Here is a 72,089-nt window from a genome sequence, read left to right on the forward strand (position 1 = left end):
TGTGTCAACCTCCATATTGTTATAGTTAAATAGATAGTTCTGAAAGGGACCAATATAAGCGCAACCAACAAGCTAAGTGTTTCATATAATCTACCTGAATGTGGAGCCTGGAGCAGTACGAGTGCCCCTCTCGACCCCACATTCAAACCAAGCACTTTCACTGCTTGGCGGCTGCCAGCCACTGCCCTCCCCCGATCGACCTCACTATCCCTGCCAAACAATCGCTGCCACTAACCTCCTGATCTTACCCTATCCCAGCCCTCCCCTCCCCACCGATTCCAGTCGCTACCCTTCCAATCTTGATTTGTTCGCCTGCCTCCAGAATACTGCATCATGCTGTACCATATAGCAATGGGACTCAGTCTGGCATCTGTGATCTCCCCACCCAGTGAGCTACAGATTCCAACAATATGACTGTGAGTAGTTCCACACAGGGCACCTGAGCCTCTAACCCCCTGAAGACAACGCCCTGGTCTTAACTCATCAGCTCCTGGGTGTAAAAGGCAATGGGAGAAATGGGCTTGCCTCACGCGTCACTAGGCACAGATGAGAAAGGAGGGTCCCAGTAAAATAAAACCAGTGGTGTGGGGGGTCCACTTCTTGTCAAATCTGAGAGTGGGCAGGGGTATGTCTTACCAATAGCCTCCTGACCTGGTGATGTGGTAAAATCTCCCAGTCCATTCTGTCTGAGTGCCGAGTGAGGAAGAATTGAAATGTTTTCAAGCAGCTTTTGGAAAACCAAACTTTTACTACCTAGTATTAAATTGTGTTAATTACTATGGAAATCCACCGAAAAAATCAGACTGTCCAAGTGCAGATTAGGGCAGGTGGTTACTGTTAAAACTTGAGCTTAAATGACACTGATTGAGGAATGAGACTGACTATTGCACAGAGTAAGATTTATTGTGGATTTAAGAGGCAGGTAATAAACATGACTCTGACTTTGTGCAAGATTCTGAGGTGCTGAAACAGAATTGTAAGAGGTCTCAGGTTCCATTGTGCTTGTTACTTTCTAAGATCCTGTTACAAGCTCCACTAGTTGGTGTTACCTCTGCTCAAGGAAATATGAATAAGTTATATGCAACAACAGAAGGAAGCCAGTGTCATGGGCAGGCTGTTGCTGCAACAACAACTATTTCTGTAGACACTGAGACACAGCAGAAGAATTGGACAAGTGCACACACAGATTGTGTTATGAACTTCCAGATTGCCATTGGGATTGCTTATTATGTACATCTGGGCTTTTCTCTGTTAAAATGCAGATTTATAATGCCTTTATTCCACCCACGTACAATACACAGGATGTTAATAACCTGGGGTTTTCAAAAGAAAAATCTCAGTAAATATTTTAACTTAATATACTATTTTTAAATCTCGTGACCCCTCTTTTTGACTTCCTCTTCTGACTCATGCTGGGGTATTATGTACGGTTCCCTGGATATTGGTACTTCCCTGATACCTTATCTAAGTGTCCACTCTTCAAGTGTAAAGCTGGTTAGTGAGTGCCAGGAAGATATTTGACTGTGAAGGGCTTCACAGCTTAACACAACATGCACAAACATACCAGCAAGACTCACTGCAGAGCAATCAGGAATGGGAATCCTTCCAAGTTTTTTCCTCCTCTTTTGCCCAGGAGTACTGAGGCTAAATTTAGGAGGCAAACACTGCCCTGGCTAAGGTCAACTAACTCAACATATTTCAGGGATGATACCTGGGATCTTTGGTTCTGTATGGTTCACTTACATTGGGGGAACAAATAGAATGGAACCCCCACTATCCACACTCCAATTATCTGCCTTTTTGATTGTCAGGCAGAATACTTGTAAGGGAAAGCTTGGACAAGACTTCTTATCACTGCCCTGTCAATCTCCTCTGGCCAGACATTAATCAACCTCATAAAGAGGAAGATTGAATACAGGTTTTGTTACTTTTCTTCATTCCTGTGCCTCGGATATTTCTGTACCAGATCGGTACGGCCAAACTCGAGTTACTCAATCAAATTTCCATTGCCCACCAGCTGAATCATCTCCATTGTGGTGGATAGTGGGGGTTCCAGTGTGTCTATGCAACCTGTACATTGTACCAGAGGGAAACCCCATTTGATCCACAATTATTACCACATCACTGGAAGTTTTCTTTGTAGAACTTGAAGCTGAAATGCTCACACTGAGTCTTGATTGTTTTAGCCAGGACTGGGGAACCACAAAAGAAAACATGGACCTTTCCCTTCCTTTCTTCGGCAACTTTTTGAAAAACCTGAAAGTTAATAACAAAATGTTATCAGCGTGTATTGGGATTTGTTATTTTGCCACTTATGACCATAAATTTACTGCAGCCTTGGCTTGTAAAGATATCAGTCTGATCGTGAATGGATATTTTTTCCATATCCTAGGGATTCTCTGTCATATTCTGCTTCTAAAATGGCTCTTTCCCAATTTGCTCTGCTCATCTCCTGTTGGACTAATGTTGCTCAGTGGCAGCACTCTCACCTCTGAGTCTGAAGGTTGTGGATTTAAGTCCCCCTCCAGACACTTCAGCATAAAATCTAGGCTGATACTTCAGTGGTATACTGAGGGGGTGCTGCACTATCAGAAGTGCCATCTTTTGAAGGAGACATTAGGCCGAGGTTATGTCTGGTCTCAAAAGTGGGTGTAAGAGATCGCAAGGCACTATTTGGAAGAAGAGCAGGGCAGTTTTTCCAGTGTCCTGACCAACATTTATCCCTCAACCAACTCAGCACCTAAAAAACAGATGATTTGGTGATATAACTCTTTGCAGTTGGTGGAAAGTGCTATGACCAAATTAGCTGCCTTTTTCCTACATTAAAACAGTAACCACACTTAGGATGGCCAGAGATCTTGAAAGGCGCTATATATATGCAAGTTTTTCTTTTTTTAGGGACTCTCAGTACCTCACGTGATCAGTCTTTACATGTGTGACTAGATAGTGAACTATTTGACCACAGAGTATCAAAGCCAAGTCTAATTCTATCCTCCCACTATGTCCACGTTATGCAGTAACAGCCATTGGACTGAAATCAGGAGAATCCCAGCTGATTCATCAACAATTCTATTGTTACTCTATCGTGCGACTATCAAAAAAGAAAGATTTGCATTTATATAGCGCCTTTCACAACCACAGGACGTTTCAAAGTGCTTTACGGCCCATGAAGCACCTTTGAAGTGTAGTCACTGTTGTCATGTAGGAAACCTGGCAGTCAGTTTGCGCACAGCAAGCTCCCACAAATAGCAAAATGTCAATGACCAGATAATCTGTTTTTTGTGTTGTTAGTTGAAGAATAAATATTGATTATGACACTGGGGAGAACTCCCTGTTCTTCTTCAAAATAACCCTGTGGGATCTTATACATCCACTTGAGCAGGCAGATGGGGCATTGGGTTAAGGTCATATCTGAAAGACAGCACTTCCTACAATACAGCACACCCTCAGTTCTGCATTAGAGAGTCAGCTTTGATTTTTGTGCTCATGGCCTGGGATGAGATTTGAATCCACAACCTTCTAAGTCAGAGGTAAGAGTGTTACCAACTGAGCCACAGCTGAAACAAAGATGGCAGCCACCGAGATGGTAGAAGTTTGTACTAGATGGACCTTGGTCTTTTTAATACAGCAACTAGGAATATAAGTTCAGGAGTAGGCCATTCAGCCCTTCGAACCTATTCCGCCATTCAATTAGATAATAGCTGATCTTAACTGCATTTAGCAGCCTTGGTTCCATAACCCTTAGTACTCTTGCCCAAGAAAAATCTAATTATTGCAGTTTTGTAACTTTCAGTTGATCCCCAACCTCAATGGCATTTTAGGGGAGAGAGGTCCAAATTTCCACTACCCTTTGTGTGAAGAAGTGCTTCGTAGCATTACCCCTGAATGGCCAAGCTCTAATTTTAAGGTTATGCCCCCTTGTTCTGGACACCCCCACCAGAGGAAATAGTTTCTGTCTACCCAATCAACTCCTTTCATCATTTTGAACACCTCAATTAGATCACACCTTAGTCTTCTATACACAAGTGAATACAAGTTCACGTTCCTATGATTTTTTTTCAGTCTCTAGTTCAGTGGTGCTGTGGCCATTGTAACATCCGCACCTACAGCCCTAATCCCCCAACAGCATTGACTGGAGATAAAACTCAGACTTTCCTCGTCCACATGGCTCATTTCCCCACTGAGCAGCTCATTTCATAACTAGTCCACAGTGTGTTGGCGTGCCATCACGTTGCCATGGCCTGCTTGGAGTTCCTATTTCAGGGGCATCTGATCTGTGCCTTTCCAGTACTGATTTACGTACCCTGAGCTGCTGCCAAATTTGCACCACGCACCCAGGTATGGGAAGGAGACCTCAGGAAGTGAGTACATAAATCAGGTGCCACTTGAAACTAGCATCTACTGGAAAAACACAAACACTTTCACAATGAACAGTGCGAGCAAGCAGTGTTTTTAGTGCAGGGGCTCCACTAGTATCCAGCCCCATAAAAATGGTTGAAAAATGTGCTTAAAAAGTTAAGCATGTGCTTGCAGCATCTGTTCCCCTTTCCTTTATTGTTATGTTTCCTCTTTAACTATGAATGGTTCCTTTGATGGGACATAAGGAACCAAGGAACAGACGACAGCACAGCAGTGGAGCGCAGGTCATGAGCAAGGACGCAGGGTTAAAAGTGTGTGGAATGCAATTTCTCAAAACATTAGCAAACATCTTGGAATCCCATGTAATAAAAGTAGAATTTGACTTGATTCAGTGCCTAGAAACCAATGGGCCTCATTGTAAATGGACAGCAACACGGAATCCAATTCCCAAAACATGTGTAAGAGTTCTAAACAAAAATGGAACTCGACTTTTCAGGAACTGTGGCTGTGATTATTGGACTCAGAAGATACAGAAAGAGATGAGGTAGGAAGGATAGACAGTAAAAGGAAGCTGAGATGGACCTTTTCTATGTTTGGGCTGGTTAGATTGTAGTGACATATCAATCAACATTAATATCACAAATGCATTGAAAGGGAAGCTAGGTAAGTGCATGATGGAGAAAGGAATAGAAAAATATGCTAATTGGGGTTGAGATGAAATAGGGTGGGAGGAGGTTCATGTGGAGCATAAACACCAGCATAGACCAGTTGGGCTGAATGGCCTGTTACTGTGCTGTAAATTCTGTATAACATAGTGCTGAGAGGTGAGAATGCAGCAGCAAAGGCTCAATTTGAGCCAACAGTTGGATCTACTCCATACCTATTCCTGAATTTAAATGCAACTCTAGATTGACTGTGCAGTGCATTGGGAAAGGCTCAGTTCATTAAAGACCCTTGTTTGAAGTTAAAATTTTTGATTTCTTTAACCCAAATGGACTGAAAATCTAATCAGTTCATCCTCAGTCCCACAGGAAGTGAGTTTAGCCATCAATTGTTTCACTAGTGATGCAGGAAACCTCCAAATGTGAATTACTACAAATAAAGCACTCAGACAAATGCCACAAACTCCCCTGCGGGAGGTTAATAAAGGCAAGGTTACTGCTGCTTGTGTTGAACGACTGTGGGTTTTACAACATATTATTAAAATACCTCTTAATGCAACTTTTTCTTTGCAATGCATTAGTGATTGTTACTGTAAAACATGTATCATTAGATTAAATTGCTGTCTAGGCTTTGATACGCATTTCACACCCACATAATTACTGACTGAAATCGATAGTATAGAGAAAAGATAGGAAGAATAAAAATCAATGATTTACAGCTCCAACAAGAGAGCAATCAATGTGTCACTCTGTCACAATCTAAAAGCTCTTTTTACAGTTGTTATGTAATTTAAGAAGCTGCGTAAAGTGTCTGTGCTATAAATTATTTTTAATGTCTATTCAACATGTTGCTTTTTGAATACAAAAAGGCTGGCACTCACACTATAAGTAACAATTAACAGCGTATAAAATTAAATTTGTATTCCCTTCTTGTCTTTTCCTTTCTTCCTGCCACTTGATTTTGCTCTTCTGCAATGAAGGGTTAAGGGTTACAAGTTGTGCATGTAATAGGGCAAGACATGCATGCATGTGCCCCAATTATCTCAACTCCCCAACATCAATATTCAGCTCTTAAAGGCAGCCGAGAAGTAAGGGCCCACCACAGAGATTTGTGGTGAGTTAGTCAGCTTATCCCAATTATATCACATCTTGTCTCCCGAGACAGCCCTCTCTTTGGAGGCTGAACTATGAGGTAAATGAGATGGAGCACACGCCTGCAGCAACTGGGAAAAAACACCTTTCAAGCTGATTTTGATACTTGCCCTTGGATGCAAGACGCTGCAAGTAGCAAAGGTTACCGCTGGGACGACTGGTCACTCACACTGCAGTTAGTCTGAAAACCTCCCTCTCCTCCTTTAAGACCCTCCTTAAAGCCTACCTCTTTGACCAAGCTTTCGGTCACCTGTCTTACTATCTTATGTGGCTCAATGTCAAATTTTGTTTGATGATGCCCTTCTGAAGCGTTTTGCTCTGTTGAAGGTGCTATATATATGCAAGTTGTTGTTGTTGTTGAATAGGCCACCTCCTGACACTGGGAAACATTCAGTGGGAGAATGGCACCCTTCTAAATATATTCTTAAAGCAAATGCACCTGTGCAAATCTTTCAGCTGAACTATTGTTCAGGTGTTATTGCTGATGTCTGAATCTGCCTTGCAGTATTAACAGGTATGAAGTTTAATACTTTGGTAGCCTCATCTTCCTAAAGAACCGATTCCACTATATAAAAGAGGGTAGGAATCTCAAACTGACTTGAACCCGTGTCCTTGTGGGCTATAATATCATTACCATTACTGCAGTAGAGTAGGCAGGGCAAAGCCATGAGCCTAGACCAATATCAAATCAAAAGATTGCAGAATTGGGACCAAATCAGTGAAATAGGGCATCAATCCACCTTATTAGATGCTCTGCTGCTCAATGTCACTCATCATATCTTATAGGGGCCTCCTCAAATTTTCTCACTCTTGCAGGAACAGAATCATTGAAATGGTGGGGGTGGGGGGGGGGTGCGGAATTCTCAAGAGGAAGTATGAGTGGAGAGGGCAGTAAGGTGCTTAACAGGAAAACAAGATATTGTTATACACCTCAAATGTTCTTCAGACAATGCAAAGAAGTGTTAAAGGAATTGGAGAAACAAAGGATGTTTCAATAGCTAAGGCAGTGGGAGGGGACAAGGAAGAGATGAGAAGGTGGTTTGAAAGTCTGTAGGCCAAATATGAAATTAAATGGGATAGTTTACTGGACTGCAAAGAGAGAAGAAAAGCAGGACAACACAAAGGGTGCAGACTTCTGCACCAATTATACTGTGTTCTGAAGGAAGGTCGCCAACCCAAGAATTAGCCCACCTTTCCTTTCCCTGGATGCCATCTGATCCAATCCATGTTGTTAGCACTGCCTTTGCAGAAGACAAAGGAGAAGAGGTGAAAAGAGGGCATGAAATTAAAGTGGCAAGCGACAGGGAGCTCAGGGTCACATTGGCAGACAGAAGTAATGTGTGTTTGGTCTCCCAAGTGCAAAGGGAATGCATTGTGAACAGTGACTGTAGAGTACTAGATTAGAAAAGTGCAACTTACTATTTCACACAGATAGAGGTGTAGGAGGTGGTAAATGGACAGATGGTGCATCTCCTTTGCTTACAGGTGATGGACTGCTCTCCATGAGCCCATTCCTTCCATGTCACCCTCTTCCATCACCTCACCTCCAGCTGCCCTTTCCTTGGCACCTCCCTACTTTAGGGGCAAATTAAGTCAATTTTAGCAGCTGATGTCTTGCTGCAGCTGAGATTAGTGAACGGATCACAAACCTACAGCTTGCTGCCTCACAGGAGAAGTGTTCTGCAGTTTCATTTACTTTGCTCCCCTCTGTAGATTTAAACAGTTACCTTGCTCCAGTCCGGCCGACCTGGTTGTGTTCTGGTTCGCAGGCCTGTAATGGAATCACGATTCTCCTTCTTAGCCAGCAGGTCCAGAGCCATCTGTAGACCTAAAGCCTTCATGTCATTTTTACTGAGAGCAGAGGTCATGTACATGTGCATTTCCAAGAATCTACCTGTACATTGGGAGCCAGAAATGACAAACAAACAATTCTGGTGTTTGATTATGAATATTAGGGGTAGAATAAAACAACCGTCTAATTATTTTTGTGTGATGAGATGTTGTGCTGATCAAAGTAAGGGATATGTCAGGTAATGGAATATTTCCCATGTCTTACACACATTGACAATTTTGTTCATAGTCACATCAAGTTTGACAGATTCATCAACACCATCTCACATTCGAAGATCTCAGAGCAAGGAGGGATAAGCAGTAAATTCAGTCTTTCCAATGCCAATCATATCCTGAGCACCAATAAATAAATATGCACTTTACTTTTGAAAGACCTTCCTCATAACACCTTTAATTCTTTTCTGTTCTTATCAATGTGCAGGCTGCCGATATATAAAGAACATGCATATTTACATTTCATATCCATAGGATGTTCAAAACACTTCAAAGTAATTTAAGTATTTTTGAAGCGCTGTCACTGTTGTAACGTAGCCAAGCAGAGCAGTCACTTTATGCACAGCAAGATCCCACAAAGAGCAATGAGATAAATGAGCACGTAATCTGTTTTCTGCTGTTCAATAATGTGAGATAAATATTGGCCAGGACACTGGGAGACCTTCCCTGCGCTTATTCAAATAGTGCCTCGGGTCCTTTTACACCCACCTGAGAGGGCAGATGTCACTTTGGCTTAATGCATCCTCCAAATGCCAGCACCTGCAACAGTGTAGCACCCCTTCAGTACTACATTAAAGAGTCAGCCTACATTACATACTCAAATATCTGGAATGGGATTTGAATTCCCAATGCTGTAACTCAGAGGTTAAGAGCTCTACCCCTGAGCCAGGGCTAACACCTACTAATGCAGAGAATATTTCTCCATATTTTGCACCCATTATTAGCATCAAACACTTCCTTATCAGGTATCTCACAAGATAACAGTAGAGTAAAATTACCTCTACTCTAGCCTAACAATGGGCTGCATGTTAAGAGCCCACTGCCGAGAGCAGTGGCGGGTGAAAAAATATGGCGGTCCGCACGCCGTAGAGCCGCCACGATCTCCCATGTGAAGGCTCATTTAAATAGCCAGGGCTGCCTGCCACCCAGTCATGTGGATGGGGCGGGCTTGTCCGACACCAGCAATGCTGTCAGCTGCCTGTCCGCAAGCACTGGAGCCATTTTTAAAGGACAGCCAGCCCTGTCGGCAAATTTAAATTTTAAAGACACCAACCACCACCACCACCCCCCCCCACTCCGCCGCAATGTACCAAATAAAATTATAACACCCCTTTCCCACCCCAATAACAATTACATTAAGAATTTGCCGTTTACCCCCACTAAAAACTTACCTTTGAAATCTGACCTCCCCATCCCACACTGTACAAAGTTTAAAGTTCACCCCTTCCCACCATCCCCTACACTCATTACATTGATTTAACCCTGTTTCCCACCCCCCACCCCGCACTAAAAATCTTTACTTCACCCCCTCCCCACCAGTGACATGCCTGCTTTCCCCAGACAGGGAAGTGAAGGCGCGGGATTGCCGGCCGCCCACTGAAGATTCCGGCAGGCCTGGAAGACTGAAGGTAAGTTTATGTTAATGTATTCATTTTATTGATTTAAATATGTAGATGCAGGTTCCGTTGCCCAGTGGAAGGGGGGGGGGGGGGGTGCCACCATGGAGCCTCACTGCCACCCGGAGGATCGGGCCGGGCCCTCCCAGCGTCGAGCTCTGTGGCGGGCCTCTGCCAGGACAATCTTCCAGCCCTCCCTGCCACAGAGCTCAACGTGGAGGCCCCAGTAAAATCCAGCCCAATATGTCATAACCCTGAAGAAAACCCGTAGTGTGCTATTTCCATGACCGCACACCAATCTTTGAGTGAGATTGCAGTATGTTCATAATATGGGCTCATGACCCCATTATGACCCACTTTAAACTGTTCTAAACTTATTTTAATGAGGAGATTCGGGACAGAGATAACCTTGATCTCATTGGTCTGGACGTGTTTAAAATCCTTGTAACAAAAAACATTACAGAACAACTTGTTAACGGTCAGTGCCAACTTGGCTCAGTAACACAGCTCGTGCTCCTAAATTAGAAGGGCTCCAAGGCTTCAGCACATAATGTAGGCTGACACTTTCCTGCAGTACTGAGAATGTACTGCCTTTCAGATAGTGTGTTAAATCGAGGCCTGCCAGTCTACTCTGGTAGATATAAAAGATCCCACAACATTATTCAAGAAAAAGCAGGACAGTTCGTCCAATCTCCTTGCCATCATTCATCCCTCAACCACCCAAAGCAGATTAACTGGTCATTTATCTCAATGATCTCTGTGGGACCTTACTTGTATTTGGCTATACCACAGTGAATACTCTTCAAAAGTAATTTATCGGCTATGAAGAGCTTTGAGTTGCTGTGAGAATGTGAGAGGTGCCTATACATGAAAGTTATTCTTCTTTTCTTAAACTATACTGCCCCATTCCCTTTTTAAAGACCTTAGGGTGGAAAATGTAACCTGTGAAGCTTGCATGCGCACATTTAGTGTGCCTTAAAGGCCTGCTCGGGTCTGCAAAAAAAAAACCTGACTTGAACCCAACAGAACCACATCCGACCCGAGCCTGACCCGGCCCCAGTCCTTCCATTTTTTCCCGCACCCGACGCGACCATCAGTTAACTTACCTTCCGTCTTTCACTTTGTTGCTGATCTGCACAAGCTTAAAATAACTGTAACAAAACCACCTTTCCAGTCCAAAAATTAAATTAACATTGGAGCCACTTACCTGTGATAGAGCGTGTCCGACCTGACCCAGCCCGACCTGACCCGAATGCCGGACCCGGAAGTTCAACCCGACCCGAGCCGAACCCGACACGTGTTGTTGGGTCCCGTCGGGTTCAGGTCGGGTAGCTGGCCTTTAGTCTGCCTGTATTACATTCCTGTGTGCATTATTTCCACATAAGCGTTAATGTTGGTGTAAAAGTACTGCACGCAAGAATGTGTCAAGCATTCATTTGTGAACTTTGCTGATTGGAATTTCTACCCTCTTCTTTTAGTTTTGCATCGAAGATGGATTATGCATTTGTTTACAATCAAAGCACTGGGGACTAAAGGCCTGCTCGGGTAGAAAATTGAAACCCGACCCCGATCCGACCACAGCCAACCCGAACCCGACCCGGGCCCGAGTCCTTTAATTTTTTTTTCGTGCCTGACCCGACCCGACCCGACACGAATCTCCTTCGTCTGTTTTGGCAGCAGGCTATTCCTGCAGATGGAGTTGCGGGGAATCATGGATAAGCTTGATCCCGTGACTTCCCGGAAGCAGTGTCCAGCCCAACCCGACCCGAGCCCAAATGCTGGACTCGGAATATAGACCCAGCCCGAGCCAAACCCGACACATGTAGTCGGGTCTAGTCAGGTTTGGGTTGGGTAGCCAGGCTTTACTGGGGATGATCACCAACAGCGAAATTGCTATTCTAATGAGCTGAATGCTAGCTCTCAGATAGGGCAGTTTAGAGTCAACCACATTGTTGTGGGTTTGGAGTCACATGTAGGCCAGACCAGGTAAGGACAGCAGATTTCCTTCCCTAAAGGACATTAGTGAACCAGATGGGTTTTTACGACAATCGGCTAGTTCATGGTCGCCATTACTGAAACCAGCTTTCCATTCCAGATTTTTATTAATTAGTTGAATTTAAATTCCACCAGCTGCCATGGTGGGATTTGAACCCATTTCCCCAGGGCATTTCACTGGGTCTCTCGATTACTAGTCCAGTGACATTACCACTATGTCACTGTCTCCCTGGCTCATCGTGTCTGCGTCGGCCGATAAAGAGCTATTCAGCCTACTTCCACTTTCCGGAGTCTTTTATTTTATTTTATTAGGTAATTCACAATCTTAGCTGTTCCCATCACCTGCGATGCACTTGCTTTCACCACCGTGGTATACAGTTCAAAATACTCTCTCCAGACAAAATCCAGAAGTGGAAGGATAAAATCTATAATTGTACTGCCAGGTGTGTTTCACTGTTCGAGTGAGAATAACAGGAACATTTCTCATCCCCATGTTTACACTTTAATTAAATCCTAGTGACAATAGTACTGAACACTACTGGCCTGTGCATTGGCATTCAACAGAGGCTCCGTCTGCCCTCTCAGGTTGGAGTAAAAAAATCCCAAGGCACACGATCAAAGAAGAGCAGGGAAGTACACCCCAGTGTCCTGACTGAAATTTATCCTTCAGCATCATTAAAACAGATTAGTTTGTCATCATCACATTTCTGTTTGTGGGAGCTTGCTGTGCACAATTGGCTGCCACGCTTCCTACTTTACAACAGTGACACTACTTCAAAAGTATTTAATTGATTGGAAAGCACTTTGGGACATCCGGAAGTCATGAAAGGTGCTATATAAATGCAAGTCTTTTCTTCTTTCCTTATTTGTAACTCAGGTACATTGTAGAAGTATGTACACTCTCAGTGATTTAAATCTTACCTGGGATCTAGGATCACATCATGTGATAATAATTAAAACGAGGATATGCTAATTTACTGTTGTTAGATGTGATTTTGGTATTTGGAGTAGAATAAGAGGATGAATCTACTGTTGACACTTCTTCAGTTGATGACAGCCTACCTTGAGGCTCCTCGTCTGCCTGGTCCATCTCTAGTTTAGTCAGGAGGCTAACAAACCATTCAAATGACTTCTGGTCCCTGTTGATCCAGATAAAGTCAACCTGCAACCACAAACCATCGTCTTTAATCTCTTAAAGAACAACTAATTACAATGCATAAACCATATCTGGCTGAAAATCGCATCCATGTAACAGCCAGCGCAAAGGGTCATTAGAACAAAGAGCATAAGATATAGGAGCAGGAGTAGACCATATGACCCCTCAAGCCTGCTCCACCATTCAATGTGATCATGGCTGATCTTCTGTCTCAACTCCACTTTTCCATCCGCTCCCCATAATCCCTGAGGGATCAAAAATCTATCGATCTCGGTCTTAAATATACTCAACAAGAGAGCATCCACAACCCTCTGGGGTAGAGAATTCCTAAGATTCACAACCCTCTGAGTGAAGAAATTTTTCCTCATCTCAGTCCGAAATGATCAACCCCATAGCCTGAGGCTGTGCCCCTATTTCTCTGCTGGTTCCACCAATCACCTGCCAGTAAACTCCGGTGAAAATTCCTGGTGTATGTTCTTAAATCTGATCTGTAAATCAAAGGGGAGGGAGCAAACTTGGGCTGGCAGTGATCCACAGTGTGACTGTGGAGCCAGGAAGAACACTCCTGCTATACTGGACCCACATCAAAGCAAGTAGAAACTGGAAAACATGCATGTTCTTCAATCACTAGTAGTCCCTTTAAGAACCATTGGTTAGGCTGTCATAGATTCAAAGAACCGCAGAGGAGCATGCTAGGCATACGTTCTGTCCAGTTTTAGTTTTGGGGTCCTGAAGGAGACATTACACCCCTGGTTACTATACTCAAGCATTTAATGCTCAATACAACCAGGTGCCCAAATCCAAAATGGCAACCGCTGAACTTCAGATGTAAATCGGACAGTGGAAATCCAGCTTCAATTTTGGCAACGGGCGAAATTGGGTTGGGTTTTTTCACCCATTGATCCCAAAGAGGGAATAATAATTGAAACTTGCTGCTTTTAATTGCCAACTAGTAGCTGGACACAAAATGCAATCAATCAGAGCCGGCAGGAAGGAGAAAAATAATTACGCACAAGCGAAATGAATTACTGTACGAAATAGTTTGTTAGTGAAAGTGGCTGAGAATTTTCCTGGCCAGCAAGAAAGAGCATGTTTCATGTCCTGGCAGCTGCAGCTTTGGGAAGGGCACATCTTGCTTAGCTGGAAAGAAACTCTAAATTTACATAGACCATAAAGCACAGAAACAGGCAATTTGGCCCAACCAGTCCATACAGGCATTTATGTTCCCATTGTTATGACTCGGTGAGCAAGAGGTCTAAAGTTCCCTTTCAGCCTTCACCTGGTCTTACTGCAACAGGGTTTAATTTTAAACACACTGTGTTTTTAGCTCCCCCTTGATGAATCCTTGTTCACCACTTTCCAATTATAAGGCAAAGAAACCAGCACAAACAAGTTTTCTTAGGTTTAGAGAAAAGAAAAAGAAAAAATTTATTAAACTTAAACTCTAATTTGGTTGATGCCTACGGATACATGACTCGCCCACGCTAGCATGCATAGGTGATACACGCATGCAAATAGAGACAGAAAAGAGCAGAAGAAAAATAAAGTGGAAAAGTTTGAGGTAATATCTGAAGAGTTTTTGTTATGGTTCTTCGAGCTCACTGTAGAGTCCTTGATAGTAGTTAGATCTTGCTTTTCGTTGGGGCCCAGTATTCTTCTTAAATCCTGTTCGCTGTAGGAGTCTTTTCTCCCATGGGGTTCATGTGTCTTCAATGGATTCAGAGGCTTGTGAGAAAGAGATGGGAGCAGACAGGAGAGAGATCTTCTCAGTCCAGGAGCAAACAGTCTTTCTGAGTTCAAACTCTCTGTGGCCAGTTCAAAAGAAAACCCTGGAACAGCCAGTTAGTTATGTGGCCAGCTGGTCTAACCAGTCCTGGCCCTTATGGATTGTATCCTCCTTATCAAGGAAGAAATAGCAGGGCATCTCGATAGAAATTGTCCTGTTGGGCAGACACAGCATGGGTTCATGAAGGGTAGGTCATGCTTGACAAATCTTTTGGAATTCTATGATGACATTATGAGCAAGGTGGACAATGGGAACCCAGTGGATGTGGTGATTTCCAAAAGGCCTTCGACAAGGTGCCGCACAAGAGGCTGCTGCATAAGATAAGGATGCATGGCGTCAGGGGTAAAGTATTAGCATGGATAGAGGATTGGTTGGCTAACAGGAAGCAGAGGGTGGGGATAAAGGAGTGCTATTCTGGTTGGCAATCAGTCACTAGTGGTGTGCCTCAGGGATCGGTGTTGGGACCGCAATTATTTACAATTTATTTAGATGATTTGGAGTTGGGGACCACGTGTAGGGTGTCAAAGTTTGCAGATGACACTAAGATGAGTGGCAGAGCAAAGTGTGCAGATGACTGTGAAACTTTGCAGAGGAACATAGATACATTGAGTGAGTGGGCAAAGGTCTGGCAGATGGAATACAATGCTAATAAATGTGAAGTCATTCATTTCGGTAGGAGTAACAGGAAAAAGGATTATTACTTGAATGGTAAAAAGTTGCAGCATGCTGCTATGCAGAGGGACCTGGGTGTCCTTGTGCATGAATCGCAGAAGGTTGGTCTGCAGGTACAGCAAGTAATTAGGAAGGCAAATGGAATTTTGTCCTTCATTGCTAAAGGGATTGAGTTTAAAAGCAGAGAGGTTATGTTGCAGCTGTATAAGGTACCGGTGAGGCCACACATGGAGTACTGTGTGCAGTTTTGGTCTCCTTACTTGAGAAAGGATATACTGGCACTGGAGAGGGTGCAGAGGAGGTTCACTAGGTTGATTCCGGAGTTGAAGGGGTTGGCTTATGAGGAGAGATTGAGTAGATTGGGATTATATTCATTGGAGTTCAGAAGAATGAGGGGGGATCTTATAGAAACATATAAAATCATGAAGGGAATAGATAAGATACAAGTAGAGAGGATGTTTCCACTGGCAGGTGAAGCTAGAACAAGAGGGCATAGCCTCAAGATTAGAGGGAGCAGATTTAGGACTGAATTAAGAAGGAACTTCTTCACCCAGAGGGTTGTTAATCTATGGAATTCCTTGCCCAGTGAAGTAGTTGACGCTTCTTCAGTAAACGTCTTTAAAGCTAAGGTAGATATCTTTTTGAACAATAAAGGAATTAAGGGATACGGTGGGAGCGCGGGTAAGTGGATCTGAGTCCACGGAAAGATCAGCCATGATCTTATTGAATGGCGGAGCAGGCTCGAGGGGTCGGACGGCCTACTCCTGCTCCTAGTTCTTATGATCTTATGATCTTAGCAGGCCCTGGAATGCGCTTCCTCACTTTTGATGTCTGTCAGTATGTAAATGTTATTTTCCAGCCATGGCTGATCTGTTTAACAAATCATTTCCTCGCTCCATCAGTAGTTAAATATCACTGTTCATGACAAAATTGATGTGCCTCATTCTTGGCAGGTGGGAGCCTAGCATGATACCATCCCACTTCATCTCACTCCATCAGCATAATCCTCTATTCCCTTCCCTTCCCTTATCTCGCCTCCCCTTCGATGCTATTCACCTCAACCATTCCCTGTAGTAGCAAGTTCCACACTCTAACCACTCTCTGGATGAAGACATTTCTTCCAAATTCCTGATTTGTTACCTTAGTGACTATCTTATATTGATGGCCTCTAGATTTTCTCTTCTTGCTGTTTTATATAATTTTTAACCCACTTGATTTACACTGCGATCAGACAATATATCCAATCAATATGGCCAAAAACATTGGCTAATTTGAAATTTTTTAAATATGCACAAGAAGTTCAGAAATGGAGACACAAACACTTTACTGAGGGGTAAATTTAATTTGCTCAGGCTTATCTATAATTTTACCAGCAACCTGTTTACATTAAAATGCATGGGGCTTAGTTTTTCACTGGTTGTCCTGTTTCAGCATGTTTCTTCAATGGGTGGATGAATAACTAAACACTGTAATGGGAATTATCCATCTGCTCAATGAAAAGTTCATGTTGGAACAGTGCAGCCACTGTAAAACAGTGGAGCAGATTACAACAAAATCACGCCCTGCTATAATAAAAGCAAAATACTGCGGATGCTGGAAATCTGAAATAAAAACAAGAAATTCTGGAAATACTCAGCAGGTCTGGCAGCATCTGCGGAGAGAGAAGCAGAGTTAACGTTTTGGGTCAATGACCCTTCTTCGGAACTCAACGCAGACCTGCTGAGTATTTCCAGCATTTCTTGTTTTTATTTCACGCTTTGCTACGTTGCCCTTTCTATAGTTGGGTAGCTTGCCAAGCAGCTCTTTAGGTGGGATAGCAGAATGTGACCAACCTCTGGAGCTTCAAGGAAGGTGGGAAGAAAATTGACTTTTTTATTTTAAAAATGAACCAAAGGTGTTTATCTCAGGGACCCTTATTGCCTTGAAGCTGATGCCAATCTAATTATTGATTTCATGCAGTCCACTTGTTCCTCACACAAACAGAGGCAAACGCAGCCTGCTCACTGAATAGGTAACTGTATTACCCTGACAATCCTGTGTTGTAATAGACTGGTACCACCATCATTGCCTTCTGTATTGCAAAAAAGTTTAAACAATGAGTATCTCACATTGACCAGACCAAGGCAGTTTTTTCATTTGGAATGCACAATTCAAGCTATAAGTACATCAAAACTGTTTTTAACCCTCCCACATCCCGATGAGAATGGGCATGTGAGGGGTTAAAATAGGGGAAAGAATACTTACCTCTCTTTTTGTGCCACATTTTAACTACCTGCTAGATTAACTCCTGGTTCTCAGGAGGTTGTGAGGTGATCAGAAGAGGCAGACAAGGGGCTCATAAATATTCAAATGTCAGGGTTGGATGAGTTAATTCAACTTCCGATAGGATTTTAACCACCAGGCCGCAGGAATCACGTGTGATGCTGACTGTGCAAAGTAAGGCTGATGCCAAATGGATCCAGGGACAGAGGAGGCCTGGCATGAGTACTCTTCCTGGTCCCACAGGGAAAGCATGGACCTCCCCTGCCCTGGCCTTCTATCCTTCCTCCTGCCTTCTAACACACCACCTCCTCACTCTCTATGGCTTAGTCTAACTTAGTCCCAGGGACCGTTCCCTCAGTTCCTCAGCTGCGGTACGGTTGCCAACTCTGGTTGTACGTATTTCTGGAGATTTCATCACATGACCTCCCAGCTCCAATTAGTTTCCAACTAATAAATAAAAGTGTTCAAAGAAAATAAAAAACACACCATTTTTTTAATGTTCCCATGATTTTTCTCCCTTGGTTGGTCACAGCAGTGTCCTGGTAATTAATGTTTAATTCCTGGAGACTCCTGGACAACCCTGAAGGGTGGGCAACACTAGGTGGTGGCCTCTCACAAGTCCATTTACCTTTCTCAAACTCATCTCATTATCCTTGACATTTTCACACCAGGAGTAGCTACAGTTAGGACAATTCTGCTTTCTCATGCGATACCTGTGATAATTAAGAAGTACAAAATTACTACAATGAAAAGATGGCTGGTGGCCATTTTTATAACTAAATTCTTTCAGGGTATGTGTGCTTATTTACAGACGAAACACTACAAGATAACTCTCCATGGGATGAATCTTATGATCCAATGAATCATAGAATATAGAATTGTTTCAGTGCAGAAGGAGGCTTTGCAGCCCATCATGTCTATGTCTGCTCTCTGCAAAAGCAAATCACCTAGTCCCATTCCCCAGCCTTTTCCCCATAGTCCAACAATTTTTTTCTCTTCAGGTGCTTATTCAATTCCCTTTTGGGAGCTACAATTGAATCTGCCTCCACCAGACTCACAGGCAGTGTATTCCAGATCCTAACCACTCTCTGCGTAAAAAGCTTTTTTCCTTATGTCAGTGTTGCTTCTTTACCCAATGACCTTAAATGGTTCTTGGCCCTTCTGTCAATGGGAACAATTTCTCCCCATCTACGCTGAACCCCTCTATCAAATCTCCTCTCAACCTTCTCTTCTCGAAGGAGAACAACCCCAGCTTCTCCAATCTATCCTCGTAATTGAAGTCTCTCATCCTTGGAACTATTCTTGTCAACATTTCCTGTGCACTCTCTAAAGCCTTCGCATCCTTCCTAAAGTGTGGTGACCATAATTCGGCACAATACTCTAGTTGAGGCCGAATCAGAGGTTTATAACCGGGCATCATAATGCCCTTGATTTTGTCCTCTATGCCTCTATTTATTTAGCCAAATGCTCTGAAAGCAGAGCTCCATGTGACTGGAACAAAGTCAAGGAGTTTGGGTATTGGAGGCCATTATGCTCACTTCGCATGATTTTCCAGTCCATGAATGGATGGAAATCATTGCTTATGCTCACCTCTGTACCTGATACTGCAATGTGTAGTCCTATCACCTAATGCTCTGTGTCACGACTGCTAACTTGTGAAGTTCAACCCTATAATGGAATTTACTTCTTTGAGCATTTTGGGCTAGAAATTCGCCTCCGCTGTGGCAGAAAGCGGATCAGCTCCCCGTTATAGCACCTGATATTCCATTCCATTGCGGCGGAATGGGCAGCCGATCAGATGGCACCTGCTCCGTGTCACCACCCGGGACAAATTTCTAACTCTTTAACACTTATTGGGCAACACATAAAAGTTCAAGGTAAATGGCATGCAGCCATGCAATAAACTGCGGGTACATGAAAACTGTTAAATTGCATTTCCATTCTCAGATTGAATGATGGTGCTCAGTGATAGTTATACTCAGGCAGTCTTCCTGGGCATGGGTTTACACTACAACTGGCCCCTAACTTGGCACTAAATGGGAAATCTTTACTCCAAGAGACCATAGGAAACATAGAATATTTATGGCACAGAAAGGAGGCCATTTGGCCCATCATGTCTGTGCCTATTGAAAAAGAGATATCAAACTTAATCCCACTTTCCAGCTCTTGGTCCATAGCCCTGTAGGTTATGACACTTGAAGTGCATATCCAAGTGTTTTTTTAAATGCAATGAGGGTTTCTGCCTCTTCCACCCTTTCAGGCAGTGAGTTCCAGACCCCCACCATCCTCAGGGTGAAATGATTTCTCTTCAATACTCCTCGAATCTTTCTGCCAATTACTTTAACTCTGTACCCCCTGGTTATTGACCTCTCTGCTAAGGGAAATAGGCCCTTCCTATCCACTCTATCTAGGCCCCTCATAATTTTAAAGAGAGGATGGCTTGTCTGGGAAATGGTTGACTGTCACACTGGTATAGTAAGACATGTTCTTCACAGGTTGAAGGTGGGGTATGTTGTTGGAACAGAATGCAGGTAGCTGTGCTGTGCTTCTAACTGTACTTTAGCTTTAGCTGCTGCCTTTTGGATGAGAAGTTAAATCGAGGCCCCGTCTGTCCTCTCAGGTGAATGTAATAGATCCCATGGCACTATTTTGAAGAAGATCAGGTGAGTTCTCCCCGGTGTCCTGGCCAATATTTATCTCTCAACCAACATCACCAAAATGGATCGTCTGGTCATTATCACATTGCTGTTTGTGGGAGCTTGCTGTGTGGAAATTGTCCACTGCATTTCCTACATTACAACAGTGACTACACTTCAAAAGTACTTCATTGGCTCTAAAGCACTTTGGGACATTTGAGGTTGTGAAAGGCACTATATAAATGCAAGTTCTTTCTTTCGTTCTTTAGCTGACCTGGGATGTTGACACTGGATTACTGCAATGGAAGGTTGTCTCATTTTGACGCACACACTCTGTCACACTTACTCGTCATATTGTTACTTAAGGTGTAAACCCACCTGTACATGATGCTTTGCAAAATGGAGGCAAATGGGGTGATACCAATACCAGCTCCAATCAACACTGCATGCTCCGAGGTGAAGATTGTCCTGGTTGGTGTGCCATATGGGCCATCAATGTAGCACTGGCAAGGAATATTAAACATTCATTAATGGGCATACTTTTAAATGAAAAAAGATATAAAAACTGCATTATTCCTTTCAAAGAGAAACAAGATTATAGTCCAACTATTTGTCTGACATCAATGGGACATTTCAGATCTCTAGGGCTGGATTTTCCTTCCGGGTTCAGGACCCCAATGCCCGGATAATTTCCAGGTCTCGACTCTGTGCCATTATGCCAGGGGTGAATGAGCAGCACAATGAGCAGTTCTGGGACCAGCACGGAGGTGGGAAGCTGCTCCACACTGTAATGTTGAAAGGCAGACGGCAGCCATGACGGGACTTGCCGTTGCCGTGCAAAATGGTGTAGGCAGCAGATCAGAAGGCAAGCAGCATTACAGTGCAAACATGTGGCCAAACGATGAACAGGAAGGCAGGTGAAGCACTGTTACAATCACACTTTTAAAAAAATTTCCTTGAATAGTTATTGACATTAAACAATGTCCAACTGCATTGTTCCCCACAGCTACTCAGGGCCACCAGACCATGCGCTCCTCCCACTCTTCTCTTTGAAAATTCCCTTCGGGCTATCCCCTGCCCCTTAACAAGCTCCTCAAGGAGTTTAACAGGCAGTTAATTGGAAGTGAGCGGCACCCGGCTCCTTACCCCCGCCCGCCCTCTCTTTGAAAATTGCAGTGCGTTCTGGAGACGTCGGGATCCAGAGTTTTCTGAGAGCATGATCTTCAATTTGCACCCTCACCCATGCTCAGTTGCACTTCAGGCCTTGACCATGTAACCTATGCTGACGCTCTAGTGCAGAGGGAATGCTGCCTTGTCAAGAATGCTGTTCTTTGGGTTCCAAGGTTCCTTTGACAGCACCTTCTAAACCTGTGACCTCTACCATCTAGAAGGACAAGGGCAGTAGATGCGTGGTAACACCACCATCTGCAAGTTCCCCTCCAAGTCACACACCATCCTGACTTGGAACTATATCGCCGTTCCTTCACTGTCACTGGGTCAAATTCTTGGAACTCCCTCCCTAACAGCACTGTGGGTGTACCTACCTCACATGGACTGCAGCAGTTCAAGAAGGCAGCTCACCACCACCCTCCGAAGGGCAATTAGGGATAAGCAATAAATGCTGTCCTAGCCAGCGACACTCCCATCCCACGAATGAATAAAAAAATTTGTCTAGCTTTTCTGATGTTTCAGGTGGATGTTAAAGATCCCAGCAAAACATAAAAAAGAGCAGAAAATTCTCCTGGTCAACATTATGCACTTAACCTGAAAAGGTCATTGTTGTTTGTTGGGCCTTGCTGTATGCAAAATTATGACATGTTCATGTATATGACAGCAGTGAGAATACCTGACAGTGATTTAGTGCATCTGAAATAATTTCCTGTTCCTGAAAGATGTGATAATGCACTACATAAATGCACTTTAAAAATTCATTTTGAACGTTAAAACCTTTTTACCTTAATGTTGCAGTATCGATGATTGTCACTCAGTTTTGCAGAGACCTTAAAAAACAAGTGATAATTACTGAGTTAGTGATAACATGCAGTTGTCGACGCCGTTTTGTATATTCATCTACGCTCTGTGTTTTTCTTCCCTAATTTTCTCCCCTGCTTCCCTGAAGGTGCCTAGTCATGGTGAGGTATTGGTCTATGGGTATCAGTAGCCTTTGAAGTCAAGTGAGCACCAGAGCTGATTCTAACTTTATCTGATATCTCCAGCAGCACACTTCCAGCACCAATCAATTAGGATAGGTGTAATCAGTAGGAGGTTTCCTTGTCCACATTTTATTTGATGCCACGAGACTTCATGGTGTCCGGAATCAATGTTGAGGACTCCAAGGGCCACTCTCTCCCGATTGTAAACCACTGTGCTGCCACCTCTCGTCAGTCTGTCCTGCTGGTGAGACAGGACATACCCAAGGATGGTGATGGAGGAGTCCTGGACACTGGCTGTAAGGGATGATTCTGAGAGTATGTCTATGTCAGGCTGTTGCTTGACTAGTCTGTGGGACAGCATCGAAATTTTGGCACAAGTACCCAGGAGGACTTTGCAGGGTCGACTGGGTTGGGTGTGCCTTTGTTGTGTCTGGTGCCTAGGTCAAGGCAGGTGGTCCGTCCAGTTTTATTCTCATCAGACATTTATGTCGCGGTTTTACGAGGCCATTTCACAGGGCAGTTAAGAGCCAACAACATTTGTGTATGGCTGCAGTCACGTATAGGCCAAACCAGCTAAGGACAGCAGATTTCCTTCCCTAAGGGACATTAATGCACCAGATGAGTTTTTACGACAATCCAGTAGTTTCATGGTCACCATTACTGAGACTAGCTTTTTATTCCAGATTTATTCAATTAATTGAATTTTAATTTCCCAGCTGCCATGGTGGGACTTGAATTCTTGTCTCTGGATTACTAATCAGTAACATGACTACGATCTACCATTCCCATGTAGATATGTTTTTATTACTAATAAACAACAGCGCTCAAAGAACATGTTAAAAGCCCCCTCTGCCTTTTCAGGTGGATATAAAAGATCCCACAACACCATTCGAAGAGGAGTGGGGGAGTTCTTCCCAATGTCCTGGCCAATATTTATCCCTCAACCAACAACAGATTATCTGGTCATTATCTCATTGCTGTTTGTGGGAGCTTGCTGTGCACAAATTTGCCGCCAACTTTCCATGCATTACAACAGTGACTACACTTCACAAAGTTCTTCATTGGGTGTAATACGTTTTGGGATGGCCTGAGGTCATGCAAGATGCTATACAAATGCAAATTCTTTCTTTATTTCTTTGAGTCATCTCAAGGCTGGTCTTGTGCATCACCTTGTGGACAATTCCAGGACGACATGTGCAGAAGGGAATCGCATGTGATGCAAATAGAACAAACGAAAGGGGATAAAATAAAATTTAAAATGCAGCGGTGATAAAGAATGATAATTAATATGCAGGCATGAAAGCAGTTCCTCATGTCAGTCCAAGCGAGTACAGTGTGCAGTTGGAGATAAAGTTGCTTTGCTGGAGGGCTGATAAATGCAACAACAGATCTTCAAATAAACAACTTCTCTGCAGCCTCTGGTATCTCTGCATTCCAGTTTAATTAATGGTTTTTTTTCTCCAATTGTATATATTATTCACAAAAATTTTAAAAGTGCCACTTACAGGACTGATGAACTCATACTGCCCCATCACATGAGATTCTGATGCCTATGTCGTGACATCTCCACCGTTAAGTTGCTAAGTTACAATTTGATTCCACTCTCCCCCCTTGCTCTGTTCCTAAGATACACATCTAAATGATGCCTTGCTGACTTCACCCAACACAAACCCTTGGAGAGAACTTTTACAAGAGAATAGTTCACTTGATCGGCCCCTTGCCAACTGAGTTCCATATTTACCCGTTCATCATGAGTGCACTGTGGCTGCAGTATGCACTCTGTACAAGATGCACTCTAGCTAAGTTTACTTCAACAACACCTCCCAGCCCTGCAACCCCTAACAATGAGCAGCAATGTCATGGGATTACCATAACCTCCAAGTTCCCCTCCAAGACACACACCATGCTACCTTGGATATATATCCCCATTCCTTCATCACTGCTCGTTCAAAGTCCTAGAATTCCCAACCAAACACCACTGTTGGAGCACCATCACCACAGGCACTGCAGAAGTTCAAGGCCAAGGTTCATGACCACCTTCTCAGGAGAACTAGTCATGGACAATAGATGCTGCCTTCCCAATGTCTCCCACATCCTGAGAGCAAAAATAAGTTTGGCCATGAGGATGGGGGTTATCACAATTAACCTGATCCTTTCCTTACCCAAGCACTATACAGGTGCAGGAATGACAACACGGTTATCAAGAGTTCTCCCAACAGGGTTGACCCCCCTACTGTTCCACTCCTTCCCCCCCACTCACCTTGTTTTCTTCCATCCCATAGAAGTGTTTCTCCAGCTTGACAGTGCCAGTTTTGATGAAGGGTCCCACTCTGAGCCTTAACATTTCTGCCTCTTTCAGATGTTGATTTGAACTTGGATGCATTTCCAGAATTTTCTACTTGACTTCAGGGGCAGGATTTTAGTGCTGATATAAGGGTGGGAATGGAGGCGGGCAGACGCAGAATTTCCCGATGCCTGCCGGCGTACTGGTTCCCAACCACGGTCCTGACTCCCAGCCATTTTCCTGGATGCCAAGCGGGCGAGGAATTTTCCCACAAGAGGCAGGTAGCTTGATAATGCATTTAAAAGGCCAATTAAGGCCATGGATCGGAGGCCGACTGAAATTTTGCAGACGGCCTGTGGCTTCCCCTCTTCCTCCCCCAGCAGTGTCAGGAGCACGGAAGGTGCCTGGAGGTGACCTCCCAGTGGCAGACCCGGGGGCCAGCACTCCAGAATTACTGAGGCCTCCCCCCCAACCCCGCCTGCAGCCACCATACCTACCTGGCCACAGCTGTGGCCACTGGCCGCTCTGTGGAGAGGCTCCCCTTCCACAATGGTGGTCTAGCAGCTGTGGCCATTTCTATTCTTCAGTTTTATAAGGAGTGCTGAGAGGGCACCTCAAGATGGAGGCTCTCTCTCTCTCTCCCTTACCTGCAATGGCAGGCTGAAGCTCCTTCAGTGCTGGAGGGCCTCATGTTGGCCCTCCAACTTTGAGAGCCGCCCGCCATTTTTAATTGGACAGCAAGCTGCCCTCTGGCACTAATTGGCCAATCCTGCAAAAATTGCTGTCGGGTTACCGTTCCTGACATGATGCGGGGTTGAGACCCATATTTGATTTGTACTTCGGTGTCCCAACCCCAAAATAGAACATTCTGCCCCAGATGTCCAACATCTGTTTCTCTTTTTTCCTTTTCATCTTAAAGCACTTAAATAACTGCAGTGCCTCAGTGATCTGGTGTTTAACAATGAGTTAGTGTACTGCTAGTTGATTAGTAAGTAAACCTGCTATCAGCCAAAATGCCAAAAACCATTAGTTAAACAAATAATGAGCTGAAAGTGGGGCATTCACAACTGCAGCCAATAGCATCTAGTAAGTTTTAAATTATTTATTTAAAGATGAATAACGTATTCCTTTAAACTAGCACATTCAATATTACAAGTAGAATTCCTATACAAATATTTTGGCCTAGAAATTTGATGGCGCCACGCCCATTTGGGTGCTAAACAGGCACTCATGTCTCCAATGTGGCAGACAGGAAGCACGACTTACTACAGGCATCTAGGTCCTGTACAAGGAATATTTGCATATTCATTATTCATCTTCAAGAATACATTGGTGCATTGGAGAATTATTAGAGAAGGACAACAAAAATAATTCCATGACTTAGATTTTCTAAGTTATTTATTACATGGAATTTACAACACAGAAACAGGTCATTCGACACAACAGTCCATGCTGGTGTTTCTGCTGCAAATGAGCCTCATCCGACCCTACTCCATCTATATAATAGAAGCAAAATACTGCGGATGCTGGAAATCTGAAATAAAAACAAGAAATGCTGGAACCACTCAGCAGGTCTGGCAGCATCTGTGAAAAGAGAAGCAGAGTTAACGTTTCGGGTCAGTGACCCTTCTTCGCAACTGACAAATATTAGAAAAGTCACAGGTTATAAGCAAGTGAGGTGGGGGTGGGGCAAGACATAACAAAGGAGGTGTAGATTGGACCAGGCCACATAGCTGACCAAAAGGTCATGGAGCAAAGGCAAACAATATGTTAATGGTGTGTTGAAAGACAAAGCATTAGTACAGATTAGGTATTAATGCACTGAATATTGAACAGCAAGTGCAAACCTGAAAAAAAAAACTGTGGGTAAGCAAACTGAACAAACTAAGATGAAATGAAATAACTGCAAAAAAAAGATCGTAAAAAATGTAAAAAAGAATGTAAAAAAAAAGAAGAAAAAATAACTAAAAATGAAAGTAAAATGGGGGGCTGTCATGCTCTGAAATTATTGAACTCAATGTTCAGTCCGGCAGGCTATAGTGTGCCTAATCAGTAGATGAGATGCTGTTCCTTGAGATTGCGTTGATGTTCACTGGAACACTGCAGCAATCCCAGGACAGAGATGTGAGCATGAGAGCAGGGGGGAGTGTTGAAATGGCCAGCAACCAGAAGCTCAGGGTCCTGCTTGCGGACTGAGCGGAGGTGTTCTGCAAAGCGGTCACCCAGTCTGCGCTTGGTCTCCCCAATATAGAGGAGACCACATTGTGAGCAGCGAATATATACTACATTGAAAGAAGTACATGTAAATCGCTGCTTCACCTGAAAGGAGTGTTTGGGGCCTGGGATAGTGAGGAGACAGGAGGTAAATGGGCAGGTATTACACCTCCTGCGATTGCAGGGGAAGGTGCCATGGGACGGGGACGAGGTGATGGGGGTAATGGAGGAGTGGACCAGGGTGTCGCGGAGGGAACGATCCCTTTGGAATGCTGACAGGGGAAGATGCGACTGGTAGTGGCATCACGCTGGAGGTGGCAGAAATGGCAGAGGATGATCCTTTGGATATGGAGGCTGATGGGGTGGAAAGTGAGGACAAGGGGAACCCTGTCACGGGTCTGGGAGGGAGGGGAAGAGGTGAGGGTAGAGGTGCGGGGAATGGGCCGGACACGGTTGAGGGCCCTGTCAACCACAGTCGGGGGAAATCCACGGTTGAGGAAAAAGGAAGTCATATCAGAAGCACCGTCATGGAAGGTAGCATCATCAGAGCAGATGCGTCAGAGACGGAGAAACTGGGAGAATGGAATGGAGTCTTTACAGGAGGTAGGGTGTGAAGAAGTGTAGTCGAGGTAGCTGTGGGAGTCGGTGGGCTTATAATGGATATTAGTAGACAACCTATCCCCAGAGATGGAGACAGAGAAGTCCATCTATACCCTGGTCTGCTTCATACCTCCCTGAGCTGATGGCCATCTGTACTATCCAGTTTAATGTCGACTTCCAAGGGCTCATTCTGCCAGCTCCTGTGTGGTTTGTATGATGTCAGCTCCACTGTGTCCTCGGTGTTGGTCGCTACTGAATCATTAGAGGCAGTCGAGTTAGAAAGGTACCCCTAGAGATAGCAATAAAGCAATAAAAGAACCATACCTAAATAGTGTAGGAAGGAAGGATTGTTAACTGCAAGGGCAGATAACTAGAAATGCACTAAATAAAGAATAGCATGCAGTCTTAATTATATGTTACCAGGCACATGTTGGATGTTGAGATGATGCCATAAACCATGCGATAGATCTTGACGCAATAGTGTAAAATGGGTCACTAATTTTTTAGTTCCATTGAAGTCAATGCAAAACAGGCTGCCTACTCGCTACCATCCATTATACAATATCGCACAGCCAAGAGCTACCCTCATGAGGCTGAAGCTCAAGCAATTTATCAGTGTCATCTCAACTCCTCAATATGTTGTTGCCTAGGAACACATGGGGGAACAGTAGTATGTGCAAACTTAACATCACTTAACATTCTTTATAGCTCTCTTGGGCTATCTCTTAGGCACTACAGATGGAAGACTCCAGCAATCGATTCATGAAACTTGAGCAGAAGTGACTTGAAAGGAAGATGTAATGCACCATGCAATTTGCATAGAAGTGTACTGTACCATGTAACTTCAATAGAAATGATACTTGGATTTGCATCAGTTGTAAATTCAGGAATTTTCCCCGAGGATGGTTTTCCCAAACTTACCAAGTGTTTTCACTTCAAATACCCTGGGGCAGGAGGGAAGAGTCTTAATGGCAGGAAGAGGGTCAGGGAAATGATTGGCTCAAGACTGATATGTTGATATTCCAATGAGTAGGTCAATGTCCTTTCCTGCAGGATATAAGGCCATTTTTTGCAGGCATAGCACTAACACATTCAGGTAATGGTTAATAATTGCAATAATTGGCAGGTACAGGTTTTGATCCACGGGATTTGGAGTATTTAACCTGGAAAGTGTCAGTTAGGCTCATGCAATGTTAATGGATACATTAGCAGCACTAATGATAGGGTTGCAAGGTTTAAATCTTAGCACAAAGTTGACCAAGTAAGAGTCAATATGTGAACTAGGTACATCAATCGTAAAAATATGCAAAGTTGCCAACTTTGGAAAAGAGTCTAAACCTGTTAATAAGACTTCGGTTATAAAACCGGGGTTATAGCGAGAAACAAGTTCACTGAAAAACAACAGAAACAGGAGGGCAGACCTGTGCACACTTCAGGTGTTTCTTGTTCCTCAGGTTTTTTGTCAGCCGCTTTGGTTCATTGCCCAGTAGCTCAGGTTGTCGAAAATATTCATATAGTTGGTTGGTCCACTGGCCAAGGGACCTGACATGAAGCCAAATAGTGTCTGCAGATTAAAATAAGTGCAAGCATCACAACCATCTTTCTTCATTCTGGCAACTGCAATGATTCAATTAACAGTCACAAAGGTCTGTCACTAGATGTTGCTCTTCGCACATGGTGGGCAAGCTGTCACAAACTCAACATTCTGCTCAACATTCATGTCTTCTCTAAGACTGGGAATGGTGCGATCAGTTGGCTGGATATTTATTTTGACACTGCTTAAAAAATATTAAAACCAAAGCTTTAAGCAGTGGCTTCCTCGACCATTCAGCTGATAAATGTACAGAAATAACGTTTAATCTCCAAGTTGGCTGATCTCATCCAAGTGTGAGTAAGGGCAGTGCAACTGGACTCAATATTCCGAGCTAGAGAAGGGAGAATTCAATCCATCTACTGACCCCTGCTGGAAAGTGTGTGAAGATCAAGTGAGAGCAGGTCTGTGCTTGGCTAAGATTTTTCCCTATGTTTGAATAGTCGGCTAACATTCACTGTGTACTGCAGGGCAATTAAAGCCCACAGAGCTGCACCTTTAGGAGATGAGGTGTCCATAACTTAGCGAGGAACAAATTATCTTGAGGACCAGTAGGGTTTTGATGGTCAGTCAGTGTGACAGATCTTAACAGATCACAGTGGCATTGTAGAAATCCTTCTACATTCCCACAGGGAATACCTGAACCAAACAGACAAAGAAGAGCCAAGTTTTGAGCTATGTTTTGCCCTAAATTAGTTGAGCTCAGCTGTGATGGTAGCAGAGGCTCAACTGTAGGCCTCAGTACCCATGGGTGAGGCAGAAGAAAGTGGATTAAGAGTCCACCCTGAACATTACCCAGTGTCATCTGTTCAAAATGGGCAATGACAATGGACCCTGCAACTGAATAGTATCCCAACAAATCATCAAAACCCGTGTGAATAAAGATCCATTGGACATGGTGTTGGAGGTTGGACAGAGTCCAAGGCCTTTGTGAGATAAACAGAGGCAGAAAAATTTGGCAGAGAAAGTTAGCAAGGAAATAATTTTTTAGAAAAGAAAAATGTAAAATATACACCAAAAATTTAAACTCAGTGCTAGTTTTAGCTTGGCGATGGAAATGTTTTATTTGTTCAACACACAAAGAGTCATCTTTTGGGCCTCCTTATCTCGAGAGACAATGGATACGCGCCTGGAGGTGGTCAGTGGTTTGTGAAGCAGCGCCTGGAGTGGTTATAAAGGCCAATTCTGGAGTGACAGGCTCTTCCACAGCTGCTGCAGAGAAATTTGTTTGTCGGGGCTGTTGCACAGTTGGCTCTCCCCTTGCGCCTCTGTCTTTTTTCCTGCCAACTACTAAGTCTCTTCGACTCGCCACAATTTAGCCCTGTCTTTATGGCTGCCCGCCAGCTCTGGCGAATGCTGGCAACTGACTCCCACGACTTGTGATCAATGTCACAGGATTTCATGTCGCGTTTGCAGACGTCTTTATAGCGGAGACATGGACGGCCGGTGGGTCTGATACCAGTGGCGAGCTCGCTGTACAATGTGTCTTTGGGGATCCTGCCATCTTCCATGCGGCTCACATGGCCAAGCCATCTCAAGCGCCGCTGACTCAGTAGTGTGTATAAGCTGGGGGTGTTGGCCGCTTCAAGGACTTCTGTGTTGGAGATATAGTCCTGCCACCTGATGCCAAGTATTCTCCGAAGGCAGCGAAGATGGAATGAATTGAGACGTCGCTCTTGGCTGGCATACGTTGTCCAGGCCTCGCTGCCGTAGAGCAAGGTACTGAGGACACAGGCCTGATACACTCGGACTTTTGTGTTCCGTGTCAGTGCGCCATTTTCCCACACTCACTTGGCCAGTCTGGACATAGCAGTGGAAGCCTTACCCATGCGCTTGTTGATTTCTGCATCTAGAGACAGGTTACTGGTGATAGTTGAGCCTAGGTAGGTGAACTCTTGAACCACTTCCAGAGCGTGGTCGCCAATATTGATGGATGGAGCATTTCTGATGTCCTGCCCCATGATGTTCGTTTTCTTGAGGCTGATGGCTAGGCCAAATTCATTGCAGGCAGCCGCAAACCTGTCGATGAGACTCTGCAGGCACTCTTCAGTGTGAGATGTTAAAGCAGCATCTACACAAAGAGTAGATACAAAAGAATGTACATCCCTCACACAAACCATGTAAGGAACAGCTCCTGAATGATACATGGGCCAGTATTGTTTTTTAATGGGTGGAATAGAAGATGGGAGAGTAATTGGCATAGGATGTACATTGGAGCATGGCACTTTTTAGAAACAGGAAAAGGCCCTAAGAGCTGGTTCCTTTTTCACAGGCCAGTCCCATCCACCTGTTGCACTTTGGACCTTCAACCTGTTCTCTCCAAAAACACATCCAATTGCCACTTGAAACTATATATTGTCTACTTCACTGGACTTTCCTGGCAAATTATTTCACAGTATATCATCCTTTGGGTAAGAACTCCTACTTGACATGCATTCTTGCTCTTAAATTTGTATTTTTTATCTTGCATCCCCTGGTGTTTGAATGTATTGTCATAGTGATTAAGTGGCCATGATCAACATTTTTCAGCTTTCTTGATAAAGTTTGAAAATGTCACTTAGGTCACTTTGATGCCTTTTTTTCCCCCCCCATAGAGGTTCATCCCAACTTCCTTGATCCACCATCATAACACAAGTAAGGCACAACCTTTCTGATAGCATACCTTGCTGTTCTGGAGCACTGCTGATTGTAAATGGATGCCACTCGTACTTAGCTATTGCTGGAATGTTGACATACACATAGTCTCCTGGCTTATAGTGGAAGAATGGTGATCTCTTGATAACTAGATGGGTTACCTGAATATTAAGAAAGATATTTCCATTACAATTTCTTAGTACTGAAATCACACTGGGCTAACGTGGTGAGTCGGGCTCTGCACTTGCCTAACTTCCCACCACTGACCCCAGTGAACTTCCCATGGTTAGCCTAATTTGATTCTTTTCCCTCAGGGTCCTGGTATTGCCTCGGCAGAGGGTGGCACAGGAAAATCATTGCTGAGGCAGATCTGGGGCATCAGCGACAGCTTAAAGGGCCAGCTGCCACCCAGGCAGATGGAAGAATGGGGAGAAGCCTATTACCTGGAGAGAGAACATGAGTAAATAGCAAAGGCAAATGCAACATTCTTCTTCAAAACGGTATTTGGGGGTAACAACAACAACTTGCATTTAGGTGAGTGATTTCAAAGTAGTAAAACATCCGAAGATGCTTCACAGGAGTGTTATCAGAAAAAGGTTGAAACTGAGCCACATAAAGAGATAATAGGACAGGTGGCTAAAAGCTTGGTCAAAGAGGTTGTCTTAAAGGAGGAGAGGGAGGTAGAGAGGCGGAAAGGTTTAGGGAGGGATTTCCAGGGCTTAGGGCCCTGGCAGCTGAAGACCTGTTTGCAAATGGCAGAGTGATGAAAAGTGGGGATGCACAACAAGAGGCCAGAATTTGAGGAGCACAGTGATCTCAGAGGGTTGTTGGGCTGGAGATCACAGGGATAGGGAGTGGGGAGGTCAGGGAGGGATTTGAAAACATGGATGAAAATTTTCAAAACGAGGCATTGCTTAACTGGGAGCCAATGTAGGTCAGCGAGCATAGAGGTGATGGGTGAATGGGACTTGATGCAAGTTAGAACATGGGCAGCATGTTCTACCCTCGACGGAGGGTAGAACATGTGAGGTCGGCCAGGAGTGCATTGGAATAATTATGTCAACAGGTTACAGAGGCATGGATGAGGGTTTCAGCAGCAGATGAGCGGAAGCAGGGGCAGAGTTGGGCGATGTTATGGAGGTGGAAATAGGCAGTCTTAGTGATGATGCAGATATGTGGTCAGAAGCTTATCTTGGGGTCAAACATGACACCAAGGTTATGAACAGTCAGGTTCAGCCTCAGACAGTTGCCAGGAAGAGGGATGCAGTCAGTGGCTGAGGAAAGGAGATTATGACTGAAGACAAAACCTATTTTCACTGCAGAGGTGAATTTGGCCAACCTTGTATAACAGTGGGGATGGGTGAATCTTATTGACCGCAAGCAAGGCTTGTAGCTACTAAGGCACAACAATTAACAGCTGATACAATAGCAGTTATGTCAGAATTGCTTCAATCCATCACTTGGCTGAGCCAATGTTAGATTAACATAAACCAAACAAGTAGGCACAAAAAACTTGCATTTATAAGATAGTTTATAGTCATCATGTTTCAAAGTGCTTCATCCAGTAAATTACTTTAGCGCCTCATCCTCCGTATTGCCCTGGACTATCAGCCTAGTCTAACCCACAATGTTCTCACCCAGAGGCAACAGTGCTACCAGCTAAGCAGACTTGTCATAGTAGCTGCTGAGTAAGGGAATTTATTTAGGAGTTTTGGTACATGGATGACCAGATGAGTTATCTATATCTTGCTTACTTTAGACCCCTTACACCAAGGTCCCAGCACCAATCTTCAGCCAGGAGACTGGATGGTGTTTCCCTGCTTCAGATTTATGGAAGATTTTTTGATCCTTCCTCAAATCGATAATCAAGATAATCTGAAGTCTCCACCAATAAAACTGGCTAGTGATGGCAAGCAAATTTAAATACCAGTTAAGAGACAGATTTTAAGCAACTCTTCCATATTGAATTCAATACTGGAAAACCCAAGGCCACATCAGTCTGTCTATCGTCTTCAGTGAGAAACCTAGATTCAGGTTCAGGTCCCATACTACAATGCACTACCTCAGTTGAAAAGAGTAACAGAGGATGAGACAAATCAAGGAGCAATGGTCCTATGCTCCATTTGAAGGAAGGGTTATCTAACTATTTATCCACTCATTGATTGACCAGTGAGAACAGACATTGGAGTATTACTTACCTTAGATGGCAGCAAGTTGACCTCCACAACCTGAGTGCCACCAATTCGTGAAACTGTGATTCCAACTATTTTTTCCATAAGGAACAAGAACCCTGAGACCACAAACCACTTCCAAAAGTTGGGACCGTGAAAGATTAACAAAGCCCAGACCCAAATATAGCTCAAGTGGGTCCAATAAAACACCTGAAAGAGAGGGTTTGGGATGGGGGTTAGTCACCTTCGAAGTTCAAACAACTGGGAAAAATTCAACATCAAACAACCTACAGTAAATGTCTTGACTATCAGTGGTCACACAGAGGATGAGTAATGGTTTGTGAATACTGATCAAAAACTGTCAATCACAATAGATATGTATACATTATTAATAAAAGCAGCTGTCCAGTGATATCAGACTCTATAAAAATAGAGCTTGAATTATTCTGCAACATCTTGCAGAAAGCTGACATCTTTACAATGTTAGCATTGTATAACTTGCAAAACACAATCAGCATCTCTAAAGACAATAGTAATCATTTGACACAACTTTTCTGGATTAAATACCCAGGTGTACAGTTCAGTGCTGGATGAGCTGTTGTCAATTGGGTTATCTTAGGAAGGACCATCCTAAGCTTTTCGCTACTTATTGTACGTAGTTCAAGTAGTTGCCCCACTTATGCAATGTTGTTTAAACATTCCCAAAGGCAGGTGGTTGTTGCCCAGCTCTGCTCGCAACCAGATATGCAGAGAGAGAAAGTGAGTACATCACCAGCTTACAGCTACAGGGACTGAGTAGGTAAACCTACTCATAGCAGGAGACGGTGGCATAGTGGTAATGTCACTGGACTAGTAATTCAGAGGCCCAGGCTAATTCCCCTGTAGCCACAGGTTCAAATGCTACGAAAGCAGCTGGTGCAATTTAAATTCAATTAATTAATAAAAAAAGTCTGGAACTGAAAGCTAATGAAACTATCATCAATTGTTGTAAAAACCCATCTAGTTCACTAATGTCCTTTAGGGAAGGAAATCTGCCATCTTTACCTGGTCTGGCCTACATGTGACTCCAGACCCACAGCAATGTGGCTGACTCTTAACTGATCTCTGAAATGGCCCAGCAAGCCACTCAGTTGTCAAGGGAAATTAGGGATGGGCAACAAATGCTGGCCTTGCCAGAGATGCCCACAGCCCATGAAATATTTTTTTAAAAACAAGCAGTATCAGGGGTACAAGATCTGGGCTTAGGGCCATAAGGAGAATAAAGACAGAGATACACAGAGACGGCAATTATCTCTACAATCTTGGTGTTTTTCTGCCACAACAAATAACTTGCCCTAACTACTATCTTGTAATCCACTGGCAGGTAGTAAGTATAGTCGAGATTAGTACTCCAATTAGCTGTGTCTCATTAGCAATGATCTGTTACTGTTTTAGTCCAGGGGGAAGAGTGTGTTTGTTAAAGCCTCGTAATACTTGAAAAGTACGTGACTGCTTGAAGAGAAGAGCAAAGGCCCTTTGTTAGCACGCCAGTCTACGACACAATGGAATAGCAGGAACAAGGCTCACAAGCAAACCTTTCTGTACTACTCAGTTCCGCATCTCCTCAGCTGCCTCATTATGAAGAATCATCAACTGGTAGGCAATTCCCCAAATGGGTAAGGAGGGAGATCATCATTATTGTTGCTCACCTCCAATACAAAGGCTCAGATTAGTGTTCGGACAGACCTGTGAGTAGTTTGCCTGCCATCTTCAAGTTGAAGGTGAATTGTGGACCTGGGAAGAGTGGGAGCAAATAACTTGAAATAAAAAGACTGTGTTCCCTCAGCAAAATGAGAAACAAAAGTGTGGCTTGAACAGTAGTGTAGTGTAGTGTAGCGATTATGTTGCAGGACTAGTGATCCAGAGGCCTGGAAAAATAATACAGGGAGTGTAAATTCAAATCCCGCCATGTCTGTTTGAAGCTGTTGGATTATCATAAAAACCCAATTGATGCCCCTTCTGGCCTCCACTCCCAAACTAATTGGCCATATAAACTTCATTAATGCTGGGTCAGATACCTAAAACACCCTACCTAACACCATTTTGAGAGCATATGGACTACAGACTATTCTAGAAGAAGGCCACAACCATCTCAGGGTGGGTGGTAAACACTGGCCTTGCCAGTGATGCCCACAAGCTGTGAGCAATTTTTTTTTAAGTAATACATCTGAACAGTAATGCCTTAATGTAATGGGGGACCGTGGTTAATAAGACAACCAGCACCGTCCCTCCTATCTTGAATTGGCTTGCTTCAGTAGTCGACTATCGATGACCAAATCATTACGCTTGATTATTAAATTGAATTCTAAAGAACACTAACTACAGTTTCTTATACCTCAAAGTGTCCACTCCTGCGAACAAACGTGCTTGAACAAATTAACATCAAAATGATTAGAAGCAGCAAAATTACTCCAGTAATAGAGGCCATTCCATAAATCCAACCAATCCCAGGCCTTGTTGTAAAGAGATACTCCCACAGCCGGTAGGTTCCATCATTGTGAGTCAATTTCACTGAAAAATGAAATAAATCTCAATAAACATGCTACCTAGTTATAGAACATAGAACATTACAGCGCAGTACAGGCCCTTCGGCCCTCGATGTTGCGCCGACCTGTGAAACCATCTGACCTACACTATTCCATTTTCATCCATATGTCTATCCAATGACCACTTAAATGCCCTTAAAGTTGGCGAGTCTACTACTGTTGCAGGCAGGGCGTTCCACGCCCCTACTACTCTCTGAGTAAAGAAACTACCTCTGACATCTGTCCTATATCTATCACCCCTCAACTTAAAGCTATGTCCCCTCGTGTTTGCCATCACCATCCAAGGAAAAAGACTCTCATTATCCACCCTATCTAACCCTCTGATTATCTTATATGTCTCTATTAAGTCACCTCTCCTCCTCCTTCTCTCCAACGAAAACAACCTCAAGTCCCTCAGCCTTTCCTCGTAAGACCTTCCCTCCATACCAGGCAACATCCTAGTAAATCTCCTCTGCACCCTTTCCAAAGCTTCCACATCCTTTCTATAATGCGGTGACCAGAACTGCACGCAATACTCCAGGTGCGGCCGCACCAGAGTTTTGTACAGCTGCAGCATGACCTCGTGGCTCTGAAACTCGATCCCCCTACTAATAAAAGCTAACACACCATATGCCTTCTTCACAGCCCTATTAACCTGGGTGGCAACTTTCAGGGATTTATGTACCTGGACACCAAGATCTCTCTGCTCATCTACACTACCAAGAATCTTCCCATTAGCCCAGTACTCTGCATTCCTGTTATTCCTTCCAAAGTGAATCACCTCACACTTTTCCGCATTAAACTCCATTTGCCATCTCTCAGCCCAGCTCTGCAGCCTATCTATGAGGCGAATGGCATGGATGCATTTAAGGGGAAGCTAGATAAGAGCAAGGAAGAGAAAGAAACAGAAGAATATGTCGATAGGTGAAGTTGGGGGCAAGGAGTATAAACACCAGGGTAATGGAGCTGGAGAGGTAGTGTTGGGCTAGGCCGTGGCCTCTCCACCTCTGTAACCTCCTCCTGCCCTATCATTCTCTGGGATCATTGCATTCCTCCACTACTGGTGGCACTGCCATTAACTGCCTAGGCCCTAAGCACTGGAATTCCTACCCTAAAATATCCACATCTCTACATCGGTCTCCTCTTCCAAGATGTTCCTTAAAACCTAAATCTTTGACCAAGGTTTTGGACATCTCCCCTAATATCTCTCGGTGTCAAATTTTATTTGATGATGCTCCTGTGATGTGCCTTGGGACATTTTATGGTGATAAAGGCACAATACATACGAACATATGAATTAGGAGCAGGAGTAGGCCACTCAGCCCTTTGAGCCTGCTCCGCCATTCAATAAGTTCATGGCTGAATTGCTTACTCTACATTCCCGACTACCCCCGATAACCTTCCACCTCCTTGCTTATCAAGAATCTATCTACCTCTACCTTAAAAATTTTCAAAACTTCTGCTTCCACCGCCTTTTGAGGAAGAGAATTCCAAAGACTCACGACCCTCTAAGAGAAAAAATTTCTCCTCACCTCTGTCTTAAATGGGTTATTTTTAAATAGTGACTCCGAGTTCTAGATTCTCCCACAAGGGGAAACATCCTTTCCACATCCACCCTGTCAAGACCCCTCAGGATCTTATATGTTTCAATCAAGTCACCTCTTACTCTTTTGAATTCCAGTGGATAGCCTGTCCAATCTTTCCTTGTAAGACAGCCCGCCCATTCCAGCTATTAGTCTAGTAAACCTTCTCTGTACTTCCTCCAATGCATTTACATCCTTCCTTAAATAAGGAGACCAGTACTGTACACAGTACTCCAGATGTGGTCTCCCCAAGCCCTGTATAGCTGAAGCATAACCTCCCTACTTTTGTATTCAATTCCCCTCGCGATAAATGATAACATTCTATTAGCTTTCCTAATTATGTGCTGTACCTGCATACCAACCTTTTGCGATTCATGCACTAGGACCCCAGATCCCTCTGCATCTCAGAGCTCTACAATCTCTCACCATTTAGATAATATGCTTCTTTTTTATTCTTCCTGCCAAAGTGGACAATTTCCCACTTTCCCACATTATACTCCATTTGCCAGGTCTTTGCTCACTCACTTAACCTATCTATATCCTTTTGTAGCCCCCTATTGCCTCTTTACAAGTTACTTTCCTACCTATCTTTGTGTCATCAGCAAATTTAGCAACCATATCTTCGGTCCCTTCGTCTAAGTCATTTATATAAATTGTAAAAAGTTGAGGCCCCAGCACTGATCCCTGTGGCACACCACTCATTACATCTTGCCAACCAGAAAATGACCCATTTATGCCTACTCTCTGTTTCCAGTTAGCTAGCCAATCTTCTATCCATGCCAATATGTTACCCCCTACACAATGAGCTTTTATTTTCTGCAATAACCTTTGATGTGGCACCTTATCAAATGCCTTCTGGAAATCTAAGTATAATACATCCACTGGTTCCCCTTTATCCACAGCACATGTAACTCCCTCAAAGAACTCCAATAAATTGGTTAAACATGATTTCCCTTTCACAAAACCATATTGACTCTGTCTGATTGCCTTGAATTTTTCTAAATACCCTGCTATAACACCTTTAATAATAGCTTCTAACATTTTCCCTAAGACAGATGTCAAGCTAACTGGCCTGTAGTTTCCTGCTTTCTGTCTCCCTCTCTTTTTGAATAAAGGAGTTACATTTGCTATTTTCCAATCTAATGGAACCTTCCCTAAATCTAGGGAATTTTGGAAAATTAAAACTAACGCATCAACTATCTCACTAGTCACTTCTTTTAACACTCCAGGATGAAGTCCATCAGCACCCGGGGACCTGTCAGCCTGCAGCTCCAACTATTTGTTCAGTACCACTTCCCTGGTGATTGTAATTTTCTTGAGTTCCTCCCTCCCCTCTATTCCCTGACTTACAGCTAATACTAGGATGTTACTTGTATCCTCAATAGTGAAATACCTGTTCAATTCATTTGCCATCTCATTATCCATTATTAATTCCCCAGACTCACTTTCTATAGGAGCAACACTCACTTTGTTAACTCTTTTCTTTTTTAAATATCTATGGAAACTCTTAACTATCTGTCTTTATATTTCTAGCTAGCTTTCTCTTGTACTCTAATTTTACCTTCCTTCTCAATCTTTTAGTCATTCTTTGCTATTTTTTATATTCTGTCCAATCTTCTGACCTGCCTCCCATCTTTGCGCGACTGTTTTAGTTAATCATGGATGGCGGGTCCCACTCTTGGAATTTTTCTTTCTCATTAAAATGTATCTATTCTGTGTATTCTGAAATATCCCCTTAAATGTCTGCCACTGCATCTCTATTGACCTATCCCTTAACCTGATTTGCCAGTTCACTTTAGCTAGCTCTGCTTTCATGCCTTCATAATTGCCCTTATTTAAGTTTAAAATACTAGTCTTGGACCCACTCTTCTCTCGCTCAAACTGAAAGTAAAATTCAATCAAATTATGATCGCTGCTACCTCGGGGCACCTTAACTATGAGGTCATTAATTAATCCTATCTCGTTGTCCAATACCAGGTCTAGTATAGCCTGCTCTCTGGTAGGCTCCAGAATGTATTGTTCCAAGAAATTATCCCGAAAACATTCTATGTACTCCTCATCTAGGCTACCTCTGCCCCGTCTGCTTTTTCCAGTCTATATGTAAGTTAAAATCACCCACAATTATTTCTGTACCTTTCTGACAAGCTGCCATTATTTCTTCCTTTATACCTCGTCCTACAGTGTGGTTAATGTTAGGTGGCCTGTACACCACTCCCACAAACAAGTGACTTCTTGCCTTTATGATTTCTCATTTCTACCCAAATTGCTTCTACATCCTGGTCTCCTGAACTTAGGTCATCCCTCTCTATTGCGCTAATACCATCATTAATTAACAGAGCTACCCCTCCACCTTTTCCTAGCTTCCTGTCCTTCCTAAATGCCATGTACCCTTCAATATTCAGGTCCCAGTCTATGTCGTCCTGCAGCCATGTCTCTGTAATGGCTATCAGATCGTACTTATTTATTTCTATTTGTGCTCTCAGTTCATCTGTTTTATTTCGAATGCTATGTGCATTCAGATACAGAACCTCTAGTTTTGTCCTTTTATTATTTTTGTAACCTCTAGCCTTACTGTTGATTTACTCATAGATTTGTACACTCTGTCCCTTCCTGTCACAGTCTGTTTATCATTTCTCATATTAATACCTTTCTCTCTTGCCTTGTCTCTACTCCTGATTTACCATATCTTCCCAAATTTGATCCCTTGCCCCCACTATTCAGTTTAAAACCCTCTCTACTTCCCTAGTTATGTGGCTCGCTAGAACACCAGCCCCAGCATGGTTCAGATGTAGACCGTCCCAACAGTACAGCCACCACTTTCCCCAGTATTGGTGCCAGTGCCCCACGACCCGGAATCCACTTCTACCACACCAGTCTTTGAGCCACGCATTATATAAACACAAGTTGATGTTATGGATAAAGATCCGAATTTGCATTCTCATTCAGCAAGTTCAGGAAATGAAGACGTAACACTGGGTACAGTAAAAGTTTATCTAAGATTCTGATTAAATGATGTCTTTGAAGCTTTACTCTAGACTGACGAATTGTAAGTATTATAAAAGCAAAATACTGCAGGTGCTGGAAATCTGAAATAAAAACAAGAAATGCTGGAACCACTCAGCAGGTCTGGCAGCATCTGTGAAAAGAGAAGCAGAGTTAACGTTTCGGGTCAGTGACTTTTGGTCAGACCTGCTGAGTGGTTCCAGAATTGTAAGTATTCATGTAGAAAAGTCCATTCCTCTGCTATTGCAACTGCCTCTTTGACAAACATTTAAAAAAATCAAAATGTATAAATAAAGATTACAGAAGTTTGATTGGTGATACAGTATAAAACTATCATGTTTGGATAATTTGAGTAGAATGGACCTATAATCTCTGGAGTCTAGAAGAATGAGAGGTGATCTCATTGAAACATAAGATTCTGAGAGGGGTTGACAGGGTTGATGTTGGGAAGCTGTTTCCCCTGGCTAGACAGTCTAGAACTAGGGGTCATAGTCTCGGGATAAAGGGATGGCCATTTCAGTTGGAGATGAAGAAAAATTTCTTCACTCAGAGAGTTGTGAATCTTTGGAATTCTCTACTCTGGAGGGCCATGGATGCTGAGTCTTTGAGTATGTTCAAGGCTGAGATCAATGGATTTTTGGACTCTAAGGGATTAATCAAGGGAAGTGGGGATTGGGCAGGATTTGAGTTCAAGGATCTGCCACGAGCTTAGTTAGTAGCGGAACAATCAAAATCATACAGATAGTTTAACTGTTCTCTTTGAAAGAAATCCTGATCTTTAAGCTCACTTTCAAAAACTGATTGAAAACACTTTCTTATTTTACAAAGATCTTTAACATGTAAACAACATGTCTGTCACTGTGTTTGAACACTTACCAAAGTTCACAACATGTGCAATAGCATGTACAATACTCAGTCCAAATATGGCAAATCCCACCAGCTGGTGCAAGAGTATATGTTGGTCCAAGGGCAGAACCCGCACCACCCAGGTTGCTCTTAACCAGGTCAGACATCGGCGCAGCATAAGGACCTTTAACATGGAGAAGTACTTAAGGTTTGGCTAAAATCATTTAAAATTCCTGTAGCATAAATAATAACAGGAACAATGATCACTTAACACAAAGGTGTTCAGAGGTCCTGCTCAGATTAACTTGTCTTTCTTAAATGTTTCCTTTGCAGGGTAGACCAGAACTAGAGGCCATAAATATAAGATAGTCACTAACAAATCTAATAGTGAATTCAGGAGAAACTTAATTACCCAGATAGTGGAACACACTGTCACAGGGAGTACTTGAGGCAGCTAGCATAGATGCCTTTAAGGGGAAGCTAGATAAACAGATAAGGGAGAAAGGAATAGAAGGATATGTTGTTGGGATTTGATGAAGGGTGGGGAAGAGGCTCATTAGGAACATAAACACCAACATGCACTAGTTGGACTAAATAGCCTGTTTCCATGTTGTGAATACTAAAAATACTATGAATTCCCATCAGATTCAACATCAACTGGCCTATTTAGTTAGGCCTTATTATTTTAACAAGGTATTTTCAAGCTATTTCATTCTCCATCTTCCTGGATCATGAACGACATTGTGTCGACCAGGTAGGAGGGATCTAGGGGTTCCCTCTCAGCCTTTGCCTTGTTTAACTGTTACAGGGTTTAATTTTAAAACACCGTGTTTTTAGCTCCCCCTTAGTGAATCCTTGTTCACTGCTCCAATTGTAAGGCAAAGAAATAAAACAGGTTTCCTTAGGTTTAAACAAGAAAGATAGAAGTTTATTAATCTTAAACTCTAATCCGGTTAACGACTACGAACATGCGATGCGACCATGCTGGCATGCATACATGATAAACATACACGCAGATAGAGACAGAAAGAAGTAGAAGGAATAAACGGGCAACGTTTGAGGCAATATCTGGTAGTTACAGTCCTTTAAGTTCAATGTGGAGTCTTTGGTTGCTGGTAAGTCTTGCAATTTGTTGGGGCCCAGTTCACGCTTCAACTTGTTCCGATGCAGGAGTCTTTTCTCTCTTGAGGTTTACGTGTCTTCCGTGGGTCTGGTGGCTTGGGGAGAAAGCGAGAGAGAGAGAGCCAAGCAGGCGAGAGACTTGCTTGTTTCAGCTTCAGTTGCACACTGCATTCTGAATTCAAACTGTCCTGTGACTAGTTCAAAATACCTGGACCAGCCAGTTAGTCATGTGACCTTCTGGTTTAACCAGTCCTGGTTCTGTGGATTGTATCATCTTAGTAGGGCCTGGAATGCACTTCGTTACACCTTCAATGTCTGGTGATCAAAATCCATTTGAGTTAATTGGAGCAGGGAATAGCCCTTTGTCTCCACAAGCAGCATCTCTTAGTATGCAAATGTCCTTCCAGCCCAGTGTCTGGTGATCTTCAAGCAAGTCATTTCTTCACTCCAGCATCAGTTTAAAAATCGATGTTCATATGACAAAATTAATATGCCTCATTCTTGGCAGGTAGGGGGGTCTGCAAGACAACATCCAGGGTGGGCAGCCACAAGATCGGCTCCTGCCAATGGTTCTCTCCGGTTGGCCAAGAGGTGTATCAGACTTGTGTGGTTCGACATTCCTCCTGAGTGGAAGAGCCTTATTTTGCTTGACTGCACTAGCTCACTGATGGTGCAGAGTTTGAACTGGCTTTTTAAAGAAGTGGAACTCTTGTAATCTTGAATACAGCAGTCGTTCAGCCATCGCTTTTCATTTTAATTTTCTTTCTCCTTCTGCCAATGTTCTCAATTTTATCATAGGATGGTACAGTGCAGAATGTGGCCATTCGGCCCTTCATGTCTGTGTTGGCTCTTTGAAAGAGCTCTGCAATTAATCCTTCTCCCCTGCAATTTCCCCTAGCCCTACAAAATTTTCCCCTTCATATGTATATCCAATTCCCTTTGATAGCTAATACTGAATCTGCTTCCACTTCCCTTTCATTCAATGAATTCCAGGTCATAACAAACTGCTAAGTAAAAAAATCTTTCTCATCTCACTTCTGCTTCATTTTCCAATTACCTTAAATCTGTGTCCTCTGGTAACCCGCTCTTGTGACACTCGAAACAGTTTCCCTTAATTAATCCTATCAGAACCCTTTATGATATTGAACACCTCTATTAAATCTCCTCTTATGTCCTAAAGGCACTGACTGGTGCTAGGGGGGTGGGGTCACAAACGGGTCAGCAGCCTTTAAGTGGTCATTTTCATATGTGAGCAAAGACAGTGAGAGGACAATTTTGACTTGGGGATGTATCGGATCAGCTGCCTGTTACACATTCTTCCCAGATTTTGGTCTGAATTTGCTCACATGTTGAGAAGTCCCAGCGCCAGGACCAAAAGTGGCAGCTGACCTCACGCCGGTGGGCGACAGGACCCGGGGGCAGCATTTTAGTGGCAGCAACCCATTAAGAAGCTGCCACCAGGACTGCCGTCCAATTATGGTGGCGGTCCACTTCCCGGAGCTGCCGGACCAATCAGAGGGTTGGCAGCTCGACAGCGCCACCGTTAGAGGTGGCCACTGCTGAGGGTGCAGCATGAAGGAGAGGGCGTCTCAATGCCGAGGTGCCGTCGTATAAAGGTAAGTCTTGTTGAGCAAGTCAGGGTCTGCCATCGGTGTGTTGGGGGGCGGTGGCATATTCCAGCAGCGATGCCTTAGCCAAGGGGCGACACATCCATGAGTCATGGAGTGGCCATGAAGAAGGGCCCCCTCCCCAAAGTCCGGGAACCTGTTGGGAGGCCCCAGGGATAACCTTAATTGGGCACTTAATTGGCTCAATTGACCACCCAGTGGGCAGTCGCACCACTGAGATTCCCGCCACTGGTAATACGCCATGGTGGCAGAAAGAGGTCGAGCTCTCCTCCCTCGCCATCTTACCAGCCCACCCACCTCCCAGCCTGTCACATAGGGCTGTTAAAATTCAGCCCTTCATTTCCATTTTCAGTCGCCTGTTTTACACTATCGCTCAAAATGAGCCCCTGAGAGTCAGCAAAGTATTCAGCTGTGTGCGTGGCGATTATCAGCAATTATTAGAGAGCACTCAGGAACAGGAACCCTGATTGATTTTTTACTCTATAACTAAATCATTGTAGCCAGTACGAGCACATCTACTGTTATCCTGGCTGAAATTAACTCAGCACAGTCCAAGGACCTCCCCTGTCCTGTGTGGCTCAGTGACACACTGAGTGGTGTATTAACCTGCTAAAGTAGCGTGTAAATCCAAGAGATTTCTTTTCCCCATGATGTAAAGTCACAGTAAAAAGATTTGCTTTCAATAGGAATGTGTCAGTACTCACCCCGACGAAGGTACAGTTGAAGTTAAGGCACTGCCCACAGCCTTTTGCCAACATTATCCATCCACCATAGCTGGTATATTTCATGGCAGCAAACGTGAAAAGAAAGATGTTAACTAGGAGGTAACAACACATGAAGAGCAGCTTACGGCTATTATTGTGCCAGTAGGCTGGTGTCAGATACCGTGGGGTCTGCCTCGTGCATTTCTCTGTAGTCGGTGGTTTTAACCAGTTGGCAGCACTGTAGGAAGAGAAAAATATTACAAATATGCTGTGTCCTCTTTCAGTGGAGTGAGATGTGTTAACTGTTGACTTCCCAAGGCTGATATTAATGCCACCCTGTGTGAGCTGATAGTGTGGTCTACAGTGGACTTCCCTGTTCAACTTTTCTATCCTGAGATTGGAACTGAGGCTTTCTATCTCGGAGACATTCTGAGATCCACTTGCTGGAGATGCTGAATTTCATTGGCATTCAAGATTCACACTTGAAAGAAAACTCCAGCACAGAAATTTACCACACTCCTTCCAGACATATTAGTTCACTAAAACATATAGCTTTCAGTTTATTTCCACGCATACTTTTCACATATCCCCTCTCTATTTAAGTTTGAAGTTAATAATGCAGAAGGAGGCTATTTGGCCCATTGTGTCTGCTGACTCTTTGTCAGGACATTGGGATTAGCTGACTAATCCCACTGCTGTGCTCACTCCATAACACTGTACCTGTTTTCAAACACAAACGCGGCCGATGCTGAGCTATACGGGAAAGTTCCCAATCTCAGCAAATGACAGGATGCTTAGAGTACCGTGAAGAGTTCTGATCTTCGTATTATAAAAAGAATATTGAGGCACTTGAAAAGGTGCAAAAAAGATTTACAGGGATGATACCAGAACTGAGAGGTTATACCTATCAGGAAAAATTGAACAGGCTGGGGCTCTTTTCTCTAGAAAAGAGAGGGCTAAGGGTGTCCTGATAGAGGTCTTTAAGATTATGAAGTGGTTTAATAGGGAAGACATTGAGAAGATTTTTCTACTTGTGAGGGAGACTAAAACTAGAGTCACTAATAAATCCAATAGGGAATTCAGGAGAAACTTCTTTGCCCAGAGAGTGGTGAGAATGTGGAACTCACTACCACAATGAGTAGTTGAGGCAAATAGTATAGAAACATTTAAGGGGAAGCTAGATAAAGGGAGAAGGGATAAAGGGAGATGAGGGAGAAAGGAATAGCAGGTTATGCTGATACTGTTAGATGAACGGGGTGGGAGAAAGCTTGTGTGGAGCATAAACACCAGCAATGACCAGTTGGACTGAATGGCCTGTTTCTATACTGTACACTAGTTGTAATTCTATGTAAAAAGATCAACCGATGCAGCTCGCCACTTTCATTGCTAGTTTCCCTCTGCACCAGTACATTCGTGTACAATAAGCAATAAGTTGAATGTAGACTTGTCTGCATAAAACAAACCAGTGAAGTTAACTGTACCAGGCCAGTTTGAATTGTGATTATAGTAAAAACACAATCACAAAAATGATTTTTTTATCCTAATCTACACTGGTTCAGGGAAAGCACATTTCAGTGTTAAAGCTCGACAGCAGCAATTATTTATCATGTGAAAAATGCTTCATGTTTGTTTGTCCTTGTCACATAAAGTTTTCTGTTACATGTTGTCTCATACCTTGGTGAACACTTAACATATCTGTATGAAAATTTTTTCCCCTGGTATTTTAACAGAGGTGCTAACACATTTATACCCTCCATTAAAATAGTAGACAAAGAAATTTAATACAAATTAAAGCCTGGCTCGGGTATAAAATTAAAACCCGAGCCGGGCCCGACCCGACCACAGCCGACCCAAACCCGAGCTGGGCCCGAGTCCTTCAACGTTTTTCATGTCCAACCCAATCTGAAAATATCAAGCATGTTATTAATACAGAAAAATAAAATCACATCAAAATATAGATTAAAAAGAAAACAATACAAAACAAAACCTGACCACAGCCAACCTGAACCCGACCCTGCCCAATCCCGAATGCTGGATACCGAATATAGACCCGACCGGACCCGAACCCTACACATGTAGTCAGGTTTGGTCGGGTTCGAGTCGGGTAGCCAGGCTTTAATACAAATGGTTTAATTATTGCCGGCTAATGCTTAATGGACTTTACTTCAAATCATTAGAGATGATAGGGTATATTTTCTGCCTGCGACTGCTCTTGCACGAGTGCTTAATGCATTTGTACTAAATCCCCCTGTGAATGTTTTAACACAGCATCAGTCAGGTCATGTACCCCTACAAATCATGATGAGTGAAGGGTCTTTTGGTGCATGTAGGATCATACAGTTCTCAAAGCGACAATATAGAGAGGTATAATGTAGTTGTATTTATTGGGCAACTTTGCACCAGGTTACTGTTTCAGGATGCCACACCCTCCCATTCTTACACTCAGAGCAGGAACTCCTCTGGAGGCGCCTTGGACTCTGCTGTTCAAAGTTAAGATCTACCCGAGAGAGTCAACACGGGGGACCTGTTAGCATCAAAGAAACCAGCTCCTTGCATTGGCAGCAGAATCATAGAGACAGTTTTTCAGGGAGCCATCTGTCCCTGGAACCTTGGTCTGTTTTTGCTATTGAAGCACAGACTGTGGGAGATCAATCCATCCAGCTGGCTGCACTCCTGTGATAAAAAAAAACCTTTGAAAGTCTACATGTCTACTCTTTAAAGTATTAGTGTAGCATAAGGTGTCACACACAGACTATCTGATTTGAATATCAGTCTTTAAATGGCTGCTTTTAGACCTTTGCAATTTCACCTGAACACCTTAAAGCGTTGGAATAAAGGTCATGTATCGATTTGACAGTCCAACTCTACACAGTTCCATATTAACCAGCAGGAGTTCTTCACCACACACACACACACACACTTAGATCTCAGGCTCTTTCTGTCACCGACATGTAAATATAATTAACTGTTTTAACTGTCAAAGACATCACACACTTGCTTACAATATAGCTTCTCATCTATGCTTAATTAAACATCCCTGTTGCTGAAAGCAATTAGAGGATTTATTGCAAATGTTAAAGTAGTGCATGGAGCTTCTGTACAAATTTCACCTTTCATTCCGCTTGGTTGAGTGTCTTGATGGAGCCAGTGGGTGATTCTGCTCAAATTGAAGGTGTGTGGAAGATTGAATGAGTCCACTGCATGTGCCCATAGCCATGCGGGAAGGTTACAGATTCAATCTTTGATATAGGCAGAGACAGGGATGCTCCGCTGGGATGGAACTACAATTGGCCTCAGGATCCTTGGAGTGAGAAAAGGGAAAGGTAGCCAAGGTTCCTGCTTCTGTGGTCCCTTGTGGGAGTGCACCTGGGGTGGGGAGAGGGGGTGAGGTGTTGGGTGAGGATACAATTGGACATCACTGTGTTACCCTATGGCGCGCATGAAGATCTGCTGCTTATGTAAGTTGGCGGAGGGCTAGCATGACCTCTAGTGCAGAATGTCTCTCAGCAAGAGTCACTGGGGTTGATCTTCACCTGCCAGCAGCTACCATTTTTGAAAAATGGGTGGCCAACAATTGAAAATTGAGGGCTGCCCCATTAATGCCCAAGGCCTGCCTGATAAGGCATTCTGACAGGCCTGTAAATGCTTAAGCAGGCTGCGTCCCCCAAACAGCTGTTTAGATATTCAAATCAGGAAAGGTTATGGGACCCCAATTGCAATCTTCAGGTACAAATGGACGGAGAGTGTGCTGCTCCATCAATTTTTACCAGGCATTGAGCGGCCAAACCATCGGTCTTTAAAAGAGAGGGCGCACAAAAAAAGAACACAACTTTTTCTTTTTTCTTTTAGTGGGTCCCCAAAAATACCCTGTTCCACTGCTGACGCTGGTAACATGTTAATGAGTCCCAGCTTGCAACATAGCTCAGACCTCATGCTGCACCAACTGGTGGGCGGGACAGTCATTCCATCCATTTTGGGTCCCATTTGAAAATCATCCCTAGTGTCTTCAGAAAAATTAAGAAGAGAAGTTACATTCTTATCACTATAAGTTTTCCTTGGACAAATTTTAAAGTGAGGATGTTGACATTAGGGAAAGAACAGTTTCCAATGTTGGTGCCCAGTGTCTAGATCATAGGGTTTCCAACTCTACAGCATTGAAATTAAAGATTAATCTCCAGGGTACTGATGTGAACAACACCCAGGGGAAAAATCATAGGGACAATAAAAAATATTGTGCTTTATCCATTTTCTTTGAACACTTTCATTTATTAGTGGTATAGAAATTGGAGGTGGGAGAAAAAAGTTGTTTCACTGGGTTGGAGATGGGAATCGTGTGATGAATCCTCCAGGAAGACATCCAAAGAGCATTGGCGACCCGAGTGAACCAGGCAGTCGAGGGTCGGTTATCGTGCAGGTTAGATGCGGGTTAAAGCTTCATCTTCTTTGCCCCAACAATTAATTTACCATCAATCTCAGAAGCACCTCTCTTACTCTTCCAGTATTACAATTCCATTTGTTGAAATCTATCAATCTTATCAGGTGAGGCTGAAAATTTAGTGCAGGTCAGGCCCAAAATATGAGCAGTTTGTGCTGTGGATTGGGACTGGCTAGGAAATTGGACTGAAACGAAATTCATTCTTCCAACATTACCTTATTGTCAGGTTTTCCATTACTTCTGGAAAGCTTTCTAGCTCCTCCTTGAGCTCCTCGAAGGTAATGGCGCCACTGTTGTCTTTATCAGCGGATTCAAAAAGTGCCAGCGTGAGGTCATCGAGCTTCTCCTCTGGTAATGAAATGGCACTTTCCCGTAAACAGGATTTGAGGACGATGCGTAATTCATCAGGGTCTATGGAACCACTTCCTGTGATTTGATACAGTTACAGCAATAGTAAGCCAGGGCTGTTTTCATTGGAACATAAGAGATTACAAGATGACTTGAGAGAGATGTTTGAAGTTTGAGAGGAACAGACTGTTTCCAGTTATTAAGGGATATAGAATAAGGGGTCATAAATACAAGATTAAATGGTATCCATGTGTTCAAATCCCTCAATGGCCTTGCCTCTTCCTATCTCTTTCCAGCCTCACAACCCTCCAAGATCTCTGCACTCCTCCAATTCTGGCCTCTGGTGCATCCCTGATTTCTTTCGCTCCACCATTGGCAGCCACGCTGTCAGCTGCCTGGGGACTAAGCTTCCCCAAACCTCTCCACCTCTCTATCTCTATTTCGCTCTCCTACTTAAAGCCACTTCTTAAAACCTACCTCTTTGATCAAGCTTTTGGTCACTTGTCATAATATCTCCTTACGTAGCTCGGCTACAAATTTTGTTTGATAAGCTCCTGTGAAACTCCTTGGGACATTTCAGCATGTTAAAGGTGCCACAAAAATGCATGTTGTTGTTGTAGGAGATTTGGGACATAGAGCAGAGGAAATATTTTTACACACAGGATTGTGAGGCTGTGGTCCGCACGATTGGAGTTTCTGATTGAAGCAGAAATCATGTTAACATTTAAGAAGAGGTGAGATAGGTTGTTGAAGCAAAGTATTTATAAAGGGATATAGGAACAGGGAGGGCACATGGAATTAGGACTACTGTTTGTGTAGAGGATAAGCACCAGTATGGACTGGCTGAATCAAACGGCCTGTTTCCATCATGTAGTTTCTGTAATATCAGAAACAAGCTCATAAGCAAACAATTACTACTCAAATGAGTAATCAAACTGATTAACCATGAAAGCAGGATATCATTGTGTTGTATAGAGAATAATGGATAACTTGGAGTGATCACAAAGCAATAATGTACCTGAGGAGTTCAAATGACTTCATACAAAACTATGCCTATGGCAGTCAGTTACAAGGATGATTGGATGGTTATACATATATCAATGGTTGCATGGAAATGATTACAGGAAGTAGTCTATGTGAGGACTTGAAATAGACCATACATAAATTGAAGATTTATGATATGAGGTAGTAATCCCAGTTCATCATTCTGATGACATTATAAGCTGCAAGAGTGAAGCTTTTTTTTATTGAAAACCCAGGCGAATGTTCAAAGTGCAGGTATCACCAAGGTCAAAAGCAGCAGGAGACAAGATGAAGTGAATCAGAAAGTGATGTTTGGTGATGATGCCAAGCATGTGTTTTAAAGGCTCATCAATTGTAAGATGAAGAAATGGCTGAGGGAGATAATGGAGGTGAAATTCACTTTGCAAAGGGCACTAATCAACTGTCTATTAACCACCCCATCCAATTTTCCTTACCATTGAAATCCATTACCACCTATTTTGCACTCTGCCAAAGTGGATTTTAACACCCACCGCCAAGATATTGAACAACTTTTGAGATCCTGAGAAAGAGTGAGTTGGAACAGGAGATGATACGATGAGTTTGATTTCAGCACAATGAGGAACCAGGGAAGAGGGCAAGTGTGTTGGTTGATGTAATTGCTACACCTTGATCTTCCTATTCTTTGATGGAGTACTAAATATCTTATTCCTTTCAAAAACACGGATTCTTCATGTCTTCAACACATCCAACTAACATTTAGCACATCTTCCTTTCGATAGCTTCACCCTTACTCCTTTTTCAATGATTGCAATTCTTAGCCTCACTGCTGATATCGCAGGTGCAATATTCATGTTTCCTTCTTTACTAAAGCTTGGCTCCCAAAGCACTTCATTATTACGTGACAAGCACACAGTTTTTCTTCCCCCTCAGTGAGACTTAAGTCCCTAAATAATTTAAGTCCACCTGATACTTAAATGTTACTCCCATATCTAAACAAGCTCCAATATTGCAAATTCTCCCTGTGACTGTGGGTTTCCGCCGGGTGCTCCAGTTTCCCCCCACAGCCAAAGACTTGCAGGTTGATAGGTAAATTGGCCATTGTAAATTGCCCCTAGCGCAGATAGGTGGTAGGAGAATGGTGGAGATATGGTAGGGAATATGGGATTAATGTAGGATTTGTATAAATGGGTGGTTGTTGGTCAGCACAGACTCAGTGGGCCGAAGGGCCTGTTTCAGTGCTGTATCTCTCTATGACTCTATCACATCTCTCATGCTGCTGGGCAGGATGCAAGAAAAACCTAGTCAGCTGTGAGTGTCCATCTTCCCTCAATATATCACAACCGTTATGTGTGTGTCTCTCTCTTTTATTGATGTTCCTATGGATAATTTTCTTTTCTCTCTTGTTCTTCCTGAAGCTCAATTAAGCCTCTTCCTCCTTCCTGCATTCTCACAATGCTGAGATCAAGACTAAAGAGATCCTATACAGGAATCTTGGCTCCTCATTTAAGTCTATCAATTAAAAAAAACAAGAAAATCAGTTATTGATTGCAGCATGATATTGGGACTTTCATTATGTTGTATATGCTACAAAAATCTAATGCTTTTACTGTCAAAGGCATGCCAATCAATGAATATACTCAGATATAGATCTTACCATCTACATCATAGACTTGGAAAAGGAATCGTAGTTTGTCTGTTTCACTTCCATGAGTAAGGAGATTCAGGGCCTTCAGTAATTCATCCAAGCTTATACTGCCACTCCCATCAGAGTCAAACAGAGTGAAAAACCTTTCTGCAAAGAAAGACTGAGGAAAGCAAACAAAGGAAGCACATTAGTTCCCAAAGAGAAAGCAAGATACTGGTGAAGCAATAGATTCACTTCATCTTGTCTCCTGCTGCTTTTGACCTTGGTGATACCTGCACTTTGAACATTCACCTGGGTTTTCAACAAAAGAAAGCTTCACTCTTGCAGCTTATAATGTCATCAGAATGATGAACAGTGGGATTACTACCTCATATCATACATCTTCATTTTAGGTATGGTCTATTTCAAGCCCGCACTTAGATTGTTGCTGCTTAGATTCTAAATATTCTTAGAATCATACAGAACAAAAAGGGGCCATTCGGTCAATCATGGCTATGCCAGCTCTTTGAAAGAGCAATCCATTAGTCCCACTCCATCTTTGCCACGCTTCCCACATTACAGCAGTAACTACACTTCAAAAGTATTTCTTTGGCTATAAAGCACTTTGGGGTGCCCGGTGGTCATGAAAGACACTATATAAATGCAAGTCTTTCTTTTTCTTTTTGCTGTTTCTCCACAGCCCCAAGAGGACAGACGAGGCCTCAGTTTAACATCTCATCCAAAAGGCAGCACCTCTGACAGTGCAGTGCTCTGTGTTCCCTTAGCACAGCACTGGGAATGTCAGCCTGGTTTATGAGTTCAAGCCTCTGAGTGGGATTTGAAAGCTCTACCAACTGAGCCAAGGTCTTGTAAATGCTTATAAATTCCCTATACTTTTAAATGACAAACCCCCCTTAATATATCAGCTAGGCTCAGTAGGTTGCACACTCACCTCTAAGTCAGGCAATTGTGGTTTCAAACCCTATAATAGGCTTCACCACATCAATTAACTGCAGTATAATATGGTCAGAGGTGCTGTCTTTTGGATAATGTACTAAGCCAATATCGCATCTGCCTGACCTATTGGATGCAAAATATCAGTTTGATGCCGAGGAGAGACTATTCCCAGATTCCTGGCCAACATTCACAGAATCACAGAATAATACAGTGCAGAAGAGGCCATTCGGCCCATCGAGTCTGCACCGATGCATTAAAACACCTGACCTGTCTACCTAATCCCATTTGCCAGCACTTGGCCCATAGCCTTGAATGTTATGACGTGCCAAGTGCTCATCCAGGTACTTTTTAAAGGATGTGAGACAACCTGCATCTACCACTCTCCCAGGCAGGGCATTCCAGACCGTCACCACCCTCTGGGTAAAAAAGTTCTTCCTCAAGTTCTCCTTAAACCTCTCACCCCTCACCTTAAACTTGTGACCCCTCTTCAACTAAGGGGAACAGCTGCTCCCTATCCACCCTGTCCATGCCCCTCATAATCTTGTACACCTCGATCAGGTCACCCCTCAGTCTTCTCTGCTCCAGCGAAAACAACCCAAGCCTATCCAACCTCTCCTCACAGCTTAAATGTTCCATCCCAGGCAACATCCTGGTGAATCGCCTCTGCACCCCCTCCAACGCAATCACATCCTTCCTATAATGTGGCGACCAGAATTGCACACAGTACTCCAGCTGTGGCCTTACCAAAGTTCTGTACAACTCCAACATGACCTCCCTGCTTTTGTAAACTATGCCTCGATTGATAAAGGCAAGTGTCCCATATGCCTTTTCACCACCCTATTAACCTGCCCTTCTGCCTTCAGAGATCTATGGACAAACACGCCAAGGTCCCTTTGTTCCTCGGAACTTCCCAGTGTCAGGCCATTCATTGGATACTTCCATGTCACATTACTCCTTCCAAAGTGTATCACCTCACACTTTTCAGCGTTAAATTCCATCTGCCACTTTTCTGCCCATTTGACCATCCCATCTATATCTTCCTGTAACCTAAGACACTCAACCTCACTGTTAACCACTCGGCCAATCTTTGTGTCATTCCTCTTTCAACCAGCACTTCCAAGTAAAAAAAGAAATTAGCTAAGTTATTTTTTTTAAATTTGTGGACCTTGCTGTGTGCAAGTTCCCCCACACTTTTTCCCAACGCACTTTTAAAAGTAATCATTGGTTGTAAAGTGCTTTGGGATGTCCTGATGTGCTTAGATGGAGAGACTAGACAAGTTGTTCTCCATAGGGCAGAGAAGGTTAAGAGGTATTCAAAGTTATGAATAACATTGTTAAGTGTAGATACGGAGAAAATATTTCTACTGCCAGGAGGGTCAGTAATCAGAGCACACAGGTTTAAGCTAATTGGCAAAAAAAAGAGTGGAGATGAGAAAGAAAAATTTGTAGAGGGACTTGTTAGGATCTGGAATGCACTGCCTGAAAGTAGGTGGAAGCAGATTCAATAGTAACTTTCAAAAGGGCGGCACAGTGGCGCAGTGGTTAGCACTGCAGCCTCACAGCTCCAGCGACCCGGGTTCAATTCTGGGTACTGCCTGTGCGGAGTTTGCAAGTTCTCCCTGTGTCTGTGTGGGTTTTTGTCGGGTGCTCTGGTTTCCTCCCACAGCCAAAGACTTGCAGGTTGATAGGTAAATTGGCCATTGTAAATTGCCCCTAGTATAGGTAGGTGGTAGGGAAATATAGGGACAGGTGGGGCTGTGGTAGGAATATGGGATTAGTGTAGGATTAGTATAAATGGGTGGTTGATGGTCAGCACAGATTCGTTGGGCCAAAGGGCCTGTTTCAGTGCTGTATATCTAAATAAAAATAAAACTGGATAAACAACTGAAGGAGAAAAAAATGCAGGTCTGTGGAGAAGAACAGTGCAGTGGGTCTAATTGGATAGCTCTTTCAAAGAGCTGGCACAGACACAATGGACTGAATAGCCTCCTCTGTGCCGTATGATTCTTTCTTTATCCTGTCCACTGGTAATGTGCTTCCGAAAGAAAATTTGATGTTTGCAGCAGAACAAGAACAGTGCAGCATTGGGCAAACATCATTGCACATTCAAATCTAATTACAGTATTACAAATAAAATAGGCAATTCTTTTTGAATAGTCCCCAGAATACTCAATATACACTTAACAATTAACATCATACATAGTTTAAGATAAAAGCTGCTGCAACTATTGTGTGAATATTACCTAGTAATAAACATACACATAGCAAGGAAGATTTTCTCTGCTTGTAATTTGTATTAAAATTGTGAACATGTAAACATAAAACACATCTATTATTTTACTACAGAGGGAATAAAATCTCCCTATATTCCTATTCTTATTTCAACAATAATAATCTAGAACTACTGAGTTTTGTACTGGCAACAATCATAATATATTCTCTATGCGTTGAGAACACATGCTTGCCTCTTTTACTTTGAGTGCTGTCTTGAATTCTTCCAAATTAATTTCCTTGCCCTCACCAGCAATATTTTCAAACTGCTTGGTTACCCATTCCAACCACTTGGCATCATCGTCTACACTCATTGTGCTGGAACAGAAAGAGATGGTTAAAAAATGGACAATATTTAGGAAAAGGAAAACTCATAAGGATCGACAATCTCTTTTGCGAATGATCAGTGCTATTGTCACTTCTGACCAAAGTCCTCAATCGTTGCTCAAAAACACAAAAAGATTGTTGAACTCATTTATACTATCCACTTCTTTCGCAACTTATTTTGCAACCAGTAGGTGAAAATGTTCCCCCTCATATTGTTCCTTACTCTTAACTTGTGCCCCCTGGAGTTTGAACCTTTTGCCATTATGAACAATTTGAAAAGATTAATTTTGTTGCAGATGTTATTCTAACTTTATCAGATCACTAAGGAAGTCATATTTGTACAAAAGGACATTGATGTATTTGGGAAGATTCAGAGTCAAAAAGGGAATTTCTGCACATGGGTTGTCACATAAAGTCCCAACCCAAAACATTAATCAATCTTGGAGAGAGTGCAGAAAAGCTTCACGACAATGGTTCCAGGGATGAGGAACTTCATTTATGAAGATAGATTGGAGAAGTGGTAACTGTTTTCCTTGGAGGAGAAGGCAGTGAGGATATTTGATAAAGGTATTCAAAATCATGACGGGTCCAAACAGAGCAGATGGGGAGAAACTTTTCCCACTTGTGAAAGGATCAAGAATGAGAGGGCACAGATGGACCCTTGCTTTTCCTGATATATATTAATGACCTAAACCTTGGTATAGAGGGCACAATTTCAAAATTTGCGGATGATACAAAACTTGGAAGCATTGTGAACTGTGAGGAGGATAGTGTGGAACTTCAAAAGGACATAGACAAGTTGGTGGAATGGGCGGACAAGTGGCAGATGAGGTTCAATGCAGAGAAGTGTGAAGTGATTCATTTTGGTAGGAAGAATATGGAGACAACATAAAATAAAGGTATAACTCTAAAGGGGGTGCAGGAGCAGAGGGACTTGGGTGTATATGTGCATAAGTCATTGAAGGTGGCAGGACAGGTTGAGAGCGCAGTTAACAAAGTATACAGTGTCCTAGGCTTTATTAATAGGGGCATAGAGTACAAGACCAAGGAGGTTATGTTAAACTTGTATAAGACACTAGTTGGGCCTCAACTGGAGTATTGCATCCAGTTCTGGGCACCGCATTTAAGGAAAGATGTGAAGGTAATGGAGAGAGTGCTGAAAAGATTCATGAGAATGGTTCCAGGGATGAGGAACTTCATTTATGAAGATAGATTGGAGAAGTTCGGACTGTTTTCCTTGAATAAGAGAAGGCTGAGAGGAGATCTGATAGCAATATTCAAAATCATGAGGGGTGTGGACAGAGTAGATAGGGAAAAGCTGTTCCTACTTATGAGAGGATCAAGAACGACTGGGAATTGCTTTAAGGTAATTGGCGAAAGAAGCAATGGTGACATAAGGAAAAACCTTTCCATGCAGTGAGTGGTTAGGATCTGGAATGCACTGTCAGAGAGTGCGATGGAGGCACGTTCAAATCACACATTCAAGAGGGAATTAGACAGTTATTTGAAAAGGAAGAATGTGCAGGGTTATGGGGAGAATGCAGAAGAATGGCACTAAGTGAATTGCTCAGAGAGCCAGTGCAGTCATGATGGGCTGAATGGCCTCCTTCTGTGCAGTAACAAGTCTGTGATTCATCTTATGACCCTCTGTAGTCAACTGCCCCACCCCACTCCCCAGCCATTGGTCAACCAACCCGTCCAGCCTCCTGATGCACTGCCTTCCCACACTGATTGGAAAGCAAACAGGCTCTTTGTCTTGTGATTGAATGAATATTGAATGTCAAACAGTCTTTCCTCCCCTCATTGCCAATATTTTTACCATGAATAAACATTCAAAAAAATGTGATTTACCTAATATGGTATGAAACATGTGCCTCGTTTAAGGATTCTGGAGGAAGATTTCTCCATTGTAATTTCCAATATCATAAACTCACTTTATTCGTACAGTTTTGTGATTGCACTGGATAAAAATCCTTCCTGTTGTGTTTATAATGTCGTTGATGTAATACAAGGAGAGGAAAGCTTCTCCCTCTGCACGCTTCATTCAGTTATCCGTTCCAAGTTTATTTAATGAGATCTATTTTTAATGTGTATAATTTGTAAGGCTGCTGTCACCTACTGCTGACACCTGTTATTAGTTTAAGGCAAATTGACAAAAGATTTGTGAGGTCACATGGTATTTATGCAAATATATCATGCAAATCAGTTTTTGGGCACTGCAGTGTGTTGTGGTGGAGTTTCAACTTGCCTGCAACTCACGAGCAGTGGCAATAGTTGAGATATTAGGATGACGCTTTCTCATCATTTTTAGACTGTTTTTTAATTTCCAAAATATACTTTATTCATAAAAATCTGTAAAAATTACATTATCAGTTTCAAACAGCACCAAGTCAAAAAATACAAACAGTGCAAAGGCGGTCCGTTTGCTTCATTACAATCATGGGTTGCCTCACAACCCTTCCATTTCACATTTACAGCAAATGAAAATTTTCCCGATACAGTTCGAGGGGTTTTCCATGGATCCAGCCCCTCAGTTCAGCTTGGTGGGGGGACCTTACACTGTGGTCTTTCCCCATTGAGCCTTTGCTGCGGCTGCCCCAAGCTTTAGTGCGTCCCTCAGCACGTAGCCCTGGACCTTGGAATGTGCCAGTCTGCAACATTCGGTCATGGACAACTCTTTGCGCTGAAAGACCAGCAAGTTTCGGGCAGACCAAAGGGCGTCTTTCACCGAGTTGATAGTCCTCCAGCAGCAGTTGATGTTTGTCTCGGTGTGCATCCCTGGGAACAGCCTGTAGAGCACAGACTCCTGTGTTACAGAGCTGCTTGGGATGAACCTCGACAAAAACCACTGCATCTCTTTCCACACCTGCTTTGCAAAGACACATTCCAGGAGGAGGTGGGCAACCGTCTCTTCCCCACCACAGCCAACGCTCATCATTTTTAGACGCCTCATGGCTATGCAGCCCTCAGTTTTACTGAATCGCTGCGATAAAGGATTGATTCTAAGTACCTTGTCATAAACTGCTTTAAAGATAGAGTTGCTACAGTTGGGGATGCATACAGTAACACTATTATTCCCAGCCAGAATGGAGATGATTGAATAATTCCCACATCAATGACTCCTTGAGAAAGTGACTCGCATTGACTCATTATGTGACTATGCTCCACTCATTGCAGTTTGCTCGAGAAATCTCCCTGCTTTTAATCAGGAGACATTGCTGTAGTTTCCGTCATGAGTTTTGTTTACTACAAACCTTTTGGAAATAGACTGTGCTGTAAAATACCCCCAAAAAAGGCACAATGAGGATCAATCTACACCCCCCCACCCCCCAAGCTTTATACAAACTCAGCGCAAATTACAGCCTTTCTGCTGCTATTCTCTTTAATGTGCCTTTATCTCTTCATTATGTGAAAAAGAGTCAGCACTGAATAGTTAAACTGGTATATGTTCATGCATTTTAATAGAACTAAATTGAAAGCTACATTTGCATGTCAATGTTGCATCTTCATTTATCAGGAGCACCGAGGCAGCAAGCTTTAATCTTGCATGTCCATTCATTCTTTCTTCTTTGAACAGAAATTTTACATCACAGGCAGCAATCTGTGATCAAATTCAGCTGTCTTTGCCAAAAGGAAATCAGAACCAGGAAACAGGATGTCTCTAATCACAGCACTTAATTGGATCCTAAATAAACATCCTCGTCATGCCGAACAGAAATGGCTGGTTTAGAATCTGTAAGGAATATTGTCGCAAATTTAGGAGAAGGCACAAATTTATTACCAGAGTTTAACAGGAACTGGTGCTGTTATCAGGGCCAATTAAAAGTGGCACGTAAGTAATTGAGTAGAGCTATACCTCTTTTTAGCAATATTCACTCCTCCTGTCTTGCTAATTCTTATTGGAGTCAGTTCCACAGGTACTTTCCCAAACCTCAGTCAAGAGACCATTCCCTGTGTATCAGTCTGGATAGTGAGCATGGGGAGGCTGTTTGACTATGTAGTGCAACACAGCCAAGATCCTAGCTTCACCCGACACTCATTTTCCAGTAGACGCGACTAGATTGCAGTCAGAAGTGGGACGGCTGGCTGACTGGATTCATTTCCCTAATGTAAATGAGGCACCAAAGCAAATTATCTATAGGGGGATAAAACAGTGAAGTGCATCATATAACAGACCGTGTAAATCAACTGAAATAAAAATAGAAAATACCGGAAATACTCAGTAAATCTGGCAGCATCTGTGGGAGAGAGAAACAAGGAGCTAACCTTTCAGGTTGTTGATCATCTGTCAGAACTGTGAACCAACTTTATTTCAACTGTCAGTTTTTACCTGGAGGGTCTGTCATCTCAGGGTTGAGCTGTCAAAAGGTGATAATTTTTTTTAAAAAAAAGCTTCAGGTGTAAATCCTATGAATTAACAACAGCAATTTGTATTGCAAATCCAACAGTTTTAGAAGCTTGAAATTTATGGTGGTAATCCTTAGGTCAGTATCATTTGAAACAAAATTCATTCCTTGTTCTGAATTTTGGGAAGCTCTTGTCTATGAGACCAGCCGAGTTTTATTTCCAATCAGTGTTACTGCACAAATATTAATGTTCTCATGCTAAATCCCTCTGCACATTTTTTGTAGAGCTGTTAGCCCATTCCAAAAATAAAGCACAGAGAAAAATCTAGTCAAGTTCAGGGCTCATTACAAGGATGGTGCCAACCAGCAACTACACCCAATATATTCTGGCAATGTTAGAGGTGAGCACGTGACTTTCAATGTTTCCTAGTACTTGATATCTAATCTAATGTCTTTCTAAAACTCAGCTACCTTAAATGGATGCCCAAAGGATTGAAGACAAAAAAATGATCGAGTTATCAATCAAACCATTGCAGAAAGCTGTTAATATAATTTATTTTCCTCCTCTTCAGGTCCAGGATGGACCCAGTCCAGGACAGGGGGTCACTCAGGCTGCTTGTCTCCCTTCTGCGGTCTTGTTCATGCCCAGGTGGCCATGGAAAGGTGGCGTCTGTAACCAGTGAGCACTGCAGGCACTGGAGCGTTTTGTGGACATTAGGTAGAATATTTAAACTTAAGTTTCCTTTTGTTTTGTTCAAAGTTAGAGAAAGGGATCTAAGGGGTCATCTAACAGTCACCCACGGGTTAAATGTGCAGGCTCCTTCTTTCTGGCCCAAGACCTGTCAGACAGCTCCTCCCATCTTTATGAGACAGACAGTGTGTAATGATGAGTCATGGATTTAGACCAATTCTGGAGAAGTGGAAGATAAAAAGGCAGGAAAGGGAATAAAATGGAGCAGAAAATGGGGTTTCTTTGTAATTGGAGATGGGGAAATTCTTATTTTCCCAGTCGTCCCACCTGCTACAGAACATGAATCACTATCAGTGGAGTGAAAAATCGGACGATCTGCTCCTTCTGATTGCTGTTCAAGAAGTGACTATAAAAAATTTACCCCAGGATCTCAAATAATTTGTGTTTGGAAAGCTAGAATTTTTTGCGTGCAAGTGATTAGATTGGGAGGAGAAAACTCTATTTTCCAGTAGTGGCAATATTGGAGTGATTTGGTTGGGGCAGCATTATGCTTTGTGATACAGAGCAGTCATCATTGGAAGCTGGGCAATGGCCTGGGACAATCCCAGTTGCACTCCCTTCGAACACCTCCTGGCACAGTCCTCCCAGCATATAGCTTGACTGTTGCATTAGTCAGGACTTGTGTGTGTTATAGGGCATCTACAGAAAAGGAGATGGGAGCAAATAAAAAATGTTTTACAATATGGAAATGGGAGGCACAGTGGATTAGCGAACTGGGCCAGGAGCTTAAATCCAGCAACAACTTCCAATTGTGATGAAGGTCCCAAGGTATTTCAATGAGGCATAAGGAGCCAATGTAGGTCAATGAAAACAGGGGTAATTGGCAAGTGGGAATTGGTATGGAATTGGATACAAACAACAGCACCTTCCAAACCCACAACATCTATCACCTAGAAGAAGAACAAGGGCAGCAGGCACATGGGAACACCACCACCTGCAAGTTCCCCTCCAAGTCACACACCCTCCTGACTTGGGAATATATTGCTGTTCCTTCACAGTCACCAAGTCAAAAATCCTGGAACTCCTTCCCGAACAACACGGTGGGTTTATCTACACCAAAAGGATTGTAGCGGTTCAAGGCAGAAAAGGGCAATTAGGGGTGGGCAATAAATGCTGGCTTGGTCATTGATGCCCACATCCCGTGAATGAATAGAAGAAAAGGCAGCAAAGTTTTGGATGAGCTGAAGCTTATAGAGGGTCATGGGTTGCGAGGCTGTTGAGGAGAACATTGGAATAGTGAAGTCTGGAAACAAAGGATGGACGAGGGTTTCAATAGCAGATGGGTAGAGACAGAGTTGACAGGTTGAGTTGCTTGGCATATTACAGGAGATTTCATCATTTGACCCCAACCATGTGGCCCCATCATTGGTCACCAAGCACAACCAACCTTGCACCTGCTTCACCCTCCTTGCTACCTGATTGGATGATACTATGATAATTGGATTCACTAGGATAGATACAGAGAAACCACAGAGTGTAAAATTTGTCAGTCAAACATCCTTTTCCCCATCTCCAATATTTTTCATAACAAACAAAATTGCTCAAAGACAATAGGAAAAACAACAATTTAACACCCCTTTGATCTTCTTCCCTCTAGGTTTGCTGACAGGAGTGTACTGGAGGAGATCAATATTCAATTCCTGGAGACTCCAGGCCAATCCTGGAGGGTTGGCAACACTACTCCCAAGCCAGTTTTGGCCTTGGTTAAAGACAAGCACAATGCAGAATATTTCACCCATGGACGCAAACATGACGGGGAAATGTGCTTGTGCAGAGTATTCCATCAACATCCATTGACCAGAAACTCAACTGGGCCAGCCATATAAATACTGTGGCTACAAGAGCAGGTCAGAGGCTGGGAATTCTGCAGCAAGTAACTCACCTCCTGACTCCCCAAAGCCTGTCCACTATCTACAAGGCACAAGTCAGGAGTGTGATGGAACACTCTCCACTTGCCTGGATGGGTGCAGCTCCAACAACAAGAAGGTCGACACCATCGAGGACAAAGCAGCCTGCTTGATCGGCACCCCATCCACCACCTTCAACATTCACTCCCTCCAATCACGTACAGTGGCAGCAGTCTATCACCTAGAAGAACAAGGGCAGCAGGCACATGGGAACACCACCACCTGCAAGATGCACTGCAGTAACTGGACAAGACTCCTTCAACAGCACCTTCCAAACTCTCAACCTCTACCACCTAGAAGGACAAGGGCGGCAGACACATGGGAACACCACCACCTGCAAGTTCCCCTCCAAGCCACACACCATCCTGACAGGGAACTATATCATTGTTGCTAGGTCAAATCCTGGAACTCCCTTCCTAACAGCACTGTGGGTGTATCTACACCAAATGGACTACAGTGGTTCAATAAGGCAGCTCACCACTACCTTCTCAGGGGCAATTAGCGATGGGCAATAAATGCTGACCTTGCCAGCAATGCTCACAATCCATGAAAGAATTAAATAAAAATTCTGGGTGGTGGCAGGAGTGAGATACATTGCCCTAACTCTCAAACGGAATGCCTGGCACTGACTTATCTAATTTTTTCCCATCTCTTATTCTGGTCCCTTTCCATTATATATCTAATCTAATCTTTCCTGGTGACAGGACTTATGTCGAAACAATTCTAGACCCGGCGATATTCCAACCTATCACCACGACCCTGTGTTATGTATGTGACAGCTACAATCAAAATTCAGACACAGGGAAACAATTAGTGTCAAGTTAAATTTGTCTTCACACGATATCAGGTTTGATCAGCTGCAGTTATTTTATAATTATAGCTTTATAATCACTCACACTTTGTTTATTTGACACTAATCCCCTCTGACTCTAGAGACTTTAAACCCTGAGCTAAGTATCTAGGAGGCTGCAGCCATCTAAATTGTCTTTAATAAACCACACCAAAATGAGCTGTGTTGCTCTCAAGCTTATCCTCTACAGACAAGGGCTTACAGAATGAAACAGCCACTAACTCATCCGTTTTGAATGCAGAACAGCTTGGATTCAAATCTGAAGGGAGCAAACAACACCTGACACATAGGAACATATGGCTGATGCACAGCAAACTTCACAGGGCAGTGCGAAATGCTACTTTCATTCCCATCAGTGAGGGCCGTCCAATCCAATATGAACTGAGAAGTTATACCCATCAAGAAAAATTGAACAGGCTGGAGCTCTTTTCTCTAGAAAAAAAAGACAGAGCAGTGACCTGGAGAAGATGTTTCCACTTGCAGGTAAGACCAGAACTAAAGGCCATAAATATAAAATAGTCGCTAATAAATCCTATAGGGAATTCAGGAAAAACTTTATCCAGAGAGTGTTGAGAATGTGGAACTCACTGCCACAAGGGTAGTTGATAGTTGAGACCAATAGCACACGTGCATTTAAAAGGAAAGCTAGATAAACACATGAGGGAGAAAGGAATGGAGGGATAGGTTGATGGGTTGTGGGGGTGGGGGGGGTGGGGGGGGTGGGAGGGTAGCTGAAGAAGGACGGGAGGAGGCTCAAGTGGAGAACGCAAGAAATAGGAGCAGGATTAGTCCATTTGGCTCCTTGAGCCTGCTCCACCATTCAATAAGATCATGGTTGACCTGATTGTGGCCTTAACTCCACTTTCCTGCTGACACCACCACCCACCCCAATCCCACCAACCATAATCCTTTACGCAAAAATCTTTCTAGTTCAGCCTTCAATATGTTCAATGACCCAGCCTCCACTGCTGTCTGGGATAGAAATTCCCAACAAAAATTAACCTTCAGAGAAGAAATTCCTCCTCATCTTCATCCTAAAAGGGAGAGACATTATTTTGAAAATGTTCCCCCAGCTCAAGAATCCCAGGGGAGATGGTGGTGTAGTGTTACTGTCACTGAACTAGTAGTCCAGAGGCCAAGGCTAATGCCCTGGGGACATGGGTTCAAATCCCACCATGCCAGCTGGTGGAATATTAATTTTATTAATTAATTCAATGTGTTAATCAAATTGAAAGCTGGCATCAGTCATGGTACCATGAAACTATCAGTTGTAAAAACCCATCTGGTTCACTAATGCCTTTGAGGGAAGGAAATCTGTCGTCCTTACCTGTTCTGGCCTACATGTCGTTCCTGACCTACAACAGTGTGGTTGACTCTTAACTACCCTCCGAAATAGTCTAGCAAGCCACTCAGTTGTTAACAGCAGTTAGGGATGGGGCAGCAGATGCTGGCCTTGCCAGCAACGCCCACATCCCATGATAAAATTTGAAAAAACGAGGGGAAACATCCTCTCAGCATCTATCCCATCAAGCCTCCTAAGAATCCTATGGAGCCAGCTGGTGGTGGGGAGGGCCATAAAACTGAGTGGGAGGTGGGGTTACTGTTCAACACCTTCCCGCCGCCGCTGCAATTTTACGAGGGGTGGTGGCAAGAAACGGCCCGCCCCAGGCCAATCAAAGCCCTTAAGTGGCCAATTAACTTTCACGTAGGGCATCCTCCCTGGTATATTACCAGCGGCGGGCAGGCGGCCCAGACCCCCAGAGCCCCTTGCAAGCTGGTGTCCCTCCTGATTGGACACCCTGTGCCCCATGGAGGGCCTCCCCAAAGCCCCAACTGTCCCCACTGAAATAAAGTCCCCACCACCACCGAACTGACTCCTCCTTGCTTTGCTGGGGCCCAGAAAATTGTTCCCTGCGAGGCCTCAAAACTTACTTTTGTTCCAGGGCCAAAGCCCACGATACTGCCGTTGGCTGGGTGCAGTCCCAGCAGTGGCCATCACTCCCAGCGGCGCTGCTGGGACTAAGCTACCAGCCCACTGATTGGCTGGCAGCTCTCAGAGGCAGGACTTCCTGCCTCAAGGAGATGCAAGCCCCGCCCCCCACCCCCCAAGTCCAATTAAGGGCCAGGGGAGCATAAAATCCTGGCATGGTTCCCAGGTCCAGTGGAGGCGGGTGCGCCCTCGACTTTTGGGCTGGTGGGCGGGGCTTTCTGGCCCACATAAAATTCCAGCCTATATGTTTCAAATAAGATCACCTCTCATTCTTTTAAGCTCCAATGAGTATAGGCCCAACCTGCTCAACCTTTCCTCGTAAGGCAACCTGCTCGTGCCAGGAATTCACATAGTGAACCTTCTCTGAACTGCCTCCAAAGCAAGTATATCCCTCCTTAAATAAGGAGCTCAAAACTGTACACAGTACTTTAGGTGTGGTCTCACCAATGCCCTGTACAGTTGTAGCAAGATTTCCCTACTTTTATATTCCATCCGCCTTGTAAAAAAGGCCAACATTTCATTTGTTGTACCTGCATGCTAACTTTGAGATTCATGTACGAGGACACCCAGATCCCTCTGTAATGCAGCATTCTGCAATCTCTCTCCCTTTAAATTATATTCTATTTTTCTACTCTTCCCAAAGTGATAACCTCACATTTTCCCAAATTATACACCATCTGCCAAATTTGTGCCCACTCACAACCTATCTATATCCCATTGCAGACTGTCCTCAACTTGCTTTCCTATCTATCTTTGTATCATCTGCAAATTTGGCTCCAATACACTCAGTCCCTTCATCCAAGTCATTAATATAGGTTGCAAATAGTTGAGGCCCCAGCATTGATACCTATGACACTCCACTAATTAAAGTTTGCCAATCTGAAAAATGATCCATTTATCCTGTTTCCTGTTAGCCAATCCTCTATCCTTGCTAATATATTACCCCCAACACCATGAGCTCTTGTCTTGTGCATTAACCTTTTATGTGACACCTTTATTGAATGCTATTTGGAAATCCAAATACACTACATTTACTGGTTCCCCTTTATCCAACCTGCTTGTTACATCCTCCAAGAAGCTAATACATTTGTCAAACAATTTTCCTTTAATAAAACCATGTTGACCCTGCCTGGCTGCATTGTGATTTTCTAAGTGTTTTGCTACTACTTCCTTAATAACGGATTCCAGCATTTTCCCCAATCACAGATGTTAGGTTAACCGGCCTATAGTTTTCTGCTTTCTGTCTCCTTCCTTTCTTGAATAGAGGTGTTACATTTGTGGTTTTCCAATCCGCTGGGAATTTTCCACAATCTAGGGAACTTTGGAAGATTATAACCAATACATCCATTATCTCTGCAGCCACTTCTTTTAAGACCCTAGGATGCAGGCCATCAAGCCCAGGGGACTTGTCAGCCTTTAGTCTCATTGTTTTCCTAGTACTTTTTCTCTAGTGATAGTTTTTAGTTCCTTTCTCCCTTTTGCCCTTTGATTTTCTACTACTCTTGGGATATTTTTGTATCTGTCTTCACAGAAGACAATATTTGTTCAAAGTCTCTGCCATTTCCTTGTTTCCCCATTATTAATTCACCAGTCTCATCCTTTAAGGGGCAAATGGTTGCTTTAGCTACTCTCTTTTTTATATACCTGTAGAAGCTCTTACTATAGTGTTATGACCAGGCGAGAAAGGTGTCTAGGAGCCCTCTCAGCCTTCACCTGGTCTAATCGTAACAGGGTTTAATTTTAAACACACTGTGTTTTTAGCTCCCCCTTGGTGAATCCTTGTTCACCGCTTTCCAGTTATAAGGTAAAGAAACCAGCACTACAGGTTTTCTTAGGTTTAAAGAAGAAAAGTTGAAATTTATTAAACTTAAACTCTAATTCTGTTAACGTCTACGGATACACGACACGCCCACGCTAGCATGCATACACAATACATGCATGCAAATAGAGACAGAAACGAGCAGAAGAAAAATAAAGTGGAAAAGTTTGAGGCAATATCGGAAGAGTTTTTGTTCTGGTTCTTCGAGCTCACTGTAGAGTCCTTGATTGTAGGTAGGTCTTGCTTTTCGTTGGGGCCCAGTATTCTTCTTAAACCTTGTTCGCTGTAGGAGACTTTTCTCTCTAGGGGTTCATGTGCCTTCAGTGGATTCAGAGGCTTATGAGAAAGAGATGGGAGCAGACAGGAGAGATCTTCTCAGTCCAGAGCAAACAGACACTCTGAGTTCAAACTGTTTGTACAATTCAGAAAAACCCAGGTTGCCAAGCAGGTTAGTCATGTGACTAACTGGTCTGAACACGTCTTGGATTGTATCACCTTACCAGTCTCTGGAATGCTCTTCTTACACATAATACCTGGTGATCAAGGTCCATTGTGGGTTGAATGTGTCAGAGAATGGTCCTTTGTCCTTCCAATCACTGTCTGTTAATATGCAAATGTCTTTTCCAGCCACGGCTGATCTGTTTAACAAGTCCTTCCTTCACTCCAGTAAAAGTTTAAAATCAATGTTCATGACAAAATTAATGTGCCTCATTCTTGGTAGGTGGGCCCTAGCATGACAATGGGTTTTCATATTTCTTGCTAGTTTACTCTCATTCTAATTTCTCCTTTTAAGTCATTCTTTGCTGGTTTCTAAAATTGCCCCAATCTTCTGGCCTATCACTAATCCGCGCAGCATTGTATGCCTTTTCTTTCAATTTGATATCATCCTTAACTTCCTTAGTTAGCCATGGATGGTGCATCCTTTTGATAGAGTCTTCGTTGAGAGTTATGAAATACCTGCTTAAAATGTCTGCCACTACGTATCTATTGTGTTACCTTTTAACCCATTTTCTCAGTAACTGTAGCCAACTCTGTCTTCATATCTTTGAAATTGCCTTTAAGTTTAAAACACTAGTTTCAGACCCAAGTTTCTCAGCCTCAAACTGAATGTGAAATTCTATCATGTTATGATCACTCTTGCCTAGACAATTCTTTACTATGACATCATTAATTAATCCTGTCTCATAACACAGTACTAGGTCTAAAGTAGCCTGTTCCCTGGTTGGTACCAAACGTGTTGTTCTAAGAAACTGTCCCAAAGACACTATGAACTCATCCTAAAAGCTACCTTTACCAATTTGATTTATCCAATTGATATGAAGATTAAAATTGCCCACAATTATTGCAGTACCTTTAAAACAAGCCCCCATTAATCATTGATTTATATCCTGTCCTACAGTGTGGCTACTGTTAGGTGGCCTATAAACTACTCCCATCGGTGAATTCTTTCCCTTGCTATTTCTGATCTCCACTCAAACTGATTCTACATCTTGATCTTCCAAGCCAAGATCATTTCTCACTATTGTACTGATCTCATTCTTCATTATCAGAGATCCAACGCCTTTTCCTTTCTTCCTATCCTTCCAAAATGTCAAGTACCTTTAAATAGTCAGTTCCCAGCCTTGGTCACTCTGCAATGTCACATCTCTGTAATGGCTATCATACCCTTTTATTACTATTTTTGCTATCAGATCATCCAGCTCCTTCTTTCCCCGGTACCAGTGACCTATGAATCAAAACCCATTTCTCCCACACCAATCTTTGAGCCACACATTTAACTCTGATCTTACTTACTCTATGCCAATTTGCTCATGGTTCAGAGATCACCTCCTCTGTGGTTCTGCTTTTTAATTTATCCCTTAGCTTCTCATACTCCCTTAGCAGAACCTCTTTGTTTGTCCTACCTATGTGGACAGATTCTTCCCCTCCAGCCCTGAGGAGATGTCCTTAACCCTGGCATCAGATTAATCCTGAGACTTCAGGACTCATTCCCAGCTGCAGGGAACATTGTCTATCCCCTTAACTATATTATCCCTTACTACTACATTCCTTTTTATTCCCCCCACTTGAATGACCCCTGCACCACATTACTGTGGTTAGTTCTCTCATCCTCCCTGCAGCCCCTACTCTCACCCACACAGGCTGCAACAACCTTGAACCTGTTGGACGAGGGCAAGGACTGTGGGCCCTCCAGTTTTTTTTTCTTTCATGGGATGTGGTTCTCATTGCTGGCATTTGTTGCTCATCCCTAATTGCCTTTGGCAACTGAGTGGCTTGCTAGGCCATTTCAGAGGGCAGTTAAGAATCAGCCACATTGCTGTGGGTCTGGAGTCACATATAAGACAGACCAGATAAAGACGGCAGATTCCCTTCTCTCACGGACATTAGTGAACCAGATGGGTTTTTTTTAAACAACATTCAATGATTGTAATGATACCATGAAACTAAGACTCGCTTTTAATTCCAGATTCTTATTGATTCATAGAATTTATTAATTAATTGTATTTAAATTCCCCACCTGCCATGGAGGGATTTGAACCTGTGTGGCCAGGACATTAGCCTGGGTCCCTGGATTACTAGTAGTGACATTACCACTATGCCATGAAGTGCTACTTGCTGGATCCCCATATCTCCTCACTTGTAGTCACACCCTCCTGTTCCTGAGCACAGACCAAATCTGAAGTATCTAACCTAAGGGTCCAAGTAACTTCCTCCCTCCCTGATATATCGCAGTCTCCGAAGCTCGGGCTCCAGCTCATCAACTCTGAGCTGAAGTTCCCCGAGCTACAGATGTGGTTGCTGTGGATGACACTAGTGTCCACCAGCTCCCACATGGTACAGCTGCAACATATCACTTGCCCTGCTACCTTTATTGTATTTTATTTAACCAATTAGGATTTTAAGTTTAGAAATATCACTCAATGACAATTTGTAGTTATATTAATTAGCTTAACTAGTTAAGCTATAAATGTGATACAATGCTTATCTCCTTGGTACTAATTCAAACTTCTGCCCCTTACTTGGAAACCTTCCAACTCACCAAGCAATCACCTGCCCATTTACCTAACGAATGCCTCTGGACTTCAGCTCTTAGGTCTCGCTGTGTCCCGCTCCCCCCTTGGAAGGATTCTCGTTCTGTAAAAGACTAGAACAGCACCTCTTCCCTCACTGTGCCGAATTCCCACACTCACCAAATTCCCAGCTTAAGCACTCTGAAGCAGGACTCCGTCGAACTGGACTTCATGCCAGATTGTCATAGATCTGTTGGGCTAATTGGCCTGTTTTGGTGCCTTAAATACTTTGTAACATGAAATCATTCTGTGGGTATCCATGAGCTTTAGCAGTCCTACCCTTGTATCTTTCCATTTTGATCGGTTTTCTGCTACCCTTTCCATTTTTGGAGCTGTGCTGCAGGCAGAATCCATGCCTCCTGACCAAGACAGTCAAGAAAGCACAGGCATACTGCCATCAAAATCAATCCACACTCTCCATCTATTGAGAAGAGCTTGCACTGATACAGTGCCTTTAACATACAAGAATATACCAAGTGCTACACAGAGCTGTAATCACAACAGACATCAAGCCAGGGAAGTAGATATTAGGAGCAGTGATGAAAAGAAATGGGTTTTAAGTAGGGTCTTAAAGGAGGAGAGATGTGGAGAGGTTTAGAGAGGGAATTCTACATGGTAATTAAGCAGTCTTGAAGTAAGAATGCGGGCTCCCTCGAGAAATCAATTAGTGCCAAAATGCATCTTGTTTAATCCCTCAACCGCACTGTGACCTGGATTTTACAGTGGCAATGACGGCAAAACCATCAGCATTCACAATCTTTTCTCAACTGAAACTGACAGCAACTTTGGGAGTCTGCACATGTGTGGAACAGGGAAATCCAGAAGTCGCTGTTAGTAATTCTACGCTCCTCCATTATGATTTTAAAAATCCACATACTTTAAAATGGTTTTTAAAAACTAATATTTTAGCTTCTCTCAATCCTATCATTTATTTCACTATTTTTAAATTTAAGTTTTCAGATAGGGATGCAATGCTTTTAACTTCTGTATCTGCTGAAGTTTAGAAGAGTAAGAGGGGACTTGATTGAAACACAAGATCCTGAGGGATCTTGACAGGGTGGATGTGGAAAGGATGTTTCCTCTTGTGGGAGAATCTAGAACTAGGGGTCACTGTTTAAAAATAAGGGGTCGCCCATTTAAGACAGATGAG

General features: G+C 43.2%; 1 protein-coding gene across 1 annotated transcript; it reads right to left on the minus strand.

Moving 5' to 3' along the window:
- Window positions 1–2,121: 2,121 nt before the first annotated feature.
- nox5 (NADPH oxidase, EF-hand calcium binding domain 5) lies at window positions 2,122–56,192 on the minus strand. The gene is made up of 19 exons (XM_068018360.1): window positions 56,073–56,192; window positions 52,681–52,831; window positions 49,889–50,099; window positions 45,239–45,476; window positions 41,815–41,968; window positions 36,163–36,338; window positions 33,816–33,998; window positions 31,646–31,778; window positions 28,814–28,956; window positions 27,523–27,681; window positions 25,372–25,526; window positions 25,076–25,159; window positions 22,443–22,641; window positions 22,097–22,141; window positions 20,520–20,644; window positions 18,134–18,218; window positions 12,692–12,791; window positions 7,901–8,067; window positions 2,122–2,256 (listed from the first exon to the last, which is right to left on the minus strand). The coding sequence occupies exons 1-19, from the start codon at window positions 56,190–56,192 to the stop codon at window positions 2,122–2,124; spliced, it is 2,763 nt and encodes a 920-aa protein (XP_067874461.1).
- Window positions 56,193–72,089: the final 15,897 nt, after the last annotated feature.

The sequence above is a fragment of the Heterodontus francisci genome, chromosome 38, assembly GCF_036365525.1.
Source record: "Heterodontus francisci isolate sHetFra1 chromosome 38, sHetFra1.hap1, whole genome shotgun sequence".
Classification (NCBI taxonomy): domain Eukaryota; kingdom Metazoa; phylum Chordata; class Chondrichthyes; order Heterodontiformes; family Heterodontidae; genus Heterodontus; species Heterodontus francisci.

Bases quoted from the DNA above. Each gene is read 5' to 3' on its own strand.
- nox5 (XM_068018360.1), bottom strand. From the start codon at position 56,192: ATGAGTGTAGACGATGATGCCAAGTGGTTGGAATGGGTAACCAAGCAG. The intron at 28,957-31,645 runs GTATGCTATCAG...TTTAATCTGCAG, and splicing joins CAGTGCTCCAGAACAGCAAG to ACACTATTTGGCTTCATGTC. The intron at 18,219-20,519 runs GTGGGTTTACAC...TAATTATCACAG, and splicing joins TTGCAAAGCATCATGTACAG to GTATCGCATGAGAAAGCAGA.